This window comes from Camellia sinensis, chromosome 6, assembly GCF_055761805.1.
Source record: "Camellia sinensis isolate YWXY chromosome 6, ASM5576180v1, whole genome shotgun sequence".
In the NCBI taxonomy this organism is placed as follows: Eukaryota; Viridiplantae; Streptophyta; class Magnoliopsida; order Ericales; family Theaceae; genus Camellia; species Camellia sinensis.
The window spans coordinates 125,883,526-125,955,614 of record NC_138966.1 but is presented as its reverse complement, the minus strand read 5'-3'; the positions used below and the strand labels follow the sequence as shown (position 1 = coordinate 125,955,614).

The window sequence follows — 72,089 nt, the reverse complement described above, 5'->3', positions numbered from 1 at the left end:
ACTTGTTAAAACTTGAGAAAAGTTTACAAGTTGAAGTTAAATCGAGATAATGTTTAACACTTGTTGAAACTTGTGAAAAGTTTACAAGTTAAAGTTAAACCGAGATGATGTTTAACACTTGTTGAAACTTGAGAAAAGTTTACAAGTTGAAGTTAAACCGAGATGATGTTTAACACTTGTTGAAACTTGTGAAAAGTTTACAAGTTGAAGTTAAACCGAGATTATGTTTAACACTTGTTGAAACTTGAGAAAAGTTTACAAGTTGAAGTTAAACCGAGATTATGTTTAACACTTGTTGAAACTTAAGAAAAGTTTACAGGTTCAAGTTAAACCAAGATTATGTTTAACACTTGTTGAAACTTGAAGAAAGTTTACAAGTTGAAGTTAAACCGAGATTATGTTTAACACTTGTTGAAACTTGAGAAAAGTTTACAAGTTGAAGTTAAACCAAGATTATGTTTAAACTTGTTGAAACTTGAGAAAAGTTTTACAAGTTGAAGACTAAGGTTAAACACTTGTTGAAACTTTATGAAAAAATTTACAAGTGAAACCAAGGTTGTACCAAGAAAGATACTTGGGTACTTGCCGAGATAAATCATCAGTTTGTATAACCGAGGTGTGTCACCCCGAAAAGTTTGCACAAGGATTGAAGTATATATTAAAGATGTACAAAATATTCTAAGTATGAAAGAATACAAGGCAAACATGCAAGCATTCAAAACAAAAGAGTTGAATTAAAGGCACATCGGCGATGTAAAGAGTTTACATTACTTCAAAAAGAAAAACAAAGTACAAAGTACAAAGTACAGAGGAAAAAGATGTCAAAGTTAAGACTCTTCGGCGATGATAGATGGTTGGGTCTGAAGTTTGGACGACTGCTGGGAAGACACCTTGGCAGCCTTTTTCGCCGCAAGCTCGGAATCAATTTCTTGAAGGGTTTCGTCAAGGCTCTTGTCAACAAGAAGCACGTCGACTGATGCCTTCTCAGCTGTGGCATCTTTGGGAACCTCCTCACCCTCCTCATCTTGAGTCAAGTCCTCCTCATCTTGAGTCAAGTCTAGGACTTGCTCATTCAGAGAAGGGGACTTGGTCCCAACAGCCTCCTTTGATTTCCACACCAAGGTCTCCTCCTCAGATTCAGATTCATCGTCGGGTTGACTTAGAGTTGGAGGGAATGGAAGAAAAATGACGTCGGTGTTTCTGAGGGGCGAGTCCTCGGGGACTTCAAGCTTTTTTAGCAATGTCATCCAACCAAGGGTAAAACCCTTGTTGCATGCTTGCTTTACTTGCGTTTTATAGTCTGCCGTGACATTGGCCACCCCTTCGTTATAGCCTTTCTCATCGGCGGCCTTGACTTCGGCCTCTTTTGTGGCCAGGGCTTCTTGAAGTTCTTTCTAGGCCTGGGTCATTTTTTCTTCAGCCTCTCTCTTTTCAGACTTGAGAACCTTCTTAATGGCCTCGGCGGATTCTGTCTTTTCTTCGGCGACATTTTGGGCCTTAACAGCAGCCTCGGCGTAGTCTTCCAACTTCTTCATTTTTGATTGTAAGCTTTTGTTGGCCTTTTGCAGACTGGAAACTTCTCTTTTCTTATTGGCCAGTTCTTTCCGGTTCTCAAAGGATTGTATTGAGAAGGAATGAGCGTGTTGGATGGCCTAAAAGTGAACAAGACAAAAGTCATTAGAAAATTTTCTAAGTGCAAGAAAGAAAGAAAAATGACCAAATGAAGACACACACTTGGACAGAGCGCTGAAGCATCAGAACATAGTTCTCATATTCACTCAACTCGACGTTTCTGTCGAGATTGCCAGGAAGGAGCAAAGCGGTACTGAGGGCAACGGTGACATTAATGTCATCGGCACTGTCGCTAGCCTTAACTGGCTTATCTTCTAGTGTGATTTGGGGGGCCTAGGGGGCATCGTGCTTTGAAGACCTCGAGGTGGCAGTATTGGATGACCTCGGCTTCTTTAATTTTGGGGATTCAGATGGTTGGGCCTCGGCACGCCTCTTCTCCGCAGCAGAGTGGCACTTATCACTCTCAGCCAGTTTGGAGAACGGCAAGGTGTCCTCAGTGTCAACCTGAGTCACCTTTGCCTTTGGCTGAGCCTTCTTTATTCTTTTCGGCTTCGCAGGGAGCTGAGATTGCGCTGGTGGAGCGTCAATGGTTGATGGGATGCTGGCCAAGAGATCTTTGGCGACGGCTTTTTGACGGCCCATCTCGGCAGAAAAAATGGTTCGTCGCCAGCGTTGGCGTTGGGATATCGGGATCAGATAGGGAGCGGAGGTTGACGGCTGTTCGGTTGGGTCAGAAGTTGATCCTTGATCTTGCCGAGATGTGGAGGCAGCTTGAGGAGTTGTGGCGGAAGAAGGAGATAGACTCTTCTTCTTCTTCTTCTTCTTCTTCTTCTTGGGGACGTCGTGAAGAGCTGACTTGTACGTAGGAATGAAATTAAGTAGAAGAGGGGCCTTCCGTTTGTGGACTGGCAGATCCAAAAGTTTCCTCAAGTCTTTACTGGGCAAGAAAGACTGATGGAAGCCCTTTGGTGGCTGAGGAAGAGTTGCAAGAAAAACAGACGTTAGAAATAGATAAAGTATTGAAGACTTTGAAAACAAGTAAGTATGAACGAAGGGCTCTTACCATTGCCCTCTACAAAAAATGTTCGAGACAGAGGATAGGGATGGAGGTCGTCATCTGGAGCGAACTCCCAGTTCCCCGAGGTAATGAAGTAATCGTCTCCAGCTCCCTTGTTGGAGTCTGGGAGGTCGGCTACGATTTTGTACTCTGTGGACCTCGGCTTAAGGTAGTAAATATAGCCTGTATCTTTTTTAAGGCCACACATGGTGTAACAATATTGGATGTCGGCTAAGGTAATCCTAGCATTTTCTTGTTTAGCTAAGGCAATTATACCGTTGATAACTCGATAGGAACTGATGGCAAGCTGCATTGGGTTCAACTTATAGTAGTGAATGATCTCACGAAAAAGGATATTGAGTAGGAGCTGAAATCCGCACTCGATGAAAGCTACAACAAGAAGGGGCATGGAATCAGCTGTGGGCATAATAGAGTCATCCTCCCCAGCCAACCTCAGATGAACGTCGGCCGGGATGTCAAACTCCTGCCTAAAGTGCTCTAATTTGCTCGGGGTGTCTACCCTATGTTTTCACATACCCATGATATCGGCTTAACTGAAGGGGTTAGATTTCAGAAGGGTGTGTTTCTAACGGGTTTTATGGACCTCGGCAAAAACCTAAAAATTTGCTGGGTAAAGAATTTATGGAAATAGTTTCAGTTTTTCCTAAAATTTGAGGGTTCTACAAACAAATCCCAAACCTAGATCTATGGAAGCGAAAATTGAAGACGCGAAATCTGGAAAACAGAAAACAAGAACGTGTTTCAGAATCAAGAACAAATGTGAACTACCAAAGAACACTGTGTGACAAAGTGTGTGAAAAGGTACAAGGCCTAGAACAATGGTGAAAGCAGAAAAGTTGTGAGCATTGCGAGTATTCAAGACATAGGCAAAGAGTAAAATCGTGAAATAAATACACTCAGAGGCATGATTCATGAATCAAATATTTGAGTAAAACAACAATGGCCGCTAATGATGAAGCAAAAATTTCTTGGAACACAACAAGAACTAAAACCAGGAGGAATGGTGACTTACCAGAGAAAAGAAGCCGATGTTGAGATCGCCAAAGGCAGAAGAACGGCGGCAGTGGAACAGATTGACAAGAACCTCGTCGGAGGAAATGGACGGAGCAAGTTGCAGAGCTTTAGAAGCTTGAGCAATGGAGGATCTTGAAGGGAAAAGTTAGAAAGAGAAAAAAGCTTCAGAAGTGAAAACTGAAGAGACGAAGAGAGAGGATACTGATTTTGTCAAAACGTGAAGAGGCGACAAAAAAGAAATTGACGAGCCTAGAAAAACGGATTTGTCAGACGGCACATGTAGGCGCGAGACGACTTGCAAGCGCGTACAGAGTACGATCCCGTAAAAGAAAGACGCGTGGCTAAAACGGTTGAGTTGTTGTGCATGACAGCTCATATGCATGAGAGAGCACTTGGAAGTCTTGATCTTTAAAAAGACATGTCGGCCTATATGATGATTTCGTCTAGAAGATTTTTAAGCCGACGTACTGGCAAGAAGTAGCGATATATAGGTTCCATCACCTCAGAATGCCAAGGTAATAGAACTTAGGAGGCAGTTGTGGGGATATATTTTCTGAGTACCAACATGTGGCCAAGGTGACACCGAGGTGCCACGTGTCCTGGTCGTGATGCCGAGGTAATCTCAGCTAGGCTGAGGTTATCTCCGAAGATATCGGAATCCGAGATAAGCGGATAATGGATAAGAGTCCTAGAATGAAGAGGGAACTCAGCTTGGATAAGAATAAAGCTCTTAGGGAGTTTATTATTCTATCTATTAAAGAGTCCTAGATAAGTACTGAGTTAAAGTCCATTGAAGCTAGGCTTCTGTTGGGACAAGGATTGAGTTAACTATAAAAGAAAGGCACCCCCGATGGGTCTAAGGTATGCAATTTATATTCTGAACAGTGAGTTTAGCACTATTGATTATATTGGAGAGATATACTGACTTGATCGTCAGAGTGCTCCCGGGTGGACGAACCACCGCCGGAATCTTCTCCTTCTGTTGCAAGTCAGCGAGGTGTCATCTATTCTGCCAATGCTCTCCAACTGAATACTGAGTTGACAGTGTGATCGGAAAATCACTCACACATTTACTAATAGCAAAAAGAGTCTTATTGTAATTAATTTTAATATTTATTATGTTATACTTATAATAAGAACAATATTATATGCATCAATTGGTAAACTAATTAGTATACTAACAGATGATGTGGTATAATTTTAGATATTTTAAATATTTATAATTTGTATAATAGATGAGATCAGTAATACAACAATGATTCATCTCCCCTTTTCCTCCCACCCCCTTTGACCCCCTCTCTCTCTCATTGATTACATTTTCTTTTTCTTTTTCTTTTTTTTCCTGCTCCTCCAATCACCACCCGCCACGTGGCAAAGGGGGGGGTGAGGGGGTGACCCCCAAAAGGGGGTCCCAAGCATTATTCTCAGTAATAATATCATGACATATATTAATACACTAATTAATAAATTAATTGATATATATAATACCATCATTATAATAAAGGCGACAAGGGTGATCCTAGGAGGTTAAAAACGCCATACATTAAAACAAAACTAAAATGTCTTTTTTCAACTGAGCTTTCACTTTGATGTTTTCGAAGTTATTTGGAATCAATCTCTCTTTCTCTCAACTTGTACAAATACGTGCATTTCCTTTTTATTGTTTCTATTGGATCTTACTCTTATTTTACTTTTATGTCCTCTATATTTATTTCGGGACAATGATTAAGGTAGCATTGTAATAGAAATAAGAAATCACAAAAATACACTAGGTGAGTTATTCTTAATATTTCAATTATCCGAAAAAAATGAAACAATATTGTTTTGTTCGTAAATTTTCTGTAACAATCATTGGTTGAGAGCACGACGTGAATAATGTCACACTAGTGCTTTAGAACGGATTCAGTGCACTGCTGTGCATGACGCACAGCAATAACTGTTGTGCGGCCTGTGAAACTCATTTCGGATCCTATTTTAATAATCTGAATCGTTCAAATTTTAAGAAATATCAAGAACAATATACTTGCAAAAAATAAAGTTAATTAGATATCAATAATTTGTTCATCAAATAACATCTTTATAGATATATATATATATATATATATATAAAAATGAATATGTATGTATCAAACTAAATACAAATGTTATTTGATGAGGATGTTATTAATATCTGATCAACTTGATTTTTTACAAGTATATTATTCTCTATATTTTCTAAATTTTCAATGGTTCAGATCATCAAAATAGGACCCAAAATGAGTTTCACAGGCTGCACAACAGTCACTGTTATGCACTGGATCCCTTTAAAACTGTTGAATAATTACCACCTTTGATTTCGGAAAGTGTTGTGCAATTATAAATTCATACAAAATCATTTATCTAAATGTGATTCATTGTGTTGATTTTATTTCTAAACAAAACACTCAATAATTGTCATGACTATCTCTAATATCATATCATTTTGAATGAGAATTTTGTATGAAAAATTCTATTTTTGTGTGTCAATTTGTATGTAGTTACGTCTCATACGTAATCTAAGTACTCTTGCGACTTTTCATAATTTGGTTGGTTAAAAAATGAAATTTTTGGTGTGTTAGCAAGTCTTTTAGTATATGACTATATGTATGAAACATTCAAACAGTTAAACTCTTGTCTAAGTTGATTTAGTGGATGTCTATCGAAAATTACATTTATCATGTAGTCGAAAATTTCAGCCGATTGTGTCTTTTCTAACAAATTTGCTGAATTGTACTCATCCTTTTTCCTTTTTCTTTTTTGTTTTTAATTTGTAAGCAAAAGCTACCAAAAAAAGCACTAAGGCTTTCAGAGTAATTTCAAAGAGCAAGTTACACCATATCATTTAATGAAGTAATGAAATTAATATTTCAATTAGAAACGTTATATACCTGAAAAGTACTAAGAAAATAATTTAAAAATGAAAAATGAAATGTATAGTTTAAATTTAAATTTAAAGTTGTATGGGTCACACTCATAATAAATTTGATCCACATATTTTATTTTTGATTATTTTAGATGTCGTTTGATAACATTACTACTAGTTTTCTATTTTCTAAAAACAAGAAACAAGTTTTTTTTTTCTTTTTGTGGTGCAAAAAATAAAAACCAAAAATCATAAATAAAGAAATTTTTTGAAAACAAATAAAAACATAAAATAAAGAAATTTTTTGATGAGTAGCCAGAGATAGTGGCTGATAGTAAAAAGGTAGATAGACGTGGTGACTGATGGTAAAAGATATTCAGATGTGGTGGCTAAAGGTGGGATTAGCCCAAGATGGCCATCGAAGTTGGTGGTTTGAGTTGTTGGAGGTATAGGGTGACTAGATAGAGGTCACCGGTAATGAACGTTGATCACGTGAAAAGTTGTTTTAAAAACAAGTAAATGCACTTTTTTTTTTTTCTTTCTTAAAATTTTGTAAATTTTGATAATATATCAATCAAATTTTTGTTTTCAATTTATAAAAAAACATAAAATAGAAAACCATATGTACCAAATGAGGCTATTTATTTCCCAGGGATTTTTCAAGTCAAAAAATTTATGCACTCACACAAAAAATCTGAAAATGATTCAAAATTTTAAATTTATAGTGTATATTCACATCATCAAAAAAATCTTGATTTTTGATTGCATATACTAAACAATTTTTTGGATTCTACTTTGTAGGTTAGTAGAACTATTCTTTCCAAGCTCCAACAACTTACTTTAAAAAAAAATAAAAAAAATAAAGAACTCATACTTTCAGGTGGTCCAAGGAATATAGAGAAAAAGTTTAATGTAGTGTGATATCACATTAATATTATTAACATATAATATTTAATATCAAAATTTAATAATAAATTATCGTGCGATCACAATAAATTTTACTTAAATATAATAATTATCGAATTGTGTTTGACGGAACAGCAATTAAGTAGTGAAATTCACCTAGGATAGTTATTCAATTTTAGCTAGACTGGAAAGGAAAACAGTACATGAGTGGGATGAGATTTTTTAAACGAAAAAGTTTACACCTTTAAAAAATTTACATAGAATTTTTTATTAAAATGATGCCACAATATATTTTTATAGTTAATAATTATTTTGATAAATTTATTATTTTAAAATGATTGGCTCATAGTACAATCACATCATTTTATATAATTTTTTTTGTGTATATTTTTTATTGTTATTTATAAAATATTACTCAAAATTAGGGGTGACAATGTAAAAGAACTAGGGACATTACTTGAGCATGGTGATTAATAAGTAAGACCCACCACTCGTATATATAAATCAAGCTTAGGATCTGCAGCCCATCTTAGTTGATTAAACACTTTGTTAATGCCTTAATTACTTCCTCCACCTCCACTCCCTGTCTCTTGTTTCAGCTCTTTCTTCTCTCAATAACCCATTTAAATCCCAATCCTTCAAACGCTTAAAACACTCTCACCTATAAGCCCCCCGTCACTTAGCTTAGATATGGACATGGTGGTGGACACTGTCACTGAATTCGAACTAGACTTGTCCAATTATAACAATAGTACCCCCACAACCACCACCACCACACCCAACACCTCCACCACCACCACCCCATTACCAGATGACCGTTGGTGGTCCAACTGGAATGATTGGTCCCCAATCGACGACTTACTAGTCATCGACTGGGACTCACTTTCTGGCAACCACGACAACTTCCATGACCTCATCGAATCCATGATGGACAACGACAACAACAACAGCGAGCAACAACACGACCCTGAAGTTAGGGTTTTGTCCACCACCGCCACTATAGCAGTGAAGGAGGAGGAGGAGGAGGAAATGACTGGTGGTATTGGAGATTTTAAAGGACTGAGGCTGGTCCACCTCTTGATGGCCGCTGCGGAGGCCTTGACCGGGGTCAACAAGAGCCACGAATTGGCTCGGGTGATATTGGTTCGGCTCAAGGACTTGGCTTCTCCAACTGATGGTACTAACATGGAGAGGCTAGCGGCGCATTTTACCCACGCCTTGCAAGGCCTGCTAGAAGGCGCCGGTGGTAAGTACATGGGTTCCCACCATGATCTCCATCAGACGGACGTCCTTGCAGCATTTCAGCTGTTACAGGACATGTCACCCTACGTCAAGTTCGGACACTTCACAGCCAATCAAGCCATTTTAGAAGCCGTGGCGCAAGATAAGCGGGTCCACGTAGTGGACTATGATATCATGGAGGGGATCCAATGGGCATCGTTGATGCAAGCTTTGGTGTCTAGGAAGGATGGTCCACCAGCACCACACCTTAGGATCACCGCGATCTCAAGAGGTGGGGCTAGCCGTCGATCAATCGGGACTGTCCAAGAGACCGGTCGACGTTTGATCGCATTCGCTGCATCAATCGGTCAATCATTAACTTTTCATCAATGCAGGTTAGACTCAAATGAGACATTTCGACCGTCCAATTTAAAATTGGTAAGAGGGGAAGCATTAGTGTTCAATTGTATGCTATACTTATCCCACTTTAATTATTGTGCATCAGACTCAATTGCTTCTTTTTTATCCGGAGCCAAGACCCTAAACCCGAGATTAGTGACCTTGGCGGAGGAAGAAGTGGGACCCGTAGGCGATGGAGGGTTTGCGGGTCGATTCATGGACTCTTTGCACCATTATTCGGCGGTTTACGATTCACTCGAGGCCGGGTTTCCCATGCAAAGCCGGGCTCGGGAATTGGTGGAGCGGGTTTTTTTGGGACCCCAAATATCCGGGTCGTTAGCCCGAATCTATCGTGAGAGTGGGGAGGAGGAAAGCTGCTCTTGGGGGGAATGGTTGGGTGCGGTGGGGTTCCATCCGGTTAACGTAAGCTTCGCCAATCACTGTCAAGCCAAGTTGTTGTTGGGACTATTCAATGATGGGTACAAGGTAGAGGAATTAGCTAACAATAGACTCGTTTTACGGTGGAAAACACGTCGTCTTCTTTCAGCTTCTGTTTGGACCACCTCAGATTCTAATTTGTAAATTTGAAAAAAATGATGACAATCACTAGTAGCTTATCCCCTTGTAATATTCTACTCCTTTGATAACACAATCCTAAGGATTTTTTTATTTTTTATTATTTAACAATAGGAGGAGAATATAAAATGCAACGTAGAATAGTAAAACTCAATATCACTCAAGCAATTAATCTATATCAACTTCAAACCAATCAATATTTCTCATCGGGTTAGAAATCCAAATATCACGACTTTTGTTGATTTAACTGCTCAACGTTATGATAGAACTCAATATCACCCCGATTAGTTAGTATTCAAATCAATCTTATCAAAGCACTTTTCTTAAATAATTACGTAGATAGCACACTGATATATTGTCATCACTATATGCAAAAAAATGTCAATCTACATCAACCCAAGTTGACTTGTGCGATTTTAGAAGGTGAGCAGGTTGGGCAATAGAAGCAGAGTCATTTTCTGTATCTTATTTATTTTATTATCTTTTTTTGGCGTTGTGGACTAGTCAAATTGATGGGTTACTTAGTTTGCAGGTTAAAATTAATAAACTTACCTACAAACTGACCTAAGTTGCCTATAGGTATACACAATCGATACTTACCCCTTATTTTCATTTCATATATATATATATATATATATTTTCTAATTTGATTTTTTTGTATATTAATTTATGAAATTGGTTTTGACTAACGTGAATTTGGAATAAATAAATAGCTTTTTTTTTTTGTTTGAAATTGTAAAAACAAAAAAAGATTGAATGGTCCGTGACGTATTTTCTATTTTGTGTTTCTAACTCACTCAATTCACTCCAATCATTGGTTTGAATCTGTCAAAAATATTCAATCGACCCCACAATTTTGAGGATAAAGTGACGGTGCGTTAAAAAATTCTCAATCCGCTAAGGGCATTGTTTTCAAAATTAATGCAAACTAACCTGTGCATACTCTTAGTAATAATAACATAGTATCACTATCTAATACCAAACTATCATACGAAAATCTAAAAGGCTTTACCGTTAGTTGCACCGTGGTCCATATGGAAGTATAGAAATGAATGCTCGTTCAATAGAATTCAACCAAGGATGAAAGAATTGCTGGAATGAATCATCATCAAATTAGCTACGTGGTTGAAAGCCTCTGTCAAGGAGTATAAGTATTCTATTACTGATTTCTTGCTTAATTTTTCACAGATTAGAAAATGTACCGGTGGTAGATTGTGAGGCACTCTTGTAAGATGTTGGACGTTGGCTGTTTTTGTTTTAAGTTTGGAATCTCTCTAACTTGTTTTGGGGTTTGAGGATGCACATGAACATGATTGGTCTAATTTTGTGTGTCAACATAAATGGGATGCTTAGTTTAGACAATGATGCAATTTTTCTCTAAACCATGTTGTAACCACGCTTTATTTTTTAATAAAGTTTAGTTGCTTTTGTTGCTCAAAAAAAAAAAATATATATATACAGACATAATAAATACACTATATGTATATATGTGTGTGTGTGACAGTTACAAAATTTTCCCAGAATAGGTAGTTTATATATCAAGATTCCTCATATTTGTTTTTCAATTCAAAAAATAATTTTGATTTTTTATAAAATAAAAAAAAATAAAAGATTCTAAATTTTATGCCAGAGATATCCTTCTCCTAGAGCTTCTTATATAATAAAAAACACACAATTTGATTTGTTAATTAGGTATTTTCCAGAAAGAAACTCCTGAAAGCATACATGAGGTCAGCCATGGTAGCCCACTTTTTTTGGCATGCCAATATAGATTATTATTTTTGTTTATTTAATTTATATATTTTTGGGTTGCCAATATAGATTACATATATAGCTCGGTAAGAACTATGTCTCTTTCGTTGCATCATCAGCAGGCTTATCAAGTTCAAGGTTAAATTACCATAGTATTTAAACAAGTGCTAATTCAAACAATGAATATGTCTGTCTATTTCTGTCATTTGCATTAAAAAAGAAAGAGGGTAAATTGCATTTTTAATTCGTATACTTTCACTCAAATTTTATTTTGATTTCTTATATTTTAATTGCAATAATTAAATCATCAAAATTTAACTAGTATTTTAATGAGGTCTTTCCATCACCCCACAGTTTGATATTTGGTGAACGCTCAAATATAAGAATTAAATTGAAGTTTTTGTGAAAATTGAAAAGTGAAAAGTGTAATTTACATGCAAATTTCTTCCTCTATCAACGCTCATAGAATGTGTTTATGTGAGAACATTTCATTCAAATTTTTAGCAGATGTGACAAAAAAAAATCAAATTCAAAATTGAAATGAATTTTGAGAATTTAATTGTTGTAATTAAAATATAAGAGATGAAAATGAAATTTGAGTGAAAAATGTATTTACCAAAAGAGTTTCACTCAAATACAAATTCCACTTGAATTTAGGTAATTACAATTTTCACCTTAGTAATTTTACCTATAAGCGGTTGGGTTGTATTGACCTATAAGCGGATTGATAATTTTAGCTCATAAATTGATTGACTTTTAGTTTTTATCATCAAAGTTGCTCAACCCAACTTGCTCACCTTATCAAATTGCAAGAATTAGGTTGAGTCGATTTAGGAAAATGTGAGTTGATATATTTTTTTGCATAAGGACAATTTTTTCTTTTTTTGTCAAATGCATTCAAATCTATCTCTAGAATAATAATCTTTTTAAGGGTTGGGCTTGAGAAATCTGTTCGGGTTTATGAAATCCACTATCAATCTTGTTTTAATGATTCAAATCATTAATATAACATGACTTTTTATGTATATTATTTATAAAAAAATTAAGTTCAGTAGATTATTATACTTTTTTCTTTATATTGCTTTTTTTTGTAAACAATAGACGATAAATATATTTTTGACGAAGTTGAATCCATCTGTTAACACATTGTCAACATTGGCAGGAGGAGTGAATGAGAAGGGTTGAAGAGAATAGAAAGTAGATGAGAGGTTTGAATAACAAACTACAAAGTCCAAGCCCAAAATTGTGAACACCCATCAGCATTTATTCAAACCACAAAAAGCCAAGCCCAAAATTTTTCACATGGATCAAAATTTGCAAGTTCATTGTAGTCTCAGCTAAGGTAGTAAAGCAAGAGCCCAAGTAGCCACCTATGTCTCTCATAGCCAATAAGACTTGATTAATTAATAGGCAGCAGCCTCTTCATAAAAACTATTTGTTCAATATGAATTGGTCAAACTTGGACCCCCCAAAAAGAAAAGAAAAAAAAGGTCAAAAGTTTAAAATATTAGTCAAGTATTTTAAGGCTAAACAACACCAAAGGGGTAGAGAGGGCAAGAAAAATAAGTAATTTTTTTTTATCAGTTTTAATTAATAAAAGTAAATAAATAATTTAAACTAATAAAATTAAAAATTAAAAATTAAAAATCTATTTTATTACAAAGGATTTTTTTTTTTTTTAAATCTCTTTTGGGGGTGTGGTGGGAGGATGGATGCCTTGCCAATGAGTCATGCGAAACACGAGTTGGGTTGGGAACCACACCAACAGCCAGGTCTCACTTCCACTCACTCTCTCTCTCCCCGACGACAGTCTCCTACTCAGATCATATTCCTCTACTTTTCTGTTCCTTATCTTCAAAACCCTAATATAGGATTCTTACATATATAACCCTCCTCCTAATGCACATGTCACTTGCAATTCAATGTACCTGGACACCCCTTCAAATGCCTAGACTTAGGCCGCCGAGCTTTGGTCCTTTTCTACTTCATTCCCCCCACACAAATTTCTTCCCAAGTTTTGGTGACATTAGGAGCCGAATCACCACTTACCCGTCTTTCATGGCGGCTATGTCGACTGTTTCTACCCAGAAAGAGCCCGTTTTGAACGAGGACGAGCCGACCCAGAAGACCCTTCAGCCCTCACAGGTATGAGGAAATTGTTGTTTCTTGCATAATTGCTTGATTCATGGCATTTTATTGATGGTTTTGCTTCGAATTTCAAATGGGTTTTGGCTGTTTTTGTGATTTGATTTGATTGCTGTGGGTTTTTAGTCCTTGTAATTTAGATTTGGTCTCTTGGGTTTGACCCAGAAGACTCATGAGCTCTTTACAGGTACGAAAAAATGGTTGTTTCTTATAACTTTGCTTGATTCATGGCGTTTTATTGATGGGTTTGCTTCAAATTCGAAATGGGCCTTATGATCTTGTAATTTAGATGTGGTCTCTTGGTTGTTTCTCTCCCCCTCTAAGCTCAAGTATTCAAAGCACAAGGGGGAAAACATTTTTCCTTGAAATTATCCTTGATTTGTTTTTTTGTTTGTTTAGATCGCTTTGCTTTTCTGTTACTTATGGGCGTATTCAAAGTTATTGTGGTTGCTGTGGTAGATAGATCTTTGACATATCCTTTTTGTGCATTGGAAACTTCACTTTACCTCCATATGATCTGCTCTGTGTGCGGTTTGTCCCCTATTATTTAGGGGTATGAGCTCATATCCAAATTTCATGGGTAAACTGCATACGGAGAAAAATACAAGGGGGTAAAGTGTATTTTGAGTCACAAAAAAATGATGAAAATATCATATGATTTACACAATGAGGTTACTTATGTGCAAAAATATTTTAGCCATTTATCAAAAGCACAAAACATGATTGGGTTTACCAAAGATGTTCTCTTTTTCTTTTTTTTTTTTAATTTTATTTTCATTTGTTTTCAAAACATTTGTGTACCAATTATGTTACTTGTTATTGTAAAAAATTAAAAAACAAACAATGATGTCAGAGGTAATTTAAGCTTTTAGGAAATGGGCAAAATATATTAAGCTCTAATTCCGTATCTCATGTGCAACATCTACTTGTATGTAGAATGAGTCATATAGACAAACAAACAAACAAAATCGAGTGCGATTGCACAAAGGATGCGAAGTCCACACGAACGAAGGGGATCAAATTTACATGGACAAACTTGAACTCGAGACCTCTTAGAACCAAGAGCTCTGATACCATGTTGAATTATTAATATAATTTAACATGATATTAGAGCCTTTGGTTTCAAGAGTTACTGAGTTTAAGCCTCATAATATGTTTGTTCCTTTGTTATATTTGTGCACTCTACCCTATACATGTTTGTGCACCCTATTCATCACGTAAGAGACACTTGCATGGGATGAAGGTGTGTTAGTGGCTTAGTTGTATCCATTTTCCAACCATTTAATTTTTTGGGGTAATTGGTTGTTATAATTTAACAATGTGGATAGAAACTCATTTGAGTTGAGATCCTCTCCTTGGTTTCTCTCATTGCCTCCCTACTTGCAATGGTGAAGATGCACCATAAGATGATCCAATAGTCCAGATCTGACTATTTCAATTAGTTTAATTTTTTTTGTTTTTTTGGGAAATAACCAGATTTGGACCGTGAGATCATCTTGGGGTGCATCTCCACTATTACAAGTAGAGAAGTAAGGAGAGAGACCAAGGAGAGGATTTGAACTTAACTCATTTACTGCGTGGTACCTACTAAAAACATGGTATCATGGGGCTAGGTATATAGATGAGATTGTTAAAATTGTCGAGGTATTTTTGATGGTACGTTTGATTTCTTGTAAAAAGAAATGAATTGGCAAACATAGTTCTAGGTTTGTATAAGAACAACTTGTACAAATATTTATATTTTCATTGTAAATTTGTAATTTCATATTAAAAGTAATGATGAAGACAACAAAACGGTTTAGAACTTGAAAAATGGAAAGTGGTCCAAATCACCTAATCTACTTCCAAATGTATTTACTTGAACATCTATTGAAATAATCTTCTTGAATTTCTCCAACTAAATGTAATTAATCTAAAAGATTTGGGAATACTCTATAACTCTTATAATACCTTTGGTTATTTAAAATAAATTATATTAAAAAAAACATTGATAGTGGATGCGGGCATATACGAGAACTTGTTAAGACATGCTAACCTTTGTTGCTCAAACAAAATAAGGCCTTTACACTTCAAAGACAAAAAAGGCCTATAAATTCTTATTGCTGAAGAGGACTATAAAAATTCTCTTCATTTGAAAACAAACAATGTTATCAAAAGCAATCTAAGCTTGTAAGAAATAGGCTATATATATATATATTAATTCCAACTCCATATCTCACGTGCAACTGTTACTTGTATGTGGAATGACAGAAAGACAAACAAACAAGTAGAATAGTGTGCAAAAGAATCAAAGTCCAAATAGACAAATGGAAGGAAGAACAAATTCTTTGAAGAGACTTGAACTCAAGGCCTCTTAGAACCAAAGGCTCTGATATCGTGTTGAGATTAGTAACATAATTTAACATAGTTTCGTCAGAGCTTTGGTTTCAAGAGTTACTGGATTCTAGTCTCATGATATGTTTGTTCCTTTATTATATTTGTGCACTCCACTCTATATGTGTATGTGCATCGTATTCATCACGTATGAGATAGACATGCATGGGAGGAAGTTGTGTTAGTATTTTTTTTTTTGAACAAAGTCTTGTTAGTAGTTTAGTCATCCATTTTCTAACCACTTAATTTTTTGTGGCAATTGGTAGTTAAAATTTAACAATGAGGATAGAAACTCGTATACCACGTGGTACGTACTAAAAGACATGGTATCATGGGACTAGGCATATGTCGAGGTACTCCTGAAGATAAATTTGATTTCCTATAAAAAAGAAATGAATTGTTAGATGTTCTACAAGCGTAAAGGTGGAGATAATGATGTCATGATTAGGGTTTTGTATAAGAACTACTTGTAAATATGTATATTTTCATTGTAAATTTGTAATTTCATATTAAAAGTAATGATGAAGAAAGCAAAGGAGTTGAAACTTGGAATATGGAAAATGGTCCAAATCACCTAATTTACTTTCAAATGTATTTTCTTGAATATCTATTGAACATCACTTCCTGAATTTATCCAACTAAATATAATTACTCTAAAAGATTTTGGAATACTTTGTGACTCCTAAATATCTTTGGGTATTTAAAACAAATTACATTAAAATGGCATCAAAAGGGAATGCGGGCTTATGCAAGAACTTGTTAAGCCGTGCTAACCTTTGATGCTAAAAAAATATAAGGCTTTTACACAAAAGTTTTATAAATTCTTACTAATGAAGAGAACTGTATAAAATTCTCGTCATTTGTAAACAAATAATGTTATCAAAAACAACATGAGCTTTTAGGAATTGGGCACAATATATTAAGCTCTAACTTCATTTTTCATATGCAACTCTCACTTGTATGTGGAATGACAGAAAGATAGACAAACAACCAGAACCATGCGTGATTGTACAACTGAAAAAATGTCTACACGAACAAATGGAAGGGCAAACAAATTCAGATAGAGAGACTTGAGCTCAAGACCTCTCAGAACCAATGGCTCTGATACCATGTTGAAAACAAATTCAGCATAGTATCAGAATCATTGGTTTGAAGGGTTAATGGGTTTAAGTCTCATGATATGTTTGTTCCTTTGTTATATTTGTGCACTTTGCTCTATACATGTTTGTGCACCCTGTTCACCACAGATGAGAGACGTGAGAAGAAGGTTTGTTAGTAGCTTAGTTATATCCATTTTCTAACTACTTAAAATTCTGAGGCAATTGGTTGGTTGTTAAAATTTAACAATGTGGATTGAAATTGATTTACCACTTGGTGTGTACTAAAAAACATGGTATTATGGGGCTAGGTATATGGATGAGATTGTTAAAACTGTCGAGATACTTTTGAAGGTAAGTTTGATTTCTTGTAAAAAGAAATGAATTGTCAAACATAGTTATGGAGGCATAAAGTTGGAGACAACAATGTCATGATTGGGGTTTTGTATAAGAACAACTTGTACAAATATTTATATTTTCATTGTAAATTGTACTTTCATATTAAAAGTAATGATGAAGAAAACAAAGGGGTTGGAACTTGGAATGTGGAAAGTGTTAGCATATTATATTAGCCGAAAGTTTCACTAAGGTCTGTCTGTAATCATTTTGTGCCCTCAGGGATTATCTTGTAATTGACTCTCTTGTAAACCCTAATCTTCATTTTATAAATAGGGGGTGATATTCTATCACACCCTTAAGCTGGTTACTCGAGCTTCATGGTATCAGAGCAGAACCTCTAGGGTTTCGGCTCATCCTCGTTGGTAGACCTTTACACCAACGACACTCTAGGGTTGGAAGCTTACCTGGGTGGATCTTCACTCAGCCGTCAGCTCGTCTTCCTCGCCTTCCTTTGTCGTCTCCCTCACCTCGTCAGCTCGTCTTCCTCACCTCGTCGATCTCCTCAGCTCGTCTTCCTCGCCTTCCTCTGTCGTCTCCCTCACCTCGTCGATCTCCTCGCCTTCCTCTGTCGATCGTCGCTCGTCGTCATCGTCCTCAGCCTCTGTCACTGTGGTATGATCTCAGCCTTGGTATATATAAATATATATATATATATATATATCCTGATATATATATAAATATAGCCTGTTATATATATTTATATATAAATACATGTATACATAAATAAATCAATATATATATAAAAAAAAAAACACAAAAAAAAAACATAAAAACAAAACAAAACAAAACAAAAAAAAAACAAAAAAAAACAAAAAAAAAACAAAAACAAAAACAAAAAAACAAAAAATAGTTTCTTAATTTTGTTATGTCTTTATAGTGGTCATTGTGTCTGTTATCTCACTACCACCTTCCGGATTTGTGATTTCCACTAGTTTTGTTGCGGGTTTGGTAGTATTGTATCCATGACAGATTCCACTAGTGTGTCCCCTTCTTCTCAAACACCAAAGAGTGAGAGTCCCATTCTACCTACTACCATAACTGAGAACCCCAACCCTAGTTTGAAAATCACCACCTCTCTATTCAATGGTCAGAACTACCTAGCATGGTCTCAAAGTTTGACTATGTTTTTGAAAAGCAGAGGGAAAATGGGGTATGTTGATGGCAGGATACAGGCACCTAGTACCACTGACTCAAGTTATGACCAATGGGAGATTACCAACTCTTTGATTATGAGTTGGCTTATCCATTCGATGGTTCCAGAACTTGGTGAGGGCTACTTGTCTATGGAGACTGCCCAGGACGTTTGGGAGGCTGTGGCTGTTACCTATTCCCCCAAAGGAAATTTTTCACAAGCATTTGAGTTGCGCCGATCTATTGAGAGCTCACTTCAGGGGGAGCAGACTGTTCTTCAGTACTTCACTTTCCTCACCAACGGTTGGAAACGCCTTGACCACCTGGAAGACTATAAGCCCGTTTGCCCTGCTGATTCTGTCGGGTACAAGAAGTTCATCGCACGGGAACGGGTCTTTAAATTTTTGGCCGGCCTAAATGTGGAGTATGATCCAGCTAGGGGTCGAGTTCTGAGTATGGACACTCTTCCTTCACTTCAGGAGGCATTTGCCTATGTCCAAAATGAGGAGAGTCGTCGGTCTGCTATGATGTCCCCTGTCTCTATTGACCGTTCCGCATTACTGTCTACTCCTCGAGATGGCCGCAGCCTGCCTCCTCCGTCTGCTGCTAAGGAGTCTGTATTCTGTGATTATTGCAAGAAGCCGCGGCATACTCGTGAGACGTGTTGGAAGCTTCATGGGACTCCATCCGGGGGTCGAGGTGATCGGTCTGGTTCTCGAGGAGGTCGGTTCGGCCAATCTCGAGGACGTGGTTCCTATTCCCGGGCTCATCAGTCTAGTGTCGTTGATACCCTTGAGTTTAATTCTACTTCTGTTACCCAAGCTTCTGATACTGAGCTGGAGGATGCTTTGCGCCAATTGTTGGACCGCCGATCTTGTACTGCTCTCAGTACCGCTTCCTCGTCCTTTGCCCGCTCAGGTAACTTAGCATCTTCTCCTTGTGCTTTCCTGGTTCATACATCTTTGCCTTGGATTATTGATTCTGGTGCCTCAGATCATATGTCTGGCTCCTCTGATCTTTTCTCTGTTTATAAGCCCTCTTCAGGTCAGGACAAAGTTAGGATTGCCGATGGTACTGTTTCTTCCATTTCTGGAAAAGGTTTAGTCCAAGTCACTCCTACCATATATCTATCTTCTGTTCTCCATGTTCCCAAGTTTTCTGTTAATCTGTTATCCTTAAGTCGTCTTACCCAGGATTTGAATTGTAGTGTGACGTTTTTTTCTGATCATTGTCTTTTTCAGGACCTTGTCACGGGGAGGGGAGGACGATTGGCAGTGGTAGTGCAGAAAATGGTCTCTACTTCCTAGATCAATCGGACAAACTTGCTTATTCTTCCACCACGTCTTCTACTACCCCCGCTGATTTATGGCTATGGCATCGGCGTCTTGGGCATCCCTCATTTCATTTACTTAAGCATTTATTTCCTTCTAGTTTCGCAAATCATCATGTGTCTGACTTTCTTTGTGAGTCTTGTCAACTTGGCAAACAACATAGAGCTTCTTTTGCTCCCAGTTTGAATAAAAGTTTCGTTCCTTTTTCATTAATACATTCTGATGTTTGGGGTCCCTCTCGTGTTCTGTCTGTGAAAGGTCATCGCTGGTTTGTTACATTTATTGATGATTTTTCTCGTGCTACTTGGGTGTATCTCATGAAAGATAAGAGTGAGGTTTTCTCTGTGTTTCGCACTTTTCATAAGATGATTTGTACTCAGTTTGGGGCTACTATCAAAATATTTCGTTCTGATAATGGCGGGGAATACATAGATTCTGGGTTAGGACAATATTTCTCTACTCATGGCATTATCCATCAGACCTCTTGCACAAATACCCTTCAACAAAATGGGGTGGCCGAACGCAAGAATCGGCATCTTCTTGACATGGCTCGGTGCATGTGTTTTTTTATGAATGTGCCTCGGCCCTATTGGGGCGACGCTGTTCTCACCGCTGCCCATCTTATTAATCGTCTCCCTACCCAGGTCTTGGACAAACAGGCTTCGCTTCACGTCCTCCTCGGTTCTCCGTCCTTGTTTTCTATTCCTCCCAAAATATTTGGTTGTGTCTGTTTTGTCCATAATCACTCTCCCTCTCGTGGTAAGTTGGACCCTTGCTCCCTCAAATGTGTTTTCCTTGATTACTCTCCTACTCAAAAGGGGTATAAATGTTACCACCCTTCTTCTCGTAAGTGGTTTGTGTCCATGGATGTAACTTTCTTTGAGTCCCAGTCCTATTTCTTGTCCTCTCCGGTGTCACCGTCCTCATTTCCGGGGGAGCCTTGGTGTGAAGTGAGTCCTGTGCCTCCTATGGTGGAACCAGTTGTTCTTGCACCACCCTCTACTACTGTGCTTCCTATGGTGGAACCAGTTGTTCTTGCACCCCCCTCTTCTACTGGGACTATCGAACCCACTGTCACCAAGAATAAGGACGGGCATGTTTATGTCCGGGACATAGATAGAAAACCAGTTAACTGGATACACGGGACCGTTTCTGCTACTCCACTGCCATCTCTTGCTTCTGATGAGAGTCTGGGTAACTTTGAACCTCTTGAGTCCATTGATCTTGATGTTCCTATTGCCAAGAGGAAGGGTGTGAGATCTTGTACTCAACATCCTATCTCACAGTTTGTATCATACTCTCATTTGTCATCCTCATATAGAGCATTTGTGTCCAATATTTCCTCTGTTAGCATTCCTAACCATTTTCAGGATGCTCTTGCTACCTCTGAGTGGAAACTAGCCATGATTGAGGAAATGAAAGCACTTAGGAAGAATGGCACTTGGGAATTGACTGAGTTACCTACGGGCAAACGACCTGTGGGATGTAAATGGGTATATACTGTGAAACACAAAGCAGATGGGTCTATTGAGCGTTACAAAGCAAGACTTGTGGCAAAAGGGTTTACTCAGACATATGGCATTGATTATCAGGAGACCTTCGCACCAGTGGCTAAAATGAATTCAGTCAGAGTACTTCTCTCTCTAGCAGCTAATCTAGATTGGCCGCTTTATCAATTTGATGTCAAGAATGCTTTTCTCCATGGTGACCTCGAAGAAGAAGTATATATGGACATTCCTCCGGGTTTTGAGGATCATCAAACAGAAGGCAAAGTATGCAAACTACGGAAGTCATTATATGGTCTCAAACAGTCTCCAAGGGCTTGGTTTGAGAGATTCACTCAGGCTATGTTTAAATATGGCTTCAAACAAAGTCAGGCAGATCACACATTGTTTGTGAAACATTTCTCACGCGGTAAGACTACAGCACTTATTGTTTATGTAGATGACATAGTTCTTACAGGCAATGATAGTGGGAAAATACCTCTGTTGAAGAAATATTTAGCTAAAGAATTTGAAATCAAAGACTTGGGAAGCTTGAAGTATTTTCTGGGAATTGAAGTTGCTCGCTCTAAGGATGGGATATTTATCTCACAGAGAAAATATGTGCTTGACCTGTTGAAGGAAACTGGGATGCTTGGCTGTAAGGCATGTGCCACCCCACTGGAACCCAATCAGAAATTGGGGGATGATGAAGGAGGAGAAATTGTGGATAGGGGGAGCTATCAACGATTATTGGGTAAGCTCATTTACCTATCTCACTCCCGTCCTGATATTGCTGTTGCTGTCAGTGTAGTTAGTCAGTTTATGCATGCTCCTCATCAGATTCACTTTGATGCTGTCATGAGAATCTTGAGGTATTTGAAGTCTGCTCCTGGTAAGGGTCTGTATTTTTCAAAGTATGATCATCTTCGTGTAGAAGCCTATACAGATGCTGACTGGGCTGGGTCAGTAACTGATAGGAGATCAACTTCAGGGTATTGCACATTTGTTGGCGGCAACCTAGTTACTTGGAGGAGTAAGAAACAGAATGTGGTTGCCAGGTCAAGTGCAGAAGCTGAGTTTAGAGCTATGGCACAAGGTGTGTGTGAACTTTTATGGATCAAATTATTGTTGCGTGATCTAGGTATTGATCAGACGGACTCCATGCGGTTATACTGTGATAATAAGGCCGCCATCAACATCGCTCACAATCCAGTTCAACATGACAGGACAAAACATGTTGAGATTGATCGCCACTTCATTAAGGAGAAACTCACTAGTGGTACCATTTGTACTCCTTTTGTCCAGTCTGGTGAACAACTTGCTGACATTCTCACCAAGGGGATTGGGAATAAACCATTTCATGACATATTAGGCAAGCTGGGCATGAGAGATATCTTCGCACCAGCTTGAGGGGGAGTGTTAGCATATTATATTAGCCGAAAGTTTCACTAAGGTCTGTCTGTAATCATTTTGTGCCCTCAAGGATTATTTTGTAATTGACTCTCTTGTAAACCCTAATCTTCATTTTATAAATAGGGGGTGATATTCTATCACACCCTTAAGCTGGTTACTCGAGCTTCAGAAAGTGGTCCAAATCAATCAATCTACTTTCAAATGTATTTTCTTGAACCTCGGTTGAATATCACTTCTTTAATTTCTCTAACTAATTGTTCTAAAAGATTTCGGAACACTCTGTAACTCCTAAAATGTGTTTGGGTATTTAAAATAAATTATATTAAAAAACCATCAAAAGGAGATGGCCTATACAAGAACTTGTTAAGCATGCTAACATTTGCTGCTCAAAACAAAATAAGGCCTCTACACTCTTAAAGAGAAAAAAAGCCTACAAATTCTTACTAAGGCCTCGTTTGGCAAGAGGCTATTTTAGCCAATTAGCCAAAAAGTTACTAAATTAGCCAAAAAGCCAACAACCCATACCAAAAAGTCAAAGATTCTCTTTTCTCTCTACTTTTTGCACATCTTTTCGTAATTAGCTAAAAAGTCATCCCAAACATACAAGTTTTTTTTACTTACCTTTTTAGCCAAATAGCCAAAAAGTTACTAAATTAGCCTGTTCCCAAACGAGGCCTAAGAAGAAAACTGTAGAAAATTCTTTTCATTTGAAAACAAACAATGTTATCGAAAGTAATCTAAGCTTTTAGGAAATGGGCAATGTGTATTGAGCTCTAACTCTGTAGCTCACGTGCAACCACCACTTTTATGTGGAATGATAGAAGGACAAACAAACAAACAGTATAATGTTCGATTGCACAAAGGAAACAAAGTCCACATAGACAAATGGAAGGGGGAACAAATTCACATGTAAAGACTTGAACTCAAGATCTCTCAAAATCAATGCTCTGATACCATGTTAAAGTAGCATAATTTAACATGATATCAGAACATTGGTTGCAAGAGTAACTGGGTTTTATGTTGCATAGTATGTTTGTTCCTTTGTTATATTTGTGTGCTTTTCTCTATACATGTTTGTGCATCTTGTTCACCACATATAAGATGGACTTACACAGGAGGAAGGGGTGTTAGTAGCTTAGTTTTATCCATTTTCTATCCGCTCAAACTTTCGGGGCAATTGGTTCTCAAATATTTAACAATATGGACAAAAACTGATATACTATGTGGCATGTACTAATAAACATGGAACCATGGGGCTAGGCATATGAATGAGATCATTAAAATTGTCAAGGTATTTCTGAATGCAAGATTGATTTCTTGTAGAAAAGAAATGTATTGTCCGACATAGTTATACAAGCGTGAAGTGGGAGATAAATGTTACTTTAGATGCGAACATGTTAAGATGGTGGGCTTACCAGGTGGCATACATGCATGAAGGCTGAGCACGTGAACTTCAGCTGGGATGTGAACACCAACTACAGATGTGAATGATATCATGATTGGGGTTTTCTTCGTCATTTATTTTCAATACGAAATTAGAACATTACCATGAAAATAGAAATCACTAGGGTTGGAACTTGGAATATGGAAAAATGGTCCAAATCACCTAATTTGCTTGAACATCTATGGAACATCACTTCTTGAATTTCTCCAATTGAATATAATTACTCTAAAAGATTTGGGAATACTATGAAACTACTAAAATACCTTTATGTATTTTTTGATAATTAAAACAAATTATATTAAAAAATATCAAATGGGGATCCAGCGTATAAAAGAGCATGTTAAGCTATGCTAACCTTTATTGCTCATACAAAAGAAGGCCTATAAATTCTTACATATGAAGGGAATTGACAAAATCTATACTTCGATGAAGGTTCAGATAAACCTTCCTAACAGGGTTTATCATGTCAAATGCACTAAGATTCATTTTTCATTCCTTCTTAATGAACTAAATGTAAATTGATTGGTGTGTAGTTAAATGAACCTAAAGTTTTGGGGGGTTATTGAAATGTCATGTGGGTGAAAGAATAGAAAGTAGATCTTCGTATGTTGTCCATTTCTTGAAAAAAGACGTTGATTTATATATTTATACGATAGTTATGATGGACTTTAAAGTTGGAAATTCCAGTAACTGACTAAAAAGGTAAGAGATTAGGGGTTATAATATGCCCTGCTTGGTGGACGAAACCTTCTCTTCTTGCAGGGTTACCGAACAGTCGGTTGGAGGTGAGTTGTGATGTGCAATGGCTCAATAGAGATAGGTGATCGTTCGAGTGGAGATTCCATTGGCTGAGTCAAGGGGTGTTTCGATTGAGTTTTGGGTAGGCACGTATCTATCTTGATTGTTTAAGCTTGATTCTTAGAAGAGCACGTGGAGGCTCATTGTTGACCCACATGTTGCCTCACATGACAATCACATGGCGCCAACTTGATTTGTAGTGGAGGTGACGTGGAGATGTCATGTCAATGCCAGCCACATAATGGAGTTGAATTTTCTATCTCCAAGGAAAAAAAACTCTGATCTCCAATCAGAACTCATGAGGATCATTTAGAGCCGACGATAAAACTAAAAAAAATTTGCATGTCTCTATTTCAGAGAACTCTTTTTCGGTGCTATGCTTCCTTAGCATTTTGTGCATTTCACTAGTGGCTTGTGCTCTTCTATTTTGGGAGATCTCTTCCTTTTATTTTATGCTCCACATTATTGGTTTGTTATCATCCAAGTACGAGCTAAACTATTTAAAAAGTCTAGTACTCTAGGGTTTTAATTCTTGCTATTGGACCTAACTTAAAAAAAGTATCTTTCTATCATCATAGTAAGACTATTTTTCTACTCCAATGTTCTTTACACAATGGAATGCAACACTTAAATATGCTTGACATGCTAGTAGAACCAAATTAGATACCTGAATATCAGGAATGCATTAACTCAGTTTGTGATATTGAAATGATATTATGGTGTTTTCCCATTTTCAAGCTGGGTGCAGGGGAAGTTATAGTAAACTTGCATCTTTTATCATGTTGTGTATTGAATCTGGTTGAATTTACTTAACAGTATGTTGAACTGCTATCAGAAAGCATGTGCTTACTTTGTAATTGATCAGATTGAAATGAGACCTAATATGACGTTATCATGGTTTCTAGAAACCTTTTGCCTTTTACCCTTTTGTTTTCTCTTTCTTTGTTTTGTGTTCAGTTTTTCATGCTCTTGCAATTATTTGTTGCAGTAAGCGAAGTGGTACCTGACTTGAGGGTTAACTTCACTTGGCTTGGTACTTTGGGTCTTGAGGTCTTGCACATTCCTCTGGTGTAAGTTAGGTCAGTTATAGGCTTGAGAAGTGTATCATGTGTTGGGGTTGAGTTGATTGTTATGTCTAACCTTGAGCTTGAGTCAGTGAAAATCGAACCAAACTAAACTGTGACCAATGAAACACCAATCTCTAACTTAATGGCTAAGCTTCGAAAACTTATGTGCACTGTAACTGGTTGCACATAATCACTTGCCTTGTCTTGTTGAGTGCTTCTATTTAGATTTGCTTCCTTGACTCTTAACTTTTTTTCCCTCTTGTTTTGGCTCATAATCATGAAGTATGTTGTATCCTTATTTTTCTCCTCGAGATCCCACAAGCTAAATAACATAGACATAAATGTGGGGTACAAATATGATACGATCTGAACAGATGGACGAAGAAAATCCTAAAAATATGTAGGACATGGAACTGGCGATAACATGGCAATACACGTGTTTCTTCTAGATACATCAATTATATAATATTGATTAATACATTAAACTTCTATGTGAGTAATTTCTAGTAAAGCTAAAGCTTGACAGGTTCATTTTGATGATTATATTATGTATATCGCTATTACTTCTACTATATGACCTTTTGAGTTCCTGTCTATGTTGAAAAGTTCCCCTTGACTTTAGTTTTGAACATGATATGGAGACAGACCCTGCATTTTTGTACAATTGCTTGTGCTTCTTAGTCCATGAGTTACAATATTTTTGATTTCTGAACTTCGTCCGATTTTGAGATCATAATTGCCATTGTCGAATACCTTGTCGAAGATATTCTCAGCCAAGTTTTGTAGTCTCTGTCTTAATCTTTTGAAGATGATAGAATGACTGAATGGCATCTAACCATTTTTATTGTCTATTTATTGATCCTTAAGTATTTGACATTTTTTATTTCCTTTTTCCAGGTTGCACAGCGTTTGGAGAAGTTCAAAACTACGATCTTCACACAAATGAGTATGCTTGCCATCAAACACGGAGCAATAAACCTTGGACAGGGCTTCCCCAACTTTGACGGTCCTGAATTTGTGAAAGAAGCAGCCATTGAAGCCATTAAAGCCGGGAAAAACCAATATGCCCGTGGATATGGAGTTCCTGACCTCAACTCTGCTATCTCTGAAAGGTTCAAAAAAGATACCGGACTTGTGGTGGACCCAGAAAAGGAAGTTACCGTCACCTCAGGATGCACCGAAGCAATTGCTGCGACCATGTTGGGTTTAATAAATCCCGGTGATGAAGTGATTGTATTCGCTCCATTCTACGATTCTTATGAAGCCACCCTGTCAATGGCCGGTGCCAAAATCAAATGCATCACATTACGACCCCCAAATTTTTCGGTGCCTCTTGATGAGCTCAAGTCGACAATCTCAAAGAATACTCGAGCTGTTCTCATAAACACCCCACACAATCCCACGGGGAAAATGTTCACTAGGGAAGAACTCAACACGATTGCATCGCTATGCATTGAGAATGACGTGTTGGTTTTCACCGATGAAGTTTATGACAAGTTGGCTTTTGAAATGGACCACATTTCTATGGCTTCTCTTCCTGGAATGTACGAGCGGACCGTTACTTTGAATTCATTGGGAAAGACATTCTCTTTAACAGGTTGGAAGATTGGGTGGGCCATAGCTCCCCCGCACCTGACTTGGGGTGTGCGTCAAGCACACTCGTTCCTCACTTTTGCCACATGCACTCCAATGCAGCATGCGGCTGCAGCGGCTCTTAGAGCCCCCGAGTCTTACTACGAGGAGCTAAAGAGGGATTACTCAGCAAAGAAGGCGATTTTGGTCGAAGGGCTAAAGGCTGTTGGTTTCAAGGTATACCCCTCAAGTGGAACCTATTTTGTGGTGGTCGATCACACCCCATTTGGGCAAGAAAATGATGTTGCATTTTGTGAGTATCTGATCAAGGAAGTCGGGGTGGTAGCGATTCCGACAAGCGTGTTTTACTTGAACCCGGAAGATGGAAAGAATCTTGTGAGGTTTACTTTCTGCAAAGATGAGGGCACGCTGAGGAGTGCAGTTGAAAGGATGAAAGAGAAGCTATTGAGGAAGTGAAGATCCGAAATGGATATTGTTTGACCCCGGATCTATTGTGCACCAAATAGATTTATGTTGTTTAGCGATAAGCATTCGGTACTAGAGGTAAATTCTTTTTTTCTTTTTCCAAGGCCAGTTTATGTGAATTGATATACATTTTGAATAAATTGAAATGAAGTAGCAAATTTACTCATTGAAATCATTTTTATTTACTTAAGATAGTTGGAAAACATCAGCACAGGGAGTGAATTGGCAGATTACTATCAGCATTGTTTGCTTCACTTTGGTAGTGTTTGTTTTGAAGGATCGGACTATTATTGTTTGGTTCAAAATTTTTACACCAGTCTATTAGTCACAAATCCATTAGACTATTGCGTTCCATGGGGGGTGGGACACAAATGGAGGGACCGGGGATATGGGATAAGGTGGTGAAATGACCATTTTGATCCTCTACTATTTAATTATGTATTATATTTAGTAAAATTCAATAAAATTTAAATGTTTCAATTTAAAAATAAAATAATTTTTATTTTATGTTTTATTTATTTAATTTTTTAAAATAATTTTTAATAGATATTTTATTGATGTTTTATTTTAAAATTTTGTTTATATTTTATTTAAATTTTAATAGATGTTTTATTTAATTTTATTGTTTTTTAAAATAAATTTATTTAAAATTTTAATTAAAAAAATAACATATATTTTTATTGATATTTTATTTATTTAAAATAAATTTATTTAATTGTTTTAAAAATAAAATCAAATAAATTTTTATTTAATCTAGTTAAAAATAATTAAAATATTAAAGATGTGTTTAATATTGTTATTACTTAATAAACAATTGAAAAAGGTAAAATAGTCATTTAAACATTTTTCTTTTTCCATAATATTCCAAATAAACATAGGATTCATATCTTATCTAACCAAATAGTCTTTTCTTGACCTCTAATCCCATGATTAAACAAACATAGGATACAAATTCAGTCTAACTAAATAGTCCGGGGACAATGTATCCTAAGACTAACAGTCCGGTAAATTCTAATCTCTTTTATCCAGTCCGTTTAAACAAACACACCCAAATGCGTATAGCCACAAGTGGTGTTTACTATCATAGGCTTTATGCATAAATAGACCAATATATATTATTGTGTTTCCATATCAAAAATTGTATTGTTATGCATGTCAAATTTTATTAATATATTTAAAATATTAAACTTAATAGTGTGAAATTTAAAACTGTACTCAGAATTATACCAATATCGATACATATCATCCTAAATGATACACCATCTTCAAGGTTAGTCAAAGTAATTGATGTCAAGGTCGCTCACATGAATAGCCTCACTACACTAAAGGACTACATTGTAGCCTTGTAGGTGTTGTTTAGGCCACCATTGAAGAGGCAGTGAATTATTGCAATGTGCTCTATTGACGAACTAAAAGCCTCGTTCTCATGCTAGGTGATAGCGACTTGCACACCGTCAATGATCGTGTATTTGAAATTTTGATCTGGTTCATTGTTGTGGTCTCGAACCAACAAATGTGCTTTGACCAACTCGAAAATGCTCCAATACTAGACTCCAATGTAAAATGTTCACTCAACGCAACTCAGTTCGCTAGCAATGCCATCAATGTTGTTGCTAGTATTAGTCCCATCCTTCAAGCCTTCAACATCCAAATCGACAATACCATGGAGGCCAAATTGGAGAAAAATTGGAAAATTGGAGAAAAGAAAAGATTAGAGAGAAAGAGAGAGATCCATTGAAGGGTAGGTTTAATTGTAAATGGGAATTGTTTTTGGCTAGAAGCACTAATTGTTCATATTGCTCTAACTATTTAACATTTTTCCAAAAAACTGAATTTTGATGTGGCAATAAGACAAGACCTGTTTGGTCCAGTGACATCCAAGACCCCCTAGAGTAGGATTATTAGGTAACTTTGTTACTGCATTTGACTCCTTTTTACTAAGATTTGAGAGTAATAAATAAGATAATCTTGCCCCCCTTTTTTTTGTTTTTGTTTTTGTTTTTCGATGCGTATGAAAAGGTGGAATCGTGTCAAATTGTTTTTTTACAAGAGCCGTGATTCCGACCCCCAGTATGGAGGCACCCCCACCTCCACGTGGGGGGGGGGGTGGCAATAAAAAAAAAAAAAAACAACAACAACAGTTTTTGACCAATGGGAGGAGACCCCAGCACCTCCACTAGGGGTCTAACTCATTTTCGTTCTTACAATTTGTAGAGAGGAGAAAAGAAGGCGAGAGTCCTCAAATCACTTGATTAGTTATTGAGAAAAACATTGTTCTATATTTTAATGTCAATTATATTATAAACGGTGAGATAATTCATTTTAATAGATTGATTATCTTATAAATTTTATCATTTATAACTCAATATAGATGACAAAAAAAAAAAAAGAACTTTTTTACTGACTTTGTTCCCTAAGTATTTTTGATGGGTCTTTATTTATCCTTGCCCTTGACTTTTATTATTATTTTTTTGTTTTATTTTGTTTTGTGGGTGGGTGTTGAGTAGCATATTAGATCCAAGAGTTTCACTAAAAGGGATGGTCTAGTGATTAATTTAAGAGTTTTATTGAAGGGTTCAAGTTTAAAATCTCATAGGTAAAATTAATTTCTTGAAAATTTAGTTTATATAAGGCTTTGGTCCTGATTTTAAATGGGTTTTCCATTAATGAACTGCAGGATTAGTTTCTGAATGATCGCTCCATTAAGTTAGATATTGAATTATCAAAAAAGAATTCATTAAAATAGTTATAAAGAAACCCAATAAATATACCTTCTACAAAGAGAGGTTGAGAATTGATTCATGAAAATCACCCCCACCTCCCCACAATAGGACCTCTCTCTACCCACCCACCACCCACTCTCATAGTTGATAGTTGCATCCACCGTCCAGTGATTATTTGTATTATTGTTACACCAAAGATGCTTGAGGCCTACACACGTGACACTCGATTCACATCTCTAGAGGCAAACACACATAAATGATTCATTGTACTAGCAGTATTCACACACCTACAAAATTATTTGTACCTAAAAGTTACGAATCGACCGAGCTGTTTATGTATAGTGATTCAGTTCAATTCAAATTTTGCTTGATTAGGGTTTATTTGAACTTACTTTATTTGACAAATAAATAAATTCATAACTCAATTCTTAAGCTCATTTAATAATTAGTCGAGTTTAGATAGGTTTGTGAACACAAAATATGTTAATTTGGTTTAAAAGTAATCAGTTGACGAGAAGAGTTGTGAACATATATAGTGCTCTAAGGTTGTAAATGAACAACTTGAACTGAGCCTGTTTAAAACTCGTTAGAGCTCATTTTATTTGCTAAACATGCTTGAGCTCAAAATTTTTTTTAGTATTCAAGCTGCATTTGAGTGCTACCAAACTTGATTCTAAGTGAACACAAACAATATAAATTTATATTTATTTTTAATAACATATCAAGTATATTTTTATTAACTTATTTCATTTCTCTATATATTTGGTATTTTTTTTTTTGTAAATTTATATATTTGATTGATGACAATTATTAATATTTTTTTAATCTCTTACTTTTTTAATATATATATTAATTTCAGTTTAATTATTTTTATCAAATTTAAACTCGATTTTTTAACTTAACTTGATTCAACTCGTTTGTAACTCATCACATCAACAGGGACGGAATTACGAAAAGATTATGGGGGAATCATGACCTCCATTTTTCTGTGAAAAATGCTATTTGCCATAACATTTTAAAAAAAATATATATATATATATAGATATATAATTTTATATATAAAATAGCCCCCCAACATAAAAAATATATATCATTTTTTTTCTCATTTTACATTCTCTTTCTATTAAACTTCTTCATCATGTTAGAAATTGCTTCTGTAATATTTAATTTTTATCATATTATATATATATATATATATGTATTTATAGATATAATGAAATAATTTTATTCATCTATTGCCCCTTAACGATGTGTTTGGTTGGAGGATTTGAGGAGGGATTTGGAAAGGGAAAGAGAAAAATTAGGTGAAATGTGAATAAAATATACCTACATTTCACCTAGTTTCACATACCTTTTCTCTTTTTCTTTCTAAATCTCTCTCCAAATCTCTCAAACAAACGCAACATAAATGAAATCCTCATTCTGTTCTTACACATAAACCACATTCCCTTAACATTTCCCATGACCTAAAAGTTGTACAATGATGAATGAAACATATGAAGCTTCATAACTGTTGGTCTATTAAGAATAATGATAAAGAGCTTGAATTTTGAAATTATAAAGAGAGTTTTAGTGATGTGGTAAGAGAAAAAAAATAAATATATATAGACACACATATCATATCACAAGTGAGTTTCACTCCCTAACGAATCAGTAGAATTCTTTTTAAAATTCTAAAATCGCAACTCTTAATCTTTATTATTAAGAGAATTAAGCTTACAAAAAAACAAGGGTAAAAAACAATTGGGTGAGTTTTCACCATCACATCACATCCTTGTTGTCCTGTTGTAACATTTTACAAAGAGAATCTTCACGTTTCAATTCTTTCGTTGATAAGAATCAAATGAGGTAACTAATCAGTTAACCAATTATGGAAAAAATGCTCAATATAATATCTATTCTTAAATCACAATCAGTTTGTTTGGTTTTAATTTTTAGAAAATTTTATATTTTTATTTTTTATATTTTAATATTTTCAATAAATTTTTTAAATATGTTAAGTAATTTTTTTTTTTAATTTTTAAACATACCTAACATAAATACACTTAAAAAATATAATATTTTTGAATTTTTTTTTTAGAAACTTATTTATAAGTCCTTTTTCAGACATTTATGGTAGGTTAAGTCCTGTGTAATTTATTATAGAGTTTCAAGTCCTATTTAGATAGGAATGCATTCCACAAGATCCTACATAAACGTGACGTGACGTGACACCTATATAAACGTATTGTAACGTGACACCTACATAAACGTAACGTAACGTGTCACGTTACGTTTCGCAAACTTAATGAGTTTTTATTTTTTAAAATTGAATATGAAAATGTTACTGGTTTATGTTGGTGTCACGTTACGTTGAATGTTGCCATAGATCACAGGTGTCACATTACGTTTATGTAAGTGTCACGTAACGTATAGGAAATTGCATGTTACCATAAATCATAGGTATCACGTTACGTTTATGTAGGTGTCACGTTACGTTACGTTACGTTTATATAGACATGATCTATGGTAATATTCAATTTCCTATATATGGTTTTACTATTATTTATGAAATTAACAACTAATATTGAGGGTAAATGTGTCAACAAATTTCCCACAGGACTTATGGGAACATAAGTTTTTTAGTAGGACCATATGTAGTATAAGTCTCCCTAATAGGACTTATAAATAATTTTTCCTTTTTTTAAAAAAAAAATACACTAAATACCAAAAAATATATATATAAAAAAATAAAAGTTCAGTACATTTTTCATATTTTTTTTATTTATTAATTTTTAAAAATATTTTTTTACAAATATTTTACTATTTAGATACATCTATGTAAGGTGCATATAAAAAAGTAAAAAAATTGCTTAAAATTTAAAAAACATTCACTAAAAACCAAAAAACACAAAAAATAAAAAACTCAATTTTTAAAAAATTAAATTCAAAAAATTGAAACCAAATATACTGAATAATAGTAATAAAATTTATTCAAAAACTCTTTGTGCTAAGATTTTTTTTCTTTAATGAATCACAATAATCCTTTTTCATTCTTGTAAATTATTAACCACATTTCCAGGGGTAGACCTAACATTTTGGTAGTAGGTACAAAATTTTATCAAGAAAGTATTATTATTCTTCTTCTTCTCCCTTAGTTTATTTTATTTTAATTTTTTTTGTTGTGCAATTTGATAAAAAAAATATCAAGAGATATGACAAAGAGAGGAAATTTTTTTTTTAAAAAAAAGGTAACGAAAATTGAAGGGAAAAAAAAAATAGAGAGACAATTTCAACATATATATATATATATATATAGAAGCAAACTCATGTATTATGATTTATAATATTTTTAAAAAGCTTATTTAGGATGAGATTAATCTAAACTCACATGTTTTAGATGGATTAAGAATGAATAATTTTTTTGGATTTATTACACTTTCTACTCCTAAACTATCACTAAATTATCTATTTTCTTTTTTAGTAACTTTTTAATTTTTTAGCTAAAATGTGATGTAAAAAAAACTAATATATTTGGGATGACTTTTTGATTTTTTAAGAAAAGATGTGCAAAAAGTAGTGAGAAAAAAAGAATATTTGACTTTTTGGTATAGGTTGTTGACTTTTTGATTTTTTAGTAACTTTTTTGACTTTTTAACTAAAAAAGTCACTTGTCAAACGAGGCCTTAGTCACTGAACTATCGACTTAGTTTGCTTAGTCCATAAAATATATAAATTAAAATCTATCGATTGAATCTATTAAGTCCTTAAAGTATTTAATTCAAACTTATTTAGTTCCTACAAGAATTATAAAAATAAAATATAAGCAATAAGTATTATAAATTAATAAAATATCCTATCAAGTTGAGATTTTATTTCAAAAAAATCTTAAATTTCAATTTTGTCTTTAAAAAGTTTTTTTTTCTTTCTATTTTTAAATTAGTATTGGAGTTTGGTTCTTAGTCTTGCCAATAAAATTATACGGGTATTAAACATATTGATGAAATAGAACTAGATAATTTGAATAATAACACTTCGTTACAAATTATAATAGAACAAAATGATATGTTACATATGTATTTATATATATTCGTTTGGCAAGATGGTTTGTGGCTAAAATAGCCACAAAAGACAAAATATGCTATTTTAGTCACAACAAACAAAACATCACATCAAATCCATAATCATTATATTATTCTCTTACAAAAAAGTCAAAAAAGTCAAAATGCCAAAAAGTCCTTCCCAAACCAAGCTTTTTAACCCAGGCTAAAATAGTTAAAAAAACCAAAAAATAAAAAAATCAACCAACTTTCCAAACCAACCCTGAATGAAACATATGGAGCTTCATAAGAGCATCTCCAACGGTGCATTTCTTTTTTCATCAAATCTGAGTAAAAAATGACCCATTTTACCAAATATGATATCATTCGCTCCAACGGTGAACTTTCATCAAATTTGCGCCGGGACAACCGGTTGGTCGACCGGTTAGGCGAATTTTTTTTTTTTGAACTTTTTGAACCTTTTAGTGGTCGACCGGTAAGGCAAAATTTTTTTTTTTACTGTTTGAACCTTTTCTTGGAACTATTTGAACCTTTTGGTGGTCAACCGGCTGGTTGACCGGTTGGTCTCCCCCAACGGTCACAAACAGTGTTTTGATGAAATCAATATTCTGTCCTCAGTTTGATGAATTGTTTGGTGAAATCTCATTTTGATATCGATTTGGTACAACCGTTGGAGCACCAAACAGTAACTTTTTCACCAAATTTTAAATTTGATATCAACTTTGATGAACCGTTGGAGATGGTTTAACTGATGGCCTATTAAGAGAATAACAATGATAGAAAGTTTTAATTTTGAAATTATAAAAAGAGCTCTAGTGATGTAATAAGAGAAAAAAAATAAAATAATAATAAAAAAATATAGGTACACATATCACATCACATGTGGATCTTACTCATTGTTATATCACTAAAACTCTAAAATTAAAGCTCTCAATCTTTATTCTAAAGATAATTAGGGTTGGTTTGGCAAGGGCTCATTGGGCTTTTTTGGCTCAATGAGCCATAAAAGACAGAATAGACTCATGAGCCACAATAGACAAAACATCTCATCCAATCCCATAATCATTACACTCTTCTCTCACAAAAAAAATCAAAAAAGTCAAAAAGTCAAAAGCCCTTCCCAAACCAAGCTTTTGAGCTCAGGTTCATATAGTCAAAAAAGTCAAAAAGTGAAAAAACCAACACACTTCCCAAATGGAGGCTTAAGCTTACAAAAAAAAAAAAAAAGGGGGTAAAAAACAATTGGTTGAGTTTTCATCATCACTTGTAACATTTTACAAAGAGAATCTTCACGTTTCAATTCTTTCGTTGATAAGAATCAAATGAGGTAATTAATCAGTTATTCACCAATTATGGAAAAAATGTTCAATATAATATCTACTCTAAAATCACAATCAGCTTGTTTGATTTTAGTTTTCAGAAGATAATTTTTAAAATTTTTTATATTTTTATTTTTCGTATTTTAATATTTTTAATGAATTTTTTAAAATATTTTAAGCAATTTTTTAAAAAAATTTTTTAGACACACCTAACATAAATATACTTAAAAAATATAATATTTATGATTTTTTTTTTATAAAAAAATACACTAAATACTAAAAAATATAAACCAAAAAAAATGAAAATTCAATACATTTTTTGTATTTTGTGTATTTATTAATTTTTTCAAATATTTTACTAATTAGATACATCTAAATAAAGTGTACCTAAAAAAGTAAAAAAATTACTTAAAATTTAAAAAATATTCACAAAAAACAAAAAATTTAATTTTCAAAAAACTAAATTCAGAAAATTGAAACTAAACACACCGAATAGTAGTGATAAAATTTATTCAAAAACTTTTTGTGCTAAGATTTCTTTTCTTTAATGAATTCAGCTTGCTTGTTTTCTCTTTTCAAAAATCACTTTTTAGAAAATTTTATTTTTTTATTTTCTGTGTTTTTTTTGTTTTTATTGAATTTTTTTTAATATTTTAAGCATTTTTTTTACTTTTTAGACACACCTAACATAAATACACCTAAAAATTAAAAAAATGTAAAAAAAAAAATCTTTTAAAAATTCAAAAAATACCAAAAATATAAAAAAAAATACAAGAATTCAGTACATTTTTTTATATTTCTATATATTTATTAATTTTTCAAAATATTTTTTCACAAATTTTTTACTTTTTAGATATATCTAACTAAGGTGCATCTAAAAAAATAAAAAAAAATGTTTAAAATTTAAAAAATATTCACTAAAAATAAAAGAATACAAAAACTAAAAAATTCAATTTTCAAAAAATTTAATTCAAAAAACTCAAACCAAACACACTGAATAATCCTTTTTTCATTCTTGTAAATTATTAACCACACATCTAGGGGTAGACCTAACATTTTGGTGTAGTAGTAGGTATAAAATTTTATCAAGAGAGTATTCTTCTTCTTCTTCTTCTTCTTCTTCTTCTTCTTCTTCTTCTTTCTCCTATTTTAATTAATTAAATTTTTTTTTTGTGCAATTTGATCAAAAATATCAAGAGATATGACAAAGAGAGGAAATTTTTTTTTAAAAAAAATGAGTGATAAAAATTGAAGAAAAAAATAATAATAGAGAGACAATTTCAATATATATATATATATATATATGTAAGCAAACTCATGTATAATGATTTATAATATTTTAAAAAAGCTTATTTAGGATGAGATTAATCTAAACTCATATGTTTTAGATGGATTAAGAATGAATAATTTTTTTGCGTTAATTACACTTTCTGCTCCTAAACTATCACTAAATTATCTATTTAGTTACTGAACTATCGATTTAGTTTGCTTAGTCCATGAAATATATAAAATAACATATATTTAGTTTTTAAACTATCGATTGAATCTATTAAGTCCTTAAAAACTTATGGGCAAATTACATATACACCCCTCGAGGTTTGGTTAAATTACAGATACCCCCCTGAGGTTTCGAAAATTACATCCCGCCCCCTGAGGTTTGTATTTTCATAACAATTTGCCCCCTGAGGTTTATATTTCATAACAAATTACCCCCTAATTTCTTATGCAAATATAGCATTCAGGGGGGAATTCGTAATTTCTCAAACCTCAGGAGGGTATTTGTAATTTAGCCAAACCTCGAGGGGTGTATATGTAATTTGCCCTAAACTTATTTAGTCCCTAAAAGAATTATAAAAATAAAATATACGCAATAAGTATTATAAATTAGTAAAAGACTCTATCAAGTTAAGATTTTATTTCAAAAAAAATCTTAAATTTCAATTTTGTCTTCAAAAAATATTTTTTTTCTCTCTGTTTTTAAATTAGTATTAGAGTTTTGTTCTCAGTCTTACCAATAAAATTATATGAGTATTAAACATTCTGATGAAATAGAACTAAATAATTTGAATAATAACACTTCGCTACAAATTATAATAGAACAAAATGATATATTAATTAAGTTATAACAAGAATTTAACGAAAAATTAAAAAACAATCAATAAAAAATTATAAATGAAATTTGGTACATAATACTAGATAAAAGGCTTATATTTTAAGTAGATAGGATTTTTTTACTAATTTATAATACTTATGAGCTTATATTTTATTTTTGTAATCTTTTTAGGGATTAAATAGATTTGAAAAAAAAAAAAATTAAGAACTTAGTCTCAATCGATAGTTCAAGAACCAAATAAACAATTTGGTAATAATTTAAGGATAAAAAGTGTAATAAACACAAATTTTTTTAAGGATAAATTACACTGACATCTCTTGAGGTTTGTCCAATTACATCTCACCTCTTGATGTTTTAGAAATTATATTCTTACCCCTATAGTTAATAGTCTCATTTTACAAATCCTTTACTTACATAAAATGCAACAACTCTTGATAGAAAAATATAAGAAATTACATTGAAAAAAAAAGTAAAACAAATGACAGAGAAAAAAAAGAAAGAAAGTAAAGTAAAGTAAAAAAAAAAAGAAAATGCATTAGTTCAATATTTTTATTCCGTTTAAATAATTATAATGACAAAAAAATTAGTATAATTTCTTAAATGTCAAGAATATTAAACCTAAATTTCAAAATGTGAGACTGTAATTTACCCTTTTTGTTAAAATAACCTGTGCGTTGCAAGTCCCAGCATGCAACAAATAAAATGAAAAAAAAAAAAGGAAAAGAAAAAGGCCAAATGATTGGACGACCATTTCTTCCCGTCAATACCGCGAATTCCCAAAGAAGCCCCATCCAACGGCCAAAACTAAATCTCACCATAGATCCTCATCCAACGGCCCAAATTAAATCCAAGTGGCTCCTCCCAAAGCCACCAGAAATTATTAAAACCCGGTCCAATCCCCCCAATTTCTCTCTCTCTCTCTCTCTCCCTCCTGCCTTGCACTTTTTCTCTCTCTAAAACACACTCTCTCTCTCTCTCTCTGTTCTGTTTTTGTTCAGTTGGTAGCTGCTAACTTGCGCACAGACAACTGCCTATCCTGCGCAGCCTGAGATGTCGCCGGCGGTGGTTTATGTGATTAGAATATCAAAGCTACATCATGATGGCCCACTAGGGAAGATAAGATCAGACGGTCGATAGATCAAGAGTGTAGTGGGACCCACATAAATGGACGGTCAGCAGAGCACGGCGAAGCTGAAGAGGACACAGTCCTCTCTCCTCCGCTCATCTCCGACCATCAGATCCTCAATCCAAACCCTATCTTCCGTAAACGAGATCAGACAAGACGAAGAAGACGAAGAGGAACAAAAGCCCCACAAACCCGGTCCATCCCCGGTTCGCCGCCATTCTGGCCGGTTCGCCCCGTTTTTCGCCCTCCTCTCCCTCTCTCTCTGCACCCTCTTCCTCTATTTCGGCAGAGACGACATACCCACCTCGGAAAACCTCCTCCTAGCCCTGATTTTCGTCGCCATCGCTCTCTTCTTCGCTGGCAAAAACAAGGGTTTGATTCACCAAAGCTTTTTGTTTCTCTCCAAGCGACTTGGGTTCTCGCAGAACAACCACAAACCGGTCCAATGGTTCATCGGCGAGTCGATTGTGTCGAAAAAAGACCGAAAATCGAAGCGAATTGTCAGAGAAGGGGTTGAATTTTACAGCAATGGTGATTTCTATGAAGGGGAGTTTCACAAGGGGAGGTGTAATGGGAGTGGAGTGTACAATTACTTTGTGAATGGGAGGTATGAGGGAGATTGGGTTGATGGGAGGTATGATGGGTATGGGATTGAGAGCTGGGCGAGAGGTAGTCGGTTTCGAGGACAGTATCGGCAAGGTCTCCGGCATGGTTATGGAGTTTATAGGTTTTATACAGGGGATGCTTATGCAGGGGAGTGGTGTAATGGGCAGAGCCATGGTGTTGGAATGCAGAGTTGCTCCGATGGAAGCAGTTATGTTGGTGAATTCAAGTGTGGAGTCAAGCACGGCCTCGGTTCTTACCATTTTAGGTGAATTCTTCAACTTCGATTCGACTCTGTTTTTTATCTGTTTTCTTACAATATATAATTTTTTGTTTGGTGATCTGTTTTCGAAAATTAAACTACCCTTTTTTCAGAAAATATTATTGGAAGTTAGTTTGTAATTTTCAAAAATTTGTGTTGACACAAAAATGAAAACGAAGAATAGACGGGAAGATATACTATTTGGACATTGTTAATGATTAATACAACAATGGAATTTATTGTGTTATGTTTATGATTGTATGTGAATATGATTGTTTTGATCTGTGTAACTTGAGAGGAATACTTTTTTTTTTTGGGGAATCAGTTTCATACAAAGATGAAAGATTTCATCTTTGTTTAGTTCATGTCATTTGATGAAAGTTTCTTGATATATGATATGAGTTTTTAGTTTTTAATTTGTACCCAAGATTTCATTTTTCTTGATTTGATCTTGATGAATACAATGTAGACTTTTTAATTATAAAATATAAATTAAAAAAGAAAATGTAGAGACATCATATATAGGGAATGGAATTTTCTGTTACAAATCCGTTGTGTTCATGTATTTACTTGTCATTGTAAGGCATTTTAATAATCAATTTATATCATCAAAAATATAGTTGTAGTAGTTGGTGTTAAATTTGTTGACTTTGTTCAGTTCCTTGATGTCATCGTGTTTGGAAAATTGTAACAGAGGAGAAAATATCGATTGATTGCTTTTTTTCTTTTTCTTTAATAGTTTCTAAAGCCTATTTATTCTTCTTCATTTTCTTACTTTTCAAATTGCTTGTTATGGGTAAGATTTGAGATCTGTTCCTAAGTGAAAACATGTAATTCTGTTGAAGGAATTGAATGTTTTATATTTTTTTGACCCTATTTAGAGCAGTTTAATAATGCACTTATGTCATCCAAAATATAGTTGTAGTAGGTGCTAATTTTGTCGATTTTGACTTGCATGGTTCCCTTGATGTCATCTTGTTTGGAAAACTTAACAGAGGAGGAAATATCGACTGATTGCTCATTGTTTCTTTAATTGTTTAATTTTGTTGAGGAAAGTTAATGTTGATATGCCTTTATGATTGGTTTTGTAGAAATGGGGATAGATATGCTGGGGAATACTTTGGGGACAAAATCCACGGCTTTGGTGTTTATCACTTTGCTAATGGCCACTGTTACGAGGGGTCATGGCACGAAGGCCGTAAGCAAGGATATGGCATGTATTCATTCCGAAACAGAGATACAAGGTGTGGCGAATGGGACTGTGGCAATCTTAAGATGCCTCTACCGCCACTGACTGATGCCGTCCTTCGAGCAGTTCAGGTATTCTCCAAACATTCTCATCTGATTCATTTTCTGCAGAAAACATTTTCCGTTAAATTGACTTGTTTTCTTTTGTTTGGATTTTGCACGGAAAATTATCCATTGTTTGGTTGGGCTGGATTCGGCATAATCTGAATCTAATACAGTTATAAAAAAAGTCCAAATCTGAACTTGATCTGATTATGACAAATTCAATGAGCGATCATCTGAATATGAATCTGGTCTATTTAGGTTTCCTATTTGAAAACCTGACTCTCCATTTGTTTATTTGAATTTCACATTCTTTTTTGGATTTTTCTGGTTGTCAGCCATTACTTCTGTATTATAATATACATATAAAAACTAAAACATTAAAATCGGATTGAATCCGATCAGACAATAAATAACTAGATGAATCAGATTGGGACGGATCCAAAATTATGCGAAAGTATGTTTGGTGTGCAAACCTTTATAATTTTAAATTATTTTAAAATTTTCAATATAATATTTGATATTTTTCAAATTTTTGGAGGTGGTGTTGCCCCCATCCGCACCCCTCTAGATCCGTCCTTGATTTTATATGATTGTTGGATCAGATATTTGTTAATGAATTCTGATTTTGTGAATCAGATTCAAATTAAATCCGATCCTTGCTAAGTGCAAGATAAATGGTCTCATTTTTTGTGTCACAATTTGCAGGCAGCTAGAAAAACAGCTGAGAATGCAATTCACCTTCGGCGAGTGGATGAACAAGTGAATAAGGCAGTCCTGGCTGCAAACAGAGCTGCCACTGCTGCTAGAGTCGCTGCTGTCAGAGCCGTTCAAAACAGAATGGATGGTAAATTTTGTGATACTGACATCTAAATTTACTAAATTGTTACTTCGACAATGAACCAACCACCCCAGTAAGCACAAGCTCATCTGAGGTTGAAAGAGAAGAGTGTGTTCTGAGTTTGGTTGATCACACTGTAACTTTGTATATAAATCCATATGTACAGTAATGGAAGATGAGTTTTTCAGAGCTTCTTCTTCTTCTTTTTATTTTTTTTATTATTTTTTATTGTATATCTTGATCTTGATTTTGTGATCGTTGTTTGGGATGGACCATGAAGCTCCATTATTGTTGTATTTTGCAAAACAATAATGAGATCATAGGTTTGATCACATAGCGTCTCTTTTACAGAATCATCATTATCCACAACACAACTGGTATGGCAAGGCCTTGTCTCCAAATGTTAGAGATTGCTACGTTCTGTTTTGATGATGTTAGTTTTCTGTTTATATTCTTAAATATTTTGAAATTGAAACTAAAAAACTTGCCACTTCTAAAAAAAATAAAATAAAATAAAAAATTATAACTTTATTAATTGTACAAAACATAAAAAGTGTAGTTTTTCATGTTCTGTAAATAATTTTTCATTATATTTTCTTTCCCCTCACCCACTGTTGGCCACCATTTCAAGGCTATCACCTCTTGCCTGTGATCCCATTTTCTTATTTTTAAAAGCAATAAACTTTTTAAAACATATGTTTATTGAACATATTTTTATTTTCGTTTCTATAAAATAATAATAATAATTAACAGTAAGTGTTACCCAACAATTCTTACCTTTCAAAGAAAAGAAAATTTTACTACTCTCTTTGAAAAATATGCATATTAGGTGCATCCCCCTTTTTAGTCATTAGATCTTATTGATTATACCCAACATTATGTTTTAACTAACAAGTAGGTGAGATTATAATTTAAATAGTTCTGGATCACAATTTGTGATGGCTAGATTCTAAAGTCAGGTTGAGTTTGGAATAATACTTGTATCTTTATTATGTAGTGTACGCTTAATTTAAACTGATCCGCTCTATGTTTATTCCTAAATTGTAGATATATGTAACTTTCATTCCATATATACCAAGAAAATATTCGAACCAAATTTCGGACTATTTTGAAATCACAACTTAGGACTATTTTGAGATTATGGTTATAATCAATTTTTTAGTTAAAATCTTATTATAATCAGCCATTTGTGAGAGAGGAAAGTGAGTTATAATCTGGAAAGTGGATTATAACCCACTTCCCAAAAAGCCCCTTAATTACATGTCGGTTTAATAATATTTTATGATTTGTCGGGCTATATATTTCTTATTTTTTAAATCATCTAAGCATCTAATTTGTTACTATTAAGTGGATATATAACCAATGTAATATTTCCGGGACACGAGATACTTATTCAAAGAAAGGAGCTTCCTTCATAAGTTGCTAACTGATCCATGTCCATCCCTATGTCCTAAGATATGTCGACATAAGTATCGTGAGAGAGACGTGAAGAATCTTGGCATCATAAAAGCTTTGCTCATTTCTTTCAAACACACCCCCAACTCACAGTGGACTTGAAAGTATTTATATTTTCCAAAATATTCATCATCAACTCCTTTGAAATCTTTATATATTTGGGTTTGATTTTGTTTGGAGTTGTATGTGGCAAATAAAAAAAACAAACAAGTTGGGACATATATTAAAACAAACCAAAAAATGGAAGTTATTAGTTTAAGTAATATATTTGATTAAACTAATGAAGGAGCCATGTGCTTCCTTCTTGATTTACGATAATGTGTGGGATTGTGTCATTATGCTTGCAACAAGCACATGGTGTGGTTGTGGTTGTGGTGGGGTTCTTGGTAAAAAATCTCTAACTTTTCAAGCATGTTTGATCCACAGTCTTTGTTTCATCAATTTTTAAAGATGAAAATAAAAATCTAAAAAATAAATAATAAATATAATTTTTAAAATAGATGGTTGATTTTTTAAAAATGTAATAAAATTGTGTGACTACGATTATCAAACCAGCTTGATTTTTATATAAATAATCTCTACATAAAGAATTACAAAATAAATAAATTGAATTATTAAAATGAACCTATGGTGAGCTCACAAAAGCCTAACAATATTGTCCAATCTTCTCCTCCAATTGGAGAGATATTAGATGGTTCTTTTTTTTTTTTTACATGCATATTCATGATTAGTTCTTTATTAAAAATAATAAAAATAAAATGATATCTTGCAATGTACCTAATAATATTTAACACTAAAAAATTTTGATAATATATACCTTTCTTTTTTTTAACCCATGTTTAAGAAAAATTATTAGGTGCTCTTAGGACATCACATGACAATGCTCTTGCTAATTATAAAATGTCATATACTCTGTCATTCTTTCATCACCCTCACACAAAATTGTAGATTACATTCTCTTCACCAATCACAATACTCTTAAAACACTACCTATGTCCTAAAACTACCAAATAATCTCTCCATGTTCAAACACCCCTCCTCTCTCTATTTTTAAACTTCCAAGTTGCAACTACTCCACATGCATGTCACAAAAGTAAATCACATCCAGAAAGGTACTGTTTAATAAGATTATTTTGGGGTCAGCATGGAGATTATATATGCTATTCTTTGACTAATCCAAACTATGGGTTTGGTTTGAAAACCAATACCTGTATAGGGACTACCTCTGCCATGACCAAGCCCTCTTGTTAGTTTCATTTAATCAATAAATATTATTCAAAGAGAGACACACAAACAAATATGTATCACAATTTAGTTTGTATATATGTACAAAGAGAAAGAAGGGGGAATGCATTAAAATTATTCTCTCCCTTTTTTTTTAATTTTTTTTTTTTTTGCATATAATGTCATGTAGCATGTCGCTACTATTACTATAGAAAAAGAATTAATTTTGGTTGTTATTATGGTTAGGATTAAAAAAGTGTTAGTTTTCTTCTTTTGCATGGAAGGGATCAATCTCTGACCTCTGTGGGAGGATGCTTGAACTAATTATTTCTAGGGTTTTGTTTCATATTTTTGAATCTCTGATCCGGTCAACATACTTAGGGGAATTCCTATGAGATGTTTGTTTGAGAAGTGAGATGCAATCAATGATTCAACTAATTCATTAACCATTCCTGTATACCCTTTTAGTTTCACAAATCTCACTGTGACCATAATAAATTCCTTCTCAGTATACTAAAATAGAAGTCTATTTCAAACAGCCAGAACAGCATCACATTTGATACTAAACAACTAAATTGAAAAGTCATGAGTCAATCTTTACCTTTTAATTTTTTTTTTCTTAAGTTGTTTAATTCTTGGGGCTCTTTCTACGTTTTTGTAAAAATAATATTTTTAAGAACTTTTTAAATTGCTAAGAATTAAATCTTAAACCCAATTTCTTATGTTTAAAAGGATTGTCCCCTTCTAATAGTTTAATTTTTTAATTTGATAATAAAAATCCTCTCTTGTTTTGGGGGATTCTCACCTTCATTGTTTAATTACTTAGACATGCACTCAAATTTTTGTTGAAGTTGCAATTTTCAATCTCAACCACTCGGCCTCGTTTGGAAACCCTCCATTTTAGTCGAAAAGTTAAAAAGTTACTAAATTAACCAAAAAGCCAATAACTCATACCAAAAAGTCAAAAATTCTCTTTTCTCTCTACTTTTTGCACATCTTTTCATAAAAAGTCAAAAAGTCATCCCAAACATATTTTTTTAGCTCATATTTTAGCCTAATAGCCAAAAAATTACTAAATTAACATGTTTCCAAACGAGGCCTATCTCTCTCTATTTTATAAAATCCAAAAAATTTAATCAATATTTAAAATTAAAAATTGTAGCGTATATGTAATAATTAGATGAAAGATTCTTCTAAGCTAGTTAATGGAATTTTTAGAAGTTTGGGACTACATTGATATAATTTGATTTTGAAATTTGAAAGTTTTCGTATTATTTATTTTATTTTATTTTAAAATTTTAAATCAATTGAACTCTGAAAAAAACTTGTGTGTATTGATTAAGTCTCTGCTTTATTGCTAATGAAAGTCGAGTCTAGTTATCTCATTTACATCTACATTTACATTTGCAGTTGTATTGCTTCACTAAAAGATGCAAAGCATAAGAGTGTTAAAAAGATGGGCAAATTACATATATTCCCCTTGAGGTTTAGCAAAATTATAGATACCTCTCTGAGGTTTAAGAAATTACAGATATCCTCCTGAAGGTACCATTTGTATAACAAATTAGGAGGCAAATTGTTATGAAAATATAAATCTCAAGGGACAATTTTTTATAAAAATATAAACCTCAGGGGGTATTTGTAATTTTCGAAACCTCAGGAGTATCTGAAATTTAGCTAAACCTTGAGGGAGGTATATGTAATTTGCCCTAAAAATAATGATATGATAATCACATTTTGTTTATTTTATTTCTTATGTCAACACTGTATTAATAATAAATATAAGTTATAGACCCCTTAAATCAATACAATATAAATATATGAAATGATAAATGAAATATAATAAAAAAAATATATTATTATATTATTGCGAAAAGAATGACAGTTGTAAAGGATATGTTATTTTTGGTTATTTTGGAAAGTTGATTAAAAATTGAACTTTTGATTTTTTTTTTTTTTTTTTTTTTGAAAAATCGTGTAAAAAAAAAAAAAAAGGTGATGTGATCCAAAATAAGTTAAAAGCCCAAAATTGCCATCTTCCCAAAAGACCATTTTGTAAGACATTGTTTGAATGCTTAATTGATTAAAAAGACTTTTTTGTACATTTAAGCATCGTTTGGCAACATTATATTTTAGCTTAAAAGTCAAAATAGTCATTAAAAAAGTAAAAAATCCGACAAACTATACAAAAAAAATGTCTAAGATTCTATTTTCTCTGTACTTTTTGTACATCTTTTCATAAAAAAATTAAAAATTATCCCAAACATATTAATTTTTTTATCTCATATTTTAATCAAAAAATTAAAAAATTATTAAAATAGTGTGTTTGCAAACGAGACCTTACAATGAGAGTTTTGCTTTATCAGAATTATTAAAGTGCTCCCCTTAATTTTTCACTTCTCATAAGGTCTCTTTTGGCAAGTGATTTTTTTAGTTAAAAAGTCATCCCAAACATACTTATTTTTTTTGGATCACATTTTAGTCAAAAAATCAAAAAATTACTAAAAAAACCTGTTCCTAAACAAGGCCTAAGTACAAAAATAATCAAACATACACAGTAAACTCCACTAACCATAAATCATTTTGTTATGGCTCCGTTTGGCATGCCCATTTGAGCTAATGTAGTCCTATAGGATAAAATTGACTATTTTAGCAAAATAGAATAAAATGTCACATGCAAATCATAATTATTTTATTTTTTCTTTCCCAAAAATCAAAAAAATCAAAAAGCCTATCTCAAACGAAATTTTTTAGTCCCAGACTAAAATAGCTAAAAAGTCAAAAGGCCAAAAAACCAACTCACATCCCAAATGAATGCTATGTTAATTTAATTGTTCAAGTTAACTCTCATAAATGTTAATCTAACAATTAACAATTAACAATTGACGTTCATCAATCAAAATAAAATAAAATTTAATCATTCAAGTTCAAAATATAAGCAAAATTATGTTGTTTTGAATTGTGTAGTTTAAATAAAAAATAAATTTTAGTGTTACCAAACGACACATTCACAATTCTAATATCAACTTAGAGAAGTTTATTTTTAGAGCCAAACTTAAGGCATAAACTCATATGTTTTCAAATCACTTTGTCTTTCAGTCTCAATATAGTGACAACACACACACACACACATATATATATTCTTATATTCTAAAATTCTCATTTAATCTTATGTCTAGTAATACATTAATATAAATTAATAGAAAATTCGAAGACAAAAAATCCTTAATTCAAATTTAAGGAGGATAGCATCTAATGATAGTTTTGTAGCTATAGATAATACCTCAAATTCTAAGAAAACAAGGGTACAAAAGATGGGTAAGAATGTTATATGTTTAGAATGTGACAAGCTGCAATTGCGCAAATTCAAATTTTGGTCACCTAACTATTCCTGGTTTGCTATTTGACTTGTGATAAGTTGAGACTTTCCATCTTTGGACTGGCATTTATGTGTAAGCTAATTAATGCCTAACAACCACCAATCTTATAATTTACTTTTCAACAGGCTCAACTTGTTCAACATGGAGAATTTTACGTATGTTTTATAAGAGAAATTATTTGGTATTTTTAGAATAAGTTCACATGGTGTTTTGTTCACAAAAAAAAAAAAAACAAAAAAAAAAAAAACAAAAAAAAACAAAAAAAAAACAAAAAAACAAAAAAAAAAAAAACAAAAACAAACAAAACAAAACAAAAGTTAAGTTGATGATTCTAAGTAATAGTTACTCGTTTAAATTTTGAGATTTTTCATTTTCTATTAGAATTTTGAGATTATTATAATTGAATTAGTAGTGCACTCTACAAATCCAAATAACACGCATGTTCCAGTGTAGACATAGAGCTTAAAATAGGCGCCAAAAATATGGAAAGGGTTCATTATTGTGGCAACACCATGATGGTTTTCCAGTGCTTGTGTTTTCAATTTTATGACAATTAGTGATTACATTACAACATTACAATTCGTCATGACCTTTGGATTTGAGTTCTGACATTTTCAATTACACTACTTATGGTGTTTTTTCTAGCTTCTAATACAAGCGACCCAGTTTTCACGTTCATATAATTATGGAAAGCTAATCCGCCTGTTAATAATTATCAAAAAATAAGAACAAACTTTGATCATTTGTCATTCTTTTTTATTATAACTTTTACTACAATAAGACATGTCAGCAAATGACATATTTTATTAGTCCAAGTAAAAAATTTAAAGATTTTGTTAACGTATATTTTTAATACACATATTAATATAATATATTTTGCATAAAAGTGAGTACAGTAAAAAAATATATAATTATTTAAAAAATTTCTTTACAATATTAACAAGACCCAAAATTAATACCACAAATATATTGGTGGGGTTTGCAAACACTACGTTTTCAGTTTATATTTACAAAAATTTTATAAATTGATTTTTGTTTATTTTTAGAAAAACATGAACTACAAACGCGTTTGGTTTGGACAAAATGTTTGAAAATTTAAAAAAATATAAACTAAAAGAGTGAAAAATAGCGAATGGTGGCATGGCGGGTGGTGGGTAGTGACGAGTGGTGGCAGATGATGGCAGCGGAAGACGGTGGTGGCGGGTGGGTGGCGACGGAAGACGATAGTGGTGGGTGGTGACGAGTGGTGGTGACGGAAGACGATGATGGCAGGTGGCAGATAATGGGCAATAGCGGCAGGTGGTGGGTGGTGGCGGCAGAAGACAGTGATGGAGAGTGGTGGCGAAAGACGGTGGTGGAAAGTAGTAGCAGGTGGTGGTGGCGGAAGACAATGGTGGAAAGTGGTAGCAGGTGGTGACAGTGGAAGACGGTGGTGGCAGATGGTGGCAGGTGGTGCTAGCGGAAGACGGTGGTGTAAAGTGGCGGCGGTGGAAGACGGTGGTGGAAAGTGGTGACAGGTGGTGGCAGAGGAAAAAGGTGGTGGAAAGTGGTGGCGGATGGTAGTGGCGAAAAATGGTGGTGGCGGGTGGTGGCGAGTGGTGGCGGCAGAAGACGGTGGTGGAAAGTGGTGGCAGGTGGCGGGTGGTGGCGGCGAAATACGGTGGTGAAAAGTGGTGGCAGGTGGCAGGTGGTGGCGGTGGAAAGTGATTGCGGGTGGTAGTGGAGAAAGATGGTGGTGGCGGGTGGTGGCGGCAGAAGATGGTGGTGGAAAGTAGTGGTAGGTAGCGAGTGGTGGCGGTGAAAGACGGTGGTGGAAAGTGGTGGTGGCGGCAGAAGACAGTGGTGGAGGGTGGTGGTGGGTGGTGGTGGCAGAAGACGGTGGTGGAAAATGGTGGCAAGTAGTGGCGAGTGGTGGGTGGTCAAAAAAAAAAAAAAAACTGAAAACGTAAACTCATTTTTTGAGTTTACAAATTTTAGCCAAATTTATAAACTGAGACCATTGGTTTATAAACCAAAATATTTATCAAATAAGTTTTTATGACAGTTTTTAAAATTTTTGTAAATATAAACTGAAAATTGAAAACGTAAATCAGTTTATAATTACAAAAAATTTAAAACTCAAATAAAAACTTGTTTGGTAAATTTTTGATTTATAAATCAATGGTCTAAGTTTATAAATTTGGCAAAAAAATATAAACTCAAAAAATGATTTTATGTTTTGAGTTTCTAGTTTTTTTTTTTTTACCACCCAACACTAGTCACCACCCGCCACCATTTTCCACCACCGTCTTCCGCCGCCACCATCCACCTCCTACCGCCACCTGCCACTACCACTCACCACCACCTGCCACCACCACTCACCACCCACCTGCCACCACCACCAACCTGCCACCCACTTTTACTACTGCCCACCCCTCGCCGCCACCACCACCACTACCACCACCTACCTGCCACCCACCCGCCACTACCATCCACCGCCCGCCACCTACCCGCCACCACCACTTACTACCTTTCTGCCACCACCTACCACCCACCCGCCACCACCACCCACTTGCCACCACCACCCACCACTTGCCACTACCACCACCGCCCACCACTTGCTACTGCCACCACCGCCACCACCACCACCCACTCGCTACCGCCCACCACCCGCTACCGTCACCCATCCACCCGCCACCACCACCACCCGTCGCCTACCCGCCACCACTCACCACCATCCGCCACCCACTTGCCACCACTATCCACCACCAGCCACCATCACCACCACCACCACCACCCACTCGCTACCACCCACCGCCTGCCACCGTCACCCACCCACCCACCCACCGTCACCCATCCATCCACCACCACCCACCGGCCACCACCCGCCATCCGCCACTCACTTGCCACCACCACCCACCAACCGCCACCACCATTACCACCACCACCACCACCCGTCATTCGCCACCCACCTGCCACCACCACTACCCACCACCACTACCACCACCCGCTCGCTACCATTTTTCACCACCGATTTCTGCCACCACCACCTGCCATCATTTTCCACCACCGTCTTCCGCCGCCACCGCTCGTCTCCACCCACCACCCGCCACCACTTGCCATTTCTCACTCTTTTTAAAAATTTTAAATTTTTTTAAATATTTTGTCTAAATCAAACGCGTTTGTAGTTTATGTTTTTCTAAAAATAAACAAAAACCGATTTATAAAATTTTTGTAAATATAAACTGAAAACGTAAACGTTACCAAATAGGCCCGAAGTGATCCGAAAGAATTTAGATCACTTGTCGTTACCTTCACTGCCCCTTTCTTTCTATACTTTTACTAACATAAACCATCCCTAAATTAATAAAATCAAGAAAATAAAGAATGAAACATACAAGAGAACAAGTGATCTTAGATTCCATCCTAAACAAAACACCCAAATTGACTTTTCTATGTTAAAAAAATTGAAGAAAGGTCATTCCCCCAAGTCATATTGTGATGGGGACATCAAAGATACTTTGAAAATTTTCATATTAATGACTTTCTCCAATAATATTAGAAACTTCAAAAGTTTTATTAAAGTTTCTACTAAATGTCTTATATGGATGTGAAACCCACAGTATGTGTGTTCTATGTGAATCTCATATTCATGTGAGACATTTGATAAAGATTTTGATAAAATTTTTAAAATTTCTAGCATTACGGGACTTTCTCCTATCGTGTCTTTTGTTTGTGGTTGAGTCACCTAACTTGAGTCATCTTTGTTGACTTCTATGAAGGTGTCGGTCTAATGAGGTAGAGGTTAGTTAATGAGATCACAGATATCTCCTTCCTAAGTTTCTCCCACCTAAATCATATTCAAGGGCAGAGAAAAGATTGAGCCAATATCATTAAAACCTTTATTTGACTTTTTTGTTATGTATAGATCTATGTTCTTTGAAACTTATGTAAAATAGTCTTTGTAATTAATTACCTTAAAGAATTATGTTTAAATAAGGTTTCAAGGCTAAAACCAAGAGACCATCTACCTTTTCAAGTTAACAAGAACAGAAGATGGGGATAACCAAACTTTATCAAGCTAACATTTTTTGGTTAAACGACTTACAATAAATTATAAATCAGGTTCGTGCAGCTTTTGATAATTTGTGAAAAAAAGTTAAACCCATTTGATTAGATAAATTGTTACATAAATTTTTACTTGTGTAAATATCCAAAAAATTCTCAAAAGTTATATAATTAAGATAAAAGAGATGAGAGTTTTTGTCCATATGTATGTTAATAAAATAAAAAGAAATTACAGACTGTAACTTAAGAAAATTTTAATTTTTATTAGTCAAATAAGTTGAAAAATTCAAATAATTATAATTTAGAATTGTAACCAAACAACATTAGTCAAATTTTTAAACAAAAAAATTAAATAAGTTGACTTATGAGTACTCAAACGAAATCTTTATCACTTGCAACGTGGTCTTGTACATAAATACTTTTTGTCACATTCTTAAATAAATATGGAAAAAAATGAAAGATGATTAGACTTTGTAAAATTGTTAATCAACTCAGCTATAAATTTAAATTGTTAGATATAGGGATAATTTTATTTTTTATATTCTCAACACGCTCTATCATTTGTGTAAGTCTCTACTTCATAAACATATCTCTCATATACAAATATTATAATTATTTGGTAAATGGGGAATTTTGAACAAAGGACGGTGAGTTTCATATGCAAAATCTATTGCTAGCTGTTAATCACCAAATTATTTAAAAGCTTATAGGTTTGACAGCTGCTATTACATATTTATGGCCAATATGTTTATATAATATTTGATTATTTAGTTTGGAATCAGTGTAGAGGTGTGTAGAGTCGGATCTAGCTAAATTTTAGGGTTCAATTATATTCTCATAGAACTTGGGATTAGCACTTAAAAGTCAGTTTAACCTAAGTTATATTTAGAAAAAAAATCCAAAAATGGAGGTCTAAAGCCAATGTTTCTATTCTTATCAATAATTCACTTGTATATTCTAGACTATTCCATTTGAGGTGTTGGGGGGAGTATATAGAATGCCCTCAACGCTTGATCGTATACACTTGGATAGAGGTAGACCAAGGTGGGAGAAGTATCTAGAGTGTTCTTCACCGTTAAGATCATAGACACGAGGATAGATCAATACATTGGTTGTATTTTTGGGGAGAAGTATCTACAATGTTCTTCATTGTTTAAATTATAGACACTAAAGATAAATCAGGACCATTGGTTGTATTTTTGAATGCCTATATAAGGGTGAACCTCATTTGCCCAAATCATCTAAGCAATCCTATAAACTTTCAAATTCTCTATAGTGAAGTGTGAAGTGTATGAGAGGATAATCTTTCGTCTAAAATCAATTAGGGTTAGTATTGTGTACTCAACCCTCCCTCCATTCCTCTATATTTCCACCACTCGAACCTAGTACACGGATAGAGTCTCACCATTGCGTGCTTTATTTACTTATATTTATATATAAATAGATACATACAAAATCAAGGACAAAGCCTCCGTCCTTATCCTCTTTTGCCAAAACCCCATTTTCAGCACATTCTCTCTCTAGAGACACCATAACAAACCGCTTGAATCTTGCTTCATTTATCTTTCACTTCAGCTAGAAGTGGAGACTCCTTTTTCTTTCTCTTCCTTTCTTGAGAATAACGCATCAGAGCTTGGTCTTTCCTCTCCAATCGCCGAAGACCATCGCCATTGCTGCGACTGACTAGCGCCGACACCAGCTTTCCTGTGACATTATTGTTGCTTCTTGCTCGCACCGCCGTCGACCTGTCCCAGCCAACTCGCGTGGCCTGCGCACTCCTCATCCAACACCTGCGACATCATCGTTGCTACTAGCCATGACCAAACACCGCCGACCACGTCGCCCACTCAATGCGACGCTAGTCTGCCCAGCTGCTTTCTTATGCATTGCTCGTGGTTGCTGCCACTGGTTTTACCGCCGACGTCAACAATTGCCTACTCTGACGTCGTCTCTCACCAATTTGAATCTGCACTGCCCGAAATCTGATTTTGTTTTCTTGGATCCGTGGGTAAACTTTGCTCGAGTCTATCTCTCATCTCTTGGTAAGCACAAAATCCTCATTCTCCTGATTTTCTGGTTTCAAAATCCGAGTAATCCTTGTTCAACATGCTCTTCTCCTTCTTGTAAGTTTGGATCTGTGAGTAAGCCTTGAAGACACTTGTGATTTTTCTTTTGACTATAGCTTGTGGCATTTGCTTGTATGTATAAGATTTAAATTGACGTTAAGCCTCCCAATTTTGAACACAATACATCTATTGAGAATGTTAATCATTTGCTGAACTATTGTTATAAAATTTGTTGAGAATGGTAAGACCATTTTCTAGAAGCCAATCAAACAAGTTGTTGTGGAAACCATTTTGCCAAAATCTTTTAAGGGAATTGGACCAATATTGTTGACTTTGCTTTCTAAGCAATCAAAAACTGATGCCAATGAACTCGTGATGCCAAATAGAAAATAATGTTGCTCTTCAATTTATTGCTACTTCATATAACTTGGGCTACTCCATTTGTAGAACAAACAAGTTGCGTTCTTGTAGTCATATGAATTATGCCCTCTATATTTGGCATAAATAAAATATTGACGTCACCAAGGGAGAATGACGTTGAGAGATAGCATGTAACATGCCAGAGTGTTGTTATTGCTAGCTAGAACAAAGATGTTGTTGTAATTGTCATTGACTTCATTGTAAAGAGTAAACCCATGTATATTGATTATTGGCTTTGCTAGAAGTGCTGAATAATAGTATCGGCCTCATAAAACTGATCTTATCATTGTTTGTTGGAATCCGGACAAATGAATTTATTAACCTATCATGCTACACATAAGTCTCGTTCATTGAATATTTGACCACTGTTGTTTTGAAAATAATGGATGTTGTGCTTGAATTCTTAGACGTAGATTTTGTTGATAATGCCAGAGTACCATACTTGAGCTTCATATAATTGATGAACAAATTTCCGATGCCCAAGTCTCCTAGACGCTTTGCTTGAGACGATAATGTTTGTAATAAATCATAAAGCGTGTATTGTTATTTGTTGAATTTGTGGATACTTCAAGCAATAAATGGTTGATGCCAAAATTTTATATTTAAATCCTTGATGATTTGTGTTGACTCAACTCTGATAGTCTGAATTTGATATGGTTGGCTTCTACTTGTTACCTATGTTGTTACCAAGGCGGCACTCCTCCCTTGCAACGGAGCGAGGAGGGGAACATCTGACAGATAGGGAGGCATCCTTAGTCACAATAGGTCGGTAATGACACACACATAGGACAAGATCACAAAAGTGATAAGAAAGCTCATACTCATCATCATCTATAGCTGCTACCAGAGGGGTTTGAATCTTCACGAGCTGGTGGACAAAGGAAGAGTGTTATCCGAGTTTGAGTCCAACCCGGTAGGGGCAACATGACCAATATCCACAGTACCAAGAACGTCAACAACTGTAGGATTAAAAGACGGAATAGGGTCCTGTACAACAAGGAAAGTAAATAGTGTTTATTTAAGAAGATATAGCCACAAAGAGGAAAATAACCATGAATCAGCAGAAGAACTAAAAATGTCTATCTAGTACCTGATAGAGCCTTTTAGAAAGGCAAGGAGTAAAAGGACTAGCATCGGAAGCCTACTTATGGGCCATTATCTTAAGGCGGGTCATCCGAGGACCAGAAGCCTAGTTCAAAGGGACTAGCTTCGGAATAACAACTGCCAAGGTAGTAGTAGACGTCCGAGCAAAAGAGTCAGCCGGAGTGGATGAAGCGAAGAAGCTCTCATACATATGATCAGACTTCCGACTCTTAAATAACCGAAGAGTTGAGTCTTTCTTATAAATCAATGAAGGCAGACATATAGTTGGTTTACTCTAGACAAACTCAATGAAGGCATCAATGTTCTTCCGCCAATATCTTCTGAAAGAGGGAGTGAAACCCCCTACCCGACTCAAACTCAGTAATGTCAAAGAGCTAGATGCAGGAAACAAGGCATGTACAAGTCCACGAGTAAAGCACCCGTAGATTTTCGAAAAAGACAATAAATGAGGTGCTGGCCCCAGGACACACTGGTCAAATCCAAATTGGCATGCTACTCTGTCAGGTCTGTAGATGGTGCTACCAAGGCCTTCCTCATGCCATATGGTAGCAAGCTAGGACAGACCATTACCAACATATCAACAAGGTACACAGAAACACCCTTTAGCAAGGGAAAGGACACTAGTCGAGAGGAAGCATGGAAAATAAGTGACATCGCTACACCCACCGGTAGGCATACATAGGGGCGAGCCACAAAGCGCCGAGGATAAGAGTCACCTCTCTATTTTTTTACATGTTTTTTCAAAAAAAGTCAAAAAATCAACTTTTAACCAATTTTCCAAAACAACCAAAAATAACATTTGCTCTACAACTGTCATTCTTTTCACAATAATATAATAATATATATATTTTATTATATTTCATTTATCATTTCATATGTTTATAGTGTATTGATTTAAGGGGTCCTATAACTTATATTTATTATTAATACAGTGTTGACATAAGAAACAAAATAAACAAAATGTGATTATCATATCATTATTTTTAGCACTCTTATGCTTTGCATCTTTTAGTGAAGCAATACAACTGCAAATATAAATGTAAATGTAAATGTAAATGACACAACTAGATTCAACCTTCATTAGCAATAGAGCAAAGACTTAGTCAATACACACAAGCTTTTTTCAGAGTTTAATTGATTTAGAACTCTTATCCTCGGTGCTTTGTGGCTCACCTCTATGTATGCCCATCGGTGGGTGTAGCGACGCCACTTATTTTTCATGCTTCCTCCCGACTAGTGTCATTTCCCTTGCCGAAAGGCATTTCTGTGAACCTTGTTGATATGTTGGTAATGGTCTGCCCCAGCTCGCTATCGTATGGCACGAAGAAGGCCTTGGTAACGCCGTCTACAAACTTGACAGAGTAGCATACTGTAGACACTCCATTTTTTACCGTCCTCAAGACTTGGTTGTGCTTGCAGGTACATCCAGCCACAAGTTCGATTGCTCGTCGAGTACTCGACTTTCGCGGTGGAACGTCATGGGTTTGAGCTTTCTAAACCCTGTATCCTTTCTGCCCCATTCTTGGACCATGTGTTGGTCCTTTCTACATGCTTCTTGTGAGGCACTGCCGACCACCTTTTGGCCCTGCCGGCCATGGTTTTGTCCCTGCCTGCCATTAATGAAGCCTGCCGGCCATCAATGAGGCACTGTCAGCCACCACTGATGGCCGACAGAACACCTTGTCTCAGCAGATTTTGTGCAAGATCTTTTGAGCCAGCTAGTTTTCACTCATCCCTCCTCCATACACGTGTATGGAGGGATGAAGCCCTTTTCAAGCTTGTTTAACAAGCTTTGCATTGCATTCCTCTATATAAGGAGAGGCTCCTCCTCCCTTACGGAGGTTCAGCATATTTTGAGAAGATATATCTCTCTCTATATTTCTCATTCTCTCTTTATATTGTGTTTGTTTTGTGCCTTAAAGTGCATTTTCCTCTCACTTTTGCACTACAACACATAGTGATACACCACCATCTTTGAGCTGAGGTTCTTGGGAGTGTTATTTGAGCTCTGAAAGTTGGTTTTTGGCCTCAGAGTTTGCTGGTTTCGAAATTGTGCTTCAAGGGTGAGTATTTTCCCCATTTAAGCTTTTGTTTGTATACCATTTTGGCTCCTTGCATATTATTTTAGGCCTTGCTTTCAACTAAAAAAAGTTTTGTTTTTAAGTGCTTTTGATGGTTGTTTAAGGCCTCTTTGGTGTTGAGGGTGTTCTACCCTCTTGTGTGCCTTGTTTGGCCTTGTTTTGTGCCATGTCTTAAGGCTTTTGAGTTAGTCTTTATTTGGCCTTTTAGCCACTGAAATCCAGTGGATTTTTAGTGGTAGACATGTGGTTTTGAGGCCTTAAATCAGAAGGGGTGATCCCCTCTCTTTTTGTTTTTGTTTGCTTGTATTATTTGCCTATCAAATGAGCATGCATCTCTATACTCTTGAGGCATGGTGTGAGCTTGTTTTTGTGAGTTTTTAGGTCTAGCATGACTCTGTTTTTGGCTGGTTTGGTTGTCTCTTAAGTGGCTCATACACTTGTAGTGTAATTTTGCCTTGCTAACCTAACATGTTTGTCTCTTCAGCCTATTATTCTAGCTCATTTTGGCTATACTCCAGCATACTTTTGTTCATATTTTGGCATGCTTTAGCTCTGTTTTGAGGCTTCTTGGTTGAATGATACTTGTCATGCATGCTTGTAGTGCAAAAGCTTTGACTAGCCTTGAGTTTTAAGGAATCTTGCATGCTTAACTTGAAGTATTTGCATGTTTTGGCATCATTTAGAATGATATTTCAGAGCATATAGTGTTGTTGCACTTCCATATTTTCCACTCTTTAAGTGCTCTTGAGAGTTACACATTTATGCCTTATTTGTGAGCCATTGCATGAGTCTCATTTTCTTGCCTTTCAAGCCATCGTCTCAGTCCATTTTTGCTACTGTTTTGGACTGCATAGGGTCTGTTTGGGGTTGGTTTGGCCATTTGAGCATTGCCTTGCATATCTCTAGTGTAATGCACTTCACTAGCTTTGATGCTTAGGTCTTTCAACATGCATTACATGGTTTGTTTGCATGATTCCAAGTCATTTTGCATGCCATTCCAGTGTTGGAACATACGCCATTATACTCCATGCTTCACTCTTTCAATGCCTTTAGAGAGTTGTTTTTTGTGCCTTAAGCTTGGGCTAATATGCATGCATGTTTGTATAGTCCTATGATCTTCTGTCTTAACATGTTTTGGCCACTGATTTGGCCATGGCTGAGGTCTGTCCATTTTGGTTTAAGTTCATCTTTGCATGTTGTTGCATGCTTGTCACATTGCATATTGTTGCATGCTTGCTAGTTTGCATATTGTTACATGCTAGTCCATTTTTGCATGTTGTTGCATGCTTGTCACATTGCATATTGTTGCCTGCTTGCTAGTTTGCATGTTGTTGCATGTTGTTACATGCTAGTCCATTTTTGCATGTTGTTGCATGCTTGGTATATAGCATATTGTTGCATGCTTGTTCCATTGTGTTGTTGTTGCATGCTTGTCGCATTGCATGTTGTTGCATGCTTGTCGCATTGTATGATTCTTGCATGTTGTTTACGTATTTATGTTGCATTGCATTGTGTTCAACCCGGTGTTATGTTTGAACACAAGGTGGATTAGCTCATTTCATACTTGAAGTGATGAAATGAGCCAATCTTCCTTTGGTCTTCATTGCCTTTGATCACTCATGATAAGGCTGTGGTCTTAGTGTCTTGTTTGTCATGCATTTGTTGGGTTTGTACAAATTGGATCTTTGGCTATCACGCATTGCGATGGTCGATTGATGGTCTTGATCCAATTATGCCTTTCCATTGATGTTTCGAGATGATATGGAGTGGCATAGTATGTACATACTCTTGGGAGACCCTCAATTTCCTCTGTTTTGTGCTCTATTGCAGCTTGGTGTCACAACACACCAGTGGCTGGCACCCCCTTATTGTTGGCCGGCACCTCTTCACTTGTGGTCGGCAGTGTGCATCCTTGGTCGACAGGAGGGTCGACAGCAACCATTCATGGCCGGCAGGCCACTGGTGCACTCCTCAGCACTGTTTTGGTGAGATCCAGCAGCAAGTTCTTGAAGACACCCTGCAAACAGAGCCTCAAGAGAGCAACCGGAAGGTGTTTCGAGGCGAGAAACCAAGTGCGAGCATGCATCATTTTCATCTTCAAACAGAGCTAAAGTAGTAGAATTTAGTGCTTTACTTGTTAGTTAGCATTTCAATTTGTAATTTAATTAATTTGTTAATTAATTAAATGTTGTAATAATTAAGTAGCTTAGTTTAGCTATTTCTTTATTGTTTTGTAATAATCAATTAGCTTAACATAGTTAATTAGTTGGTTTGTAATAATTAGTTTAATTAGCGTAACTAGTTAGCTAAATTCATTCAGACCCTCCTTCGAGAGGGAAAATTTTGTAATAAGTGTGCGTGAGTGTGTGAATGTCTTCCAACCCCACGTCTTTCTCTTTTTTACTTAATCGCTTACCATGGTTAGTTCTAGGACATGTTTCAATTAGCATACTTATGCTTCGCATGTGTGCATCCATTCATTTGTCTTGCATGCACCGAGCTCGGCGCATCATACTAACTGCATCGTATTTCAAAACAAAGTTGAATACATGTATCAATAGTTGCATCTCATATGCCATTTTAGAATAACCGAGCCTATTTTTAGTTGCATTTTGCATGTGTTGCATTAGCCATCTTAATATAGCCAGGATCATGCATTGATTAGTAAGTAGCTATTGTTTTGGCTCGGAGTACTAGGTAAACTTTTATATTTTAGCATCTTGCAAGAGTGTAAGTGTTGCCATGATAGCATGCTTGCCATGAGGCTAACTGCTTAATTAATATAACTACATGAATGCTTGTGAATGAAGGCTTCATTACCTGAATTGGAACAATTCATCGAAATGCGAGTTTTAAGCCCACTTGAGGGTGGCAAAATTCACGTCTTAGCCTACTTGCGAGTAACACCTTCAAACCACTTTCAAACAAACATGAGATGTCTTGTTCCAACTTAGGCGATCTAGTCTATACTTGTGTGTTGTGCGCATCACATAGTAATTCTAAGCTAATAACCAGGATAAGAACGCATGTGTTTTCAAAAACAAAATATCATGTTAGTAAGGGCCGATCTTTTGATCGGGCGAGCGGGGGTGCTCATTACATGACCTTCCCCTCTCGTACCCAAGTTCCCGAGCCGAGGCAACTTTGGTGATGACGGACACATGGCCTTAGGCAATGAGTCGGGGTTTCCTAAATTTCTCCAAAAATAAAATATTTAGGTGGCGACTCTGTATCTGGTAAAGCAGTCCATGTTTGGCACTTCTTTATAAAAATCAATTTTTCAAAACGATTTGCCGGATTTGGACTCTTTGGTGATTTATCGGTCTTGCATTGCACTTTGCGAGATTAGATTCAGAACCGTGACATTGAGTCCGAACTGTAGTAAGCTAATGAACAAAACGGATTTCGCGCCATTTCGCTCGTGGAACTGGGACGTTCGGGCACGTCTACACATGCCAATTTGGATTTGACCAGTGTGTCCTGGGCCAGCACCTTATTTATTGTCTTTTTCAGAAAGTTACGGGAGCTTTACTCGTGGACTTGTATACACCTTGCTTTTTATACCTGGCTCTTTGACACTGCCAGGTTTGAGTTGGGTAGGGGGTTTCTCTCCCTCTTTTAGGAGATATTGGTGGAAGAACATCGATGCCTTCATTGAGTTTGTCTAGAGTAAACCAACAATATGTCTGCCTTCGTTGATTTATAAGAAAGACTCAACTCTTCGGTTACCTGAGAGTAGGAAGTCTGATCATATATATGAGAGCTTCTTCGCTTCATCTACTTCGGCTGACCCTCTTGCTTACTATCTTGGCGATTGTTGTCCTGGAGCTAGTCCCTCTGAACTAGGCTTCTAGTCCTCGGATGACCTGGCTCAAGATAATGGCCTATATATATGCAAGCTTCCGATGCCAATCGTTTTACTCCTTACCTTTCTAAAAGGCTCCATCTAGTACTAGATAGACATTTTTAGTTCTTCTGCTGATTTGTGGTTATTTTCCTTTTTGCGGCTATATCTTCTTAAATAAACACTCTTTACTTTTCTTGTTGTATAGGACCCTATTTCGTCTTTTGATCCTACGGTTGTTGATGTTCTTGGTACAGCGGATATTGGCCATGTTGCCTTGCCGGGTTGCACCCAGACCCAGATGACACTTTTCTTTTGTTCGCCAGGCTGTGAAGATTCGAACGCCTCTAGTAGCAGCTATAGATGATGATGATGATGAGCTTTTCGATCACTTTTGTGATATTGTCCTACATGTGTGTCGTCACCGACCTATTGTGACTAAGGATGCCTCCTCATCTATCAGATGTTCCCCTCCTCGCTCAGTTGCAAAGGAGGACCGTCGTCTTAGTAACAACATAGGTAACAAGTAGAAGCCAACCATATCAAATTCAGACTATCAGAATTGTGTCAACACAAATCATCAAGGATTAAATATAAAATTTCGACATCAACCATTTATTGCTCAAAGTATCCACAAATTCAACAAATAACAATACATGACTTTATGATTTATTACAAACATTATCGTCTTAAGCAAAGCGTTCATGAGGCTCAAGCATCAAAAATTTGTTCATTAATTATACGAAGCTCAAGTATGGTACTCTAGTATTATCAACAAAATTTACGTCTAGGAATTCAAGCACAACATCCATTATTTTCAAAACAACAGTGATCAAATATTCAATGAATGAGATTTATGTATAGCATAATAGATCAATAAATTCATTTGTTCGGATTCCAACAAACAATGATAAGATCAGTTTTATGAGGCTAATACTATTATTCAGCATTCCTAGCAAAGCCAATAATCAGTATACATGGGTTTACTCCTTACAATGAAGTCAATGACAATTACAGCAACATCCTTGTTCTAGCTAGCAACAACAACACTCGCATGTTACATGCTCTCTCTCAACGTCATTCTCCCTTGGCGATATCAATATTTTATTTATGCTAAATATAGAGGGTAGAATTCATATGACTACAAGAATGCAACCTCAAGGCTTGTTTGTTCTACAAATGGAATAGCCCAAGTTATATGAAGTAATAATAAATTGAAGTGCAACATTCTTTTCTATTTGGCATCATGGGTTCTTGGCATCAGTTTTTGATTGCTTAGACCATCTCCAACGGTGAACCAAACCTGGCATCAAATTTAAAATTTGGTGAAAAAGCCACTTTTTTAAGCTCCAACGTTTTCACCAAATCGATATCAAATCCAGAATTCAGCAAAAATGGTACCAAACTGAGTGCAGCCGAAGCATTTCACCAAAACACTGTTCCTAACCGTTGGGATGAGACGAACGGGTCGACCATCCGGTTGACCAACCGGTTAACCAACCGGTCGCCCCAGAGAAAGTTCAGACAGTTCACAAAAAGGTTGAAACCAGTCAAAAAAAAAAAAAAAAAATTTTTTTTTGCCTAGGTGGTCGACCGGCCGGTTGACCACCCGGTCGACCACCAAAAGTTGAAAAAGTTCAAAAAAAAAGGTTCAAACCGGTAAAAAAAAAAAAAAAATAATAATTTTGCCGTTACCGGTCGACCGGCCGGTCAACCAACCGGTCGCCCAGCACAAATTTGATGAAACGGATTTGATGTTGAACCGTTGGAGCGCGAAGTATCAAAATAAAGAAATGACCCATTTTTGACTCAGATTTAGTGAAACATTTGGTACACCGTTGGAGATGCTCTTAGAAAGCAAAGTCAACAATATTGGTCCAATTCCCTTAAAAGATTTTGGACAAAATGGTTTCCACAATAACTTGTTTGATTGGTTTCTAGAAAATGGTCTTACCATTTTCAACAAATTTTATAACAATAGTTCAGCAAATGATTAGCATTGTCAACGGATGTATTGTGTTCAAAATTAGGAGGCTCAACCTCAATTTAAATCTCATACATACAAGCAAATGCCACAAGCTATTGTCAAAAGCAAAATCACAAGTGTCTTCAAGGCTTACTCACAGATCCAAGCTTACAAGAAGGAGAAGAGCATGTTGAACAAGGATTACTTGGACTTTGAAACCAGAAAATCAAGAGAATGAGGATTTTGTGCTTACCAAGAGATGGGAGATAGACTTGAGCAGAGTTTACCCATGGATCCAAGAAAGTAAAATCAAATTCCGAGTAGTACAGATTTAAATTGGCGAGAGACGACGTCAGAGTAAGAAAATGTTGAGGCCAATGGTAAAACCAATAGCAGTAACCACGAGTAGTGCACAAGAAAGCAGCTGGGCAGACCAACGTCATATTGAGTGGGCGACGTGGTCGGCGCTGTTTGGTCGTGGCTAGGAACAGCGATGATGTCACAGGTGTTGGCCGAGGAGTGCGCAGGCTACGCGAGCTGGCTGGGACAGGTCGACGACGGCGCAAGCAAGTAACAACGATAATGTTGCAGGAAAGCTAGTGTCGGCGCTGGTCAATCGCAGCAATGGCAATGGTCTTCGGCGATTGCAAAGGAAAGACCAAGCTCTGATGCATTATTCTCAAGAAAGGAAGAGAAAGAAAAAAGAGTCTCCATTCCCAGTTGAAGTGAAAGACAAATGGAGCAAGATTCAAGCGGTTTGGTATGGTGTCTCTAGAGGGAGAATGTGCTGAAAATGGGATTTTGGAAAAAGAGGATATGGACAGAGGCTTTATCCTTGATTTGGTATGTATATATTTATATATAAATATAAACATAAGTAAATAAAGAAAGTAATGGTCGTCTTCAAGGATGGCACCAATAAAAGCAAAGTTTTGTTTGTTGTTCTGAATAAAAAATAAGAATGGATAAAGTCTCACCATTTGGCCTACTTGCCTATTTTTAGAGTGATAATATAGAGTGGTATTTTGTATGCAATGTCATTTTTTTTTTTTTACTAGATATTGAAAAAGAAAACAATTGATAAATGCAAATTCAAGAAATATATAAAAAAAATCACCATCTTCCATACCAGCACACTAATGGTTTCTAGATCAACTTCTCAGTGAGAATCATGATGAGTTCAAGAAATAGAAATCAAAACACATAGGAAAAATAGAAAAAGAAGAAGAAAGCAATTGATAAATGCAAGTTCAGGAAATAATCGAATTTGGCTGTGGCTTTTGAATCAGTATTGGAGTCTGTGTCAAAGATTGATGGTGACAAAGAAGTGGACATGTTGTGCATCGGGATACCGCTACAGTTTTCATCATTTCGGATTCTTCGAGGACCTAGTCTGTCGAAGCGTACTCATATGAATCCATCACTCGAATCAAAATCAAACACAAGAACCCTTATCGAGTGTGAGTTTGGTAACGAGGGAGAGAAAAAGAGAGGGACTGAAAGTTGGTGTTATTGTATTATGTTTCTGTGTAATTACAAGAGAGCAAGCTCCCTCTCTTTATAGAGAGGAGAGGGAGACAATTAGCATCGGATGCCTGGAATTAACTAAAGCTAAAGTGAAGTTCCCTTCTTTACAGCTACACATGGAGCCTTTACAGATGCAAGGATACAGCTATACATAGTGGGGGATATATTATATGTATATTATATGTTAACAGCCCCCCGCAAACTCAAGGAGGGTAGGCATCGACCAAGTTGAGTTTGGAAACAAGATCACGAAAGCGCCCAGGAGAATGAGCCTTGGTGAAGATATCAGCAGGTTGATCGGCAGAAGCAATTGGGAGAAGATGAACAGTACCACGTGTAACATGTTGTCGAATGAAATGGCAATCAATCTCAATATGCTTGGTGCGATCATGGAAAACATCATTGTGAGCAATCTGAATAGCACTCTGATTGTCACAATAAAGAGCGGTAGCGCCAGAAGAGGAAATACCCATATCAGTGAGGAGCCAGCGAAGCCAGAGAAGTTCCTGAGTAGTATCGGCAAGAGCTCGGTATTCAGCTTCGGTGCTAGAACGGGCAGTGAGGGATTGTTTTTTGCTACGCCAAGTAAGAAGAGAATCCCCTAAGAAGAAACAGAAGCCCGTGGTGGAGCGTCGATCCGTAGGATCCCCAGCCCAATCAGCATCAGAGAAGGCACGCAGTTCCAGAGATGAGGAAGCAGAGTAGTGAAGGCCATGGAACAGGGTGCCTTTGATGTACCGAAGGATGTGAAGGAGAGCAGTATAGTGGGGAGTGCGAGGAGCCGACATGTACTGACTAACAATGTGAACAGCATAGGCAATGTCAGGACGAGTTACTGTGAGATAGACAAGACTGCCGACGAGCTGACGATAGAGAGTAGCATCAGGGAGGAGAGCCCCGTCGAGAGGAGTGAGACGAATTTGAGGATCAACTGGAGTAGATGTAGTTTTGCAATCAGTAAGACCAGCACGAGCCAGAAGATCGGATGCATATTTGGCCTGAGATAAGTAAGAGCCAGTAGGATCATGAGAGACTTCAAGGCCTAAAAAGTAGTTGAGAGTACCAAGGTCCTTCATCTCAAACTGTCGGTGGAGAAAGCGTTTGAGGTGGAGAATACCAGCTGCATCATTACCAGTGATAATCATATCATCCACATACAGAAGGAGAAGAGTGGTACCATGAGGAGTAGTCCGGATAAAAAGAGCAGAGTCATAGGAGCTGGAGGTGAACCCAAAGTCATGAATGGTAGAACTGAACTTAGCAAACCAGGCACGGGGTGCTTGCTTGAGGCCATAGAGGGCACGCTGTAGTTTGCAAACCTTATGAGGGGGAAAAGTAGACCCAGGGGGAGGTTGCATGTAGACCTCCTCAAGAAGATTACCATTGAGGAAGGCATTTTTGACATCCATTTGAAAAAGCTCCCAGTGGCGAGCAGCAGCAACAGCCAGTAAACTGCGAACAGAGGTAAGCCGAGCAACAGGAGCGAAGGTTTCCTCATAATCAATCCCATATTCCTGGTTGAAACCCTTGGCAACAAGACGAGCTTTGTAGCGTTCAATCGAGCCATCAGAATGAGTCTTGATTTTGTAAACCCATTTGCAGCCAATCGCAGTTTTGCCAGGAGGAAGGTCAACAAGATCCCAAGTATGAGTTTTGTCCAAAGCCTGAAGTTCATCAGTCATAGCTTGCTGCCAAAGAGGATTAGTACAAGCCTCACGATAGGAGGTAGGTTCATAAGTAGAAAAGGCAGCAGACCCAACAATATAATCACGAAGGTGGATAGGAGGTTGAGTTACCCGGTGTGGTCGACCCGTAGGAGGATCGGTGGGAGGAAGAACCAGTGGAGAAGGAGGTGGTGCAGGGAGAGGTGGACCTTCAGGGAGAGCAGTCTGGTGGGGAGCAGGAGTAAGCAAGGGCGTCTCAATGACGGAGGGACCTGTATCAAAATCATCAGAGAAGAGATCGATGGAAGGATTAGTAAACAGTACATCAGTGGAAAGTGCAGGTAAGTGAAATGAGGATAGGGAGGAAAACATTTGGTGCTCCCAAAAAACTACATGGCGGGAGATACGAAGACGTTTAGAGAGAGGGTCCCAACAGCGAAAGCCTTTATGTTCAATTCCATACCCAAGAAAGCAACAAAGACGAGAACGCGGTTCAAGCTTGGTGCGTTCATGAGATTGAAGGAGAACAAAGCAGGCAGAGCCAAAAACCCGAAGATTAGCATAGGGAGGGGGAGTGCCATGCAGACGTTCAAATGGAGTTTGATTATGGATGACAGGGGAAGGAGCACAATTGATAGTGTAGACAGCAGTGAGGGCAGCTTCCCCCCAAAAGTTTTCAGGGCAGGAAGAAGAAAGAAGGAGAGCGCGAGTAGTGTCAAGAATATGCCTATGTTTCCGTTCAGCACGGCCATTTTGCTGGGACGTGCCAGCACAGGAACGATGAGGCAGTGTACCATGACTCTGAAGAAAAGAAAGGAAATCTGAATCCCGATATTCCATAGCATTGTCGGAGCGAAAAAGTTTGATGGTTTTAGAAAATTGGGTGTGGATCATTTGGGCAAATCGATAATAAAGAGTTTTGAGGTCAGACCGAGTTTTCATGAGAAAAATCCAGGTAAACCGTGAAAAATCATCAATGAAAACAACAAAATAACGAGATCCCCCCATAGTAGTGGTAGGGGAAGGGCCCCAAATATCCGAATGTATAAGATCAAAAGGTGCACAGGAAACAGAAGTACTTTTATTGAATGATAAAGCAGGTTGTTTGGCAAGTTGACAGGGTATACAATCGAAAGTATCTGGAATTACATGACCCAATTGTCCACTAGAAACCAAAGACTTTAAGCGAGTAATAGAAATATGTCCTAAGCGACAATGCCAAAGCTGAAAAGGAGATAATGAGGAAGCAGAGGCAGGAGCAGCAATCTGAGGAGAGGCAGGAACATGAAGGTGAATGAGCTCATAGAGACGTCCATGCTTACGGCCGATCCCAATAGTCTGCCTCGTCTGAGGGTCCTGCACCAAACAATGAGTAGCAGAAAAGGTGACAGTTAGACCAAGTTCACATAATTGACCAATAGAGATAAGGTTTAAAGTGAGAGCAGGGATATGATAAACTTGAGGTAAAGTTAAGGAAGATGTGGAAACAGTACCAAGATGACGGACAGTCATGAGAGAACCATCAGCAGTTTGAATTGAGGGAATATGAGGAGAGGAAGAGATAGAAGAAAATATAGTTGAACTGGAGGTCATATGATTACAACAGGCAGAATCAAAATACCAAGAAGAGTTACCTGGAATTACAGACAAAGCAGTAGGAGGAGGTGTACCAGAAGGGGAGAGAAGGTGTTTGAACATGGCCTCGACATCTGTTGGAGAAAAGAGAGGGGTAGACGGAGCCGGAGACTCAGAAAAACCCTCGGCGGCAGCAGCAGCAGTGGCGGTGTGAGGAAACTGATTCCCAGGATGAGATTGGTTTCTGGAACGATGAAAGCTCCCCCGAGAAGAACCACCGCGAGAAGAGTGGTTGTTGGAGGATGAGCGGGATGGATGGCGAAGACAATCCTGTTGCAGATGACCAGGACTAAGTTTGTTGCAATATCGGCAGGTTCTGACTGGGCAATTGACCAGGAGATGTGTGGAAGGAAGGCCCCGATTCTGACAGTAGAGACAGGCAGTGGTCCGCTGGGGGAATGATGGTTGGTACGGGGGAGTGGCAAGAACAGAGTCCACATGATGAGGTTGGAGAGTACCAAGACGAGTCTCTTCTGATAGCAACTCAGAAATAGCTTGTTCCAGAGTGGGCAAGGGATGGCGATGAAGAAGAGAGGCACGTACAGGCTCAAAAGATGAAGTGAGAGCCATAAGAAAGTGCACCAACCTTTGCTGATTACGATAAGCAGTAAATAAAACAGCATCTTCTTGGTGAGGCCAAGTTGGTTCAGAAAGAGCAAGCTGGTCCCAAACGGAGTACATTTGAGAGAGGAAGTCATTGATGGACTGACTAGATTCTTGGCGCATCCGATGAAGTTGGCTCTGAAGTTGATATTGATGAGCAAGACCAGTAGTCTGGTAGCGTTCTTTCAAAAAATCCCAGATATCTTTGGCAGGAGTGGTGACAGAGTCAAGCTGAAAGCGGCCAAACTGAAGACTGATAGAGGTAACAGACGTATTCCGAAACCAGGTAATGATTTGGTAATTCTTACTGTCCCATTCCTCAAGGCGATCTTCATATGTAGGAGTAGCAGGGGAAATAGTGGTTTCAGCAGTGTCTTTGACCGGTTGGGTGATGTCCCCGGTGATAATTCGCCAGAGCTTCTTTCCTTTGAGGAAGGAAGACATGGCTTGGGCCCATAGAACATAGTTGGAACCATCCAAAATAACGGAAATAGGATGGGAGGCATCAGGACGATCCATAATAATAGATGAGGAGGTCTAAATGGATAGGGAGAGACCTGTAGGAGCAAAATTAGGTAAAACAGAGTGTACCAGTGAGTCCGGAAGGTCGAAAATAGCTAGGAAAGGTGGGCTGTGCAAGGATGATGTCAGCAGGGTGGAAAATGAGGTCAGCGGCGCACGTTAGCAGGAAGGGCGTGCGGCGCACGGTAGCAGAGGGGACTGGCAGCGTATGTTAGCAGAATGGCGCACGCGGGTGCACAATAGCGGAACGGCGCACACGCGGCTCACGGTAGTCGAACGGCGCACGCTGGTGCACGGTAGCAGGTACGGCGCACGACAGGGCAGGATGGAAGGCGCGTGGCAGCGCGTGTGAGAGTGGCAACGGAAGCAGAGACGCGCCGAGAGAAGAAGCGGCGCGTGAGAGCGCGTGAAGGCTTGTTTGGTGATGGGCTTGGTGCCGTTGGGATCGTAGGGAAATTCCGAGCTGTTTGGTATAGTCCACTGTGTACGGAACTAAGACCTAAAATTGAGGGATGCCAGAATTGTGTTTCTAAGCTCTGATACCATGTGAGTTTGGTAACGAGGGAGAGAAAAAGAGAGGGACTGAAAGTTGGTGTTATTGTATTATGTTTCTGTGTAATTACAAGAGAGCAAGCTCCCTCTCTTTATAGAGAGGAGAGGGAGACAATTAGCATCGGATGCCTGGAATTAACTAAAGCTAAAGTGAAGTTCCCTTCTTTACAGCTACACATGGAGCCTTTACAGATGCAAGGATACAGCTATACATAGTGGGGGATATATTATATGTATATTATATGTTAACATCGAGAATCTGAAATTATTTATTAAACCCTAAATTCTAAATCACTTTTCAAATTTTCTCTAATTTGGTTGGGAGAGATTTCGAATTGAGTGATAAATTGTAAAAAACCAAAACATAAATAGAAGATGATTTTGTATGCCCTTAAACACAACCCCATGAGTTTATGATGTGATAAAAGTCTATTATGTATTTACTTTCATATACTAATTAAAGTAAACAAATTATGTTCAAGCAAGAAATAAATGTCATATAATGTGTTATAATTGTATTGCACATGGATTTGAAATTAAGACTTGTTTATATTATGAATAAGTTTGAATTCAACATGAATTTGAAACTATGCCTTTTTTTCATTGTTATATATAGACACTTTAAATAATTAAAAAAATAAAAATATATATTTTTATTAAATTTAAATTATTGGGGAGGCGGTGAGATTTGAACCCACGATCTTTTAGCTACTCTGATGCCATATTGAATTGTTGATTACTACTAGGGGCAACTTTACATGCACAGGTGGGGGTTCAATTGAACACCCTGGAATATATATATATATATATATATAACTCAGCCTAAAACTTTATGTTGAACATCTTAGCCCACTTTATTGAATAGCTAGTTCACTTTCTTAAACACTCAACTTAACCAAATCGATAACCCTTTAATCAATATATAAACTAATTATTCATTGTCCCAAAGGCATTCACGTGGCAATACTATGAATGACTTAGATTGATTTGTGACAATGTCACTGTAGCACTTGTATCATTTAAAACTTTTGGGAAGTGTATTTGAATCATTTATTTTATTTTGAAAATCTTTAGTATTGTTGTATCTTGGTTTTGGAGGAGTACAAATCGATTTAAACTTGTTGGGATTGTTCTTTCATGCTTGTTTACGTTGAAAAGTTGTTTAGGAACGTAAAATTCTTGTTATGGGGTCGATACCAATCTTGGTGGTGTCGACACTTACCTTCTGTTGTTGGCCTCAATTGTTGACACCGATCTGGAAAGGGTCGACCTTTGTCAATTGCTGAATCTGGAATTGGCTGCTGAAATTTAAGGTCAACACCAAGGGTTTCAAAGGTCAACCCTTGCCTGCTGCACACATTAGTGTCTCAGTTTTTCTTCCTGAAAGGTCGACACCTTTGTCTGAAGAGTCGACCCTTGTGTGTAATTTTCAGATTTTTAGGTCGGTTTGGAGGGTTTTGACTTGTTCTTTTCATTTGACTTTGAGGCTATTGTTCTATTAGTGCCTAGCCACTATTAATAGGTTCCAAAACACTTTCCTCTC

The 72,089-nt window shown here is 36.1% G+C and overlaps 3 protein-coding genes across 3 annotated transcripts; all 3 read left to right on the top strand.

The window, feature by feature from the left end:
- Positions 1-7,963: 7,963 nt before the first annotated feature.
- LOC114278405 (protein NODULATION SIGNALING PATHWAY 2-like) lies at positions 7,964-9,819 on the top strand. The gene has a single exon (XM_028220434.2). It carries the CDS (start codon positions 8,142-8,144, stop codon positions 9,651-9,653), a length of 1,512 nt encoding a protein of 503 aa, XP_028076235.2. The 5' UTR covers positions 7,964-8,141; the 3' UTR covers positions 9,654-9,819.
- A 3,131-nt stretch (positions 9,820-12,950) lies between these two features.
- LOC114279044 (Pyridoxal phosphate (PLP)-dependent transferases superfamily protein) lies at positions 12,951-28,303 on the top strand. Its single transcript, XM_028221211.2, has 2 exons — positions 12,951-13,544; positions 26,979-28,303. Exons 1-2 carry the CDS (start codon positions 13,299-13,301, stop codon positions 28,128-28,130), a joined length of 1,398 nt encoding a protein of 465 aa, XP_028077012.2. The 5' UTR covers positions 12,951-13,298; the 3' UTR covers positions 28,131-28,303.
- A 10,930-nt stretch (positions 28,304-39,233) lies between these two features.
- LOC114279034 (uncharacterized) lies at positions 39,234-42,788 on the top strand. Its single transcript, XM_028221203.2, has 3 exons — positions 39,234-40,331; positions 41,417-41,645; positions 42,324-42,788. Exons 1-3 carry the CDS (start codon positions 39,499-39,501, stop codon positions 42,486-42,488), a joined length of 1,227 nt encoding a protein of 408 aa, XP_028077004.2. The 5' UTR covers positions 39,234-39,498; the 3' UTR covers positions 42,489-42,788.
- Positions 42,789-72,089: the final 29,301 nt, after the last annotated feature.

What these genes read in the sequence shown, in the direction of transcription:
- LOC114279044 (XM_028221211.2), top strand. Translation starts at nt 13,299, where the DNA reads ATGCACATGTCACTTGCAATTCAATGTACCTGGACACCCCTTCAAATG. An exon ending in AGACCCTTCAGCCCTCACAG is followed by an intron (nt 13,545 to 26,978) that starts GTATGAGGAAAT and finishes TCCTTTTTCCAG; the next exon opens with GTTGCACAGCGTTTGGAGAA.
- LOC114278405 (XM_028220434.2), top strand. Translation starts at nt 8,142, where the DNA reads ATGGACATGGTGGTGGACACTGTCACTGAATTCGAACTAGACTTGTCC.
- LOC114279034 (XM_028221203.2), top strand. Translation starts at nt 39,499, where the DNA reads ATGGACGGTCAGCAGAGCACGGCGAAGCTGAAGAGGACACAGTCCTCT. An exon ending in CTCGGTTCTTACCATTTTAG is followed by an intron (nt 40,332 to 41,416) that starts GTGAATTCTTCA and finishes TTGGTTTTGTAG; the next exon opens with AAATGGGGATAGATATGCTG. An exon ending in CCGTCCTTCGAGCAGTTCAG is followed by an intron (nt 41,646 to 42,323) that starts GTATTCTCCAAA and finishes CACAATTTGCAG; the next exon opens with GCAGCTAGAAAAACAGCTGA.